Source organism: Pristis pectinata, chromosome 34, assembly GCF_009764475.1.
Source record: "Pristis pectinata isolate sPriPec2 chromosome 34, sPriPec2.1.pri, whole genome shotgun sequence".
NCBI lineage: Eukaryota > Metazoa > Chordata > Chondrichthyes > Rhinopristiformes > Pristidae > Pristis > Pristis pectinata.
The window spans coordinates 4,135,946-4,197,079 of NC_067438.1; the positions used below are offsets into that span (position 1 = coordinate 4,135,946).

General features: G+C 48.4%; 2 protein-coding genes and 1 pseudogene across 3 annotated transcripts in view; all 3 read right to left on the reverse strand.

Moving 5' to 3' along the window:
* Positions 1-1,100: 1,100 nt before the first annotated feature.
* Positions 1,101-1,249, reverse strand: LOC127586156 (uncharacterized; annotated as a pseudogene).
* Positions 1,250-5,352: 4,103 nt separating this feature from the next.
* LOC127586005 (zinc-binding protein A33-like) lies at positions 5,353-26,928 on the reverse strand. Of its 2 annotated transcripts, XM_052043770.1 has the most exons (7): positions 24,108-26,928; positions 20,046-20,141; positions 19,439-19,672; positions 18,316-18,338; positions 18,101-18,219; positions 8,982-8,996; positions 5,353-5,992 (listed from the first exon to the last, which is right to left on the reverse strand). In XM_052043770.1, the coding sequence occupies exons 1-7, from the start codon at positions 24,516-24,518 to the stop codon at positions 5,460-5,462; spliced, it is 1,431 nt and encodes a 476-aa protein (XP_051899730.1). In that variant the 5' UTR covers positions 24,519-26,928; the 3' UTR covers positions 5,353-5,459. The 2 variants fall into 2 exon arrangements, with proteins under 2 accessions (XP_051899730.1, XP_051899731.1); XM_052043771.1 differs by lacking the exon at positions 8,982-8,996 and having other exon boundaries at positions 5,355-5,992; positions 24,108-26,925.
* Positions 26,929-48,197: 21,269 nt separating this feature from the next.
* The window catches only part of LOC127586011 (zinc-binding protein A33-like), an 18,482-nt gene continuing 5,545 nt past the window's right edge, over positions 48,198-61,134 (reverse strand). The window contains exon 6 of the mRNA XM_052043780.1: positions 48,198-49,528. Within this exon, the coding sequence (XP_051899740.1) occupies positions 48,996-49,528 (533 nt within the window). The 3' untranslated portion in view covers positions 48,198-48,995. The remainder of the gene's footprint in view (positions 49,529-61,134) is intronic.

Sequence of the window (61,134 nt, forward strand, 5' to 3'; positions counted from 1 at the left end):
AAGGGGAGATCTTGCCTGACAAATCTGTTGGAATTCTTTGAGGAAGTAACAGGCACGATAGACAAGGGAGAGCCAGTGGATGTTGTTTACTTGGATTTTCAGAAGGCCTTTGGCAAGGTGCCGCACATGAGGCTGCTTAACAAAAAAGGAGCCCATGGTATTACAGAAAAGGTACCAGCATGGATAGAAGATTGGCTGACAGGCAGAAGGCAAAGAGTGGGAACAAAGGAGGGGGGGGGTAGGGTGGTTGGGCTGGTCTTCTTGGCTGCTGGTGACTGGTGGTTTTCATCTTTGGATCCAATATTTTTCACGTTATATGTGAATTATCTGGATGATGGAATTGAAAGTTCTGTGGCCAAATTTGCACAGGATACGAAGATAGGTGGAGGGGCAGGTAGTGTTGAGGATGCAGGGAGTCTGCAGAAGGACTTGGACAGGTTGGGAGAACAGGCAAGTAAGACGTGCGGGTTGGTGGGTCAATTGGCTGCTGAAAATTCCCCCTGGTGTGCAGTGAGTGGTTAAATCTAAGGGGCGGGGGGGGGGGGGGTTAGTGGGTCGGAGTTGATGTGAATGTGAGGAAGGGTTCAGAAGTTGATGGGAATGTGAGGAAAATAAAATGCAATCAGTGTTCTTACGGACATCGATCTCACTGTGCTGGAAGACCCACAACATTCAGGCATGTCTTTCACCAAGTTGATGACCTTCCAGCAACACTTGTCTGGGTGTGGGTCGCCGGGAACAGACCGTAGATCAGAGAGTCCTCTGGCATGCACCTGCTGGGGACGAACTGGGACACGGACCCTTGTTGCATCCTTCTCGGTACTTCTCTACCGCAGGGAGTCCGAGGACAGCGTAATTGAGGGGTGATATGTCATCTATGGAGGAAAGTTCTGACGGGGAGGGTAACTTTCACTGCCAGTCAAGCAAGCTCTTTCTGTTTGTTGGTCAGAGCATGTGGTGAGTTCAATGTGGCACGCAGATAGTGGGAACACTGGGAAGTGGAGCTTGACAGGGAAGAAATCGTTAGGTTTTATAATGAAAGGATTTTCAAGTAAACGTGTGGAGTACAGGGCAATAATATGGAACAATTTAATTGTAAATTGGGGAGAGCGCGAACGCAGTCCCCCACTACCACAAATTTTGCAGTCGTGTATCCCGCATTTGGGGACATAGCAGGCGTCAGCAAACCCGAAGTGCAATGGGACAGCCTCGTCCTGGGAGAAGCTTTTTTTTATTCCAAAATAAACTTTATTCATCATAAAAAGCAGACTATATACAACACTAACACAGTGCAAACCTTTACATTCATGTATGGATCAATCATTAGTATTACCTTTATATAAAACACTACAGCAGTGATGCCACTCACGTGGCTCCCTGGAGTGCTACCCCAATCCCGTATTTACAATATTTAAGGGGATTCCTTGCCGGACCCTGCCCCTCCCTCTCCAGTGGCAGAAGAAGCCTAAACTGTAGTCCTTCCACACCGAGCCTTTGCGTTGGCTGCACATAGCTTCAGTGCATCCTTCAGCAGAGACTCCTGCAGCCTGGAATGTGCCAGTCGACAGCATTCCCCTACGGACATCTCGCTGTGCTGGAAGACCAATAAGTTTCGGGCAGACCAAAGGGCGTCTTTCACCGAGTTGATGACCTTCCAGCAGCACTTGATGTCCGTCTCCGTGTGTGTCCCCGGCAACAGCCCGTAGATCAGAGAATCCTCTGTTACACAGCTGCTGGGGATGAAACGTGACAAGGCCCTTGCATCTTTCACCACTCGCTCCTCGCAAACGCACAGCCCGCAAAGAGGTGGGCGACCGTCTCGTCCCCAGCGCAGTCCCTCTGGGGGGAGCACGCATTGGGACTGATGTTTTGACCATGCAGGAAGGATCTGTCTGTGAGGGCCCCTCTCACCACCAGCCAAGCGAGGTCTTGGTGCAGCTGTGTAACAGAGAATTCTCTGATCTACCGTCTGTTCCTGGGGATACACCTTGGAGATGGACATTAGCTGCTGCTGGAAGGTCATCAACTCGGTGAAAGATGCCTTTTGGTCTGCACGAAACTCGTTACTTTCCCAGCAGTGAAAAATGGCCAGAGGGGAACGCTGCCGACTGGCTCGACTGGCAAGGGATCAATGGGGAAGGAATATAGCTTAGGGTTTTTCTGCCACTGCAGTTGGAGGGGCATGGTCTGGCAAAGAAGCCTTCTTGCAAGGCAGCAAGAAGCCCCTAACCCTAAAGTTGAGGCCCTGCATCAGGACTCTGCATTTTTGACCGACTGAGTTCTGCCAGCAGTGGTTTTCTCCACGATCCACCATCTGCCATCTGTTGTGTCTCCCTGAATTCAGGGCATTATTGGTATTGGTTTATTATTGTCACTTGTACAGAGGTTCAGTGAACATCATGTCTTGCATACCGTTCATACAGATCAATTCATTGCACAGTGCATTGAGGTAGTACAGGGTAAAAACAATAACAAAATACAGAGTAAAATGTCACAACTGCAGGGAAGTACATTGCTGGTAGACAATAATGGGCAAGGTCATAACAAGTTAGATTGCGAGGTCAAGAGTCCATCTCACCGTATAAGGGGAACATTGAGTAGTCTAGTAACAGTGGGATAGAAGCTGTCCTTGAGCCTGGTGGTATGTGGCCTCAGGCTCCTGTATCTTCTGCCTGATAGGAGAGGGTAGAAGAGAGAATGACCCATATGGTGGGGTTTTTGATGATGTTGGCTACTTCAGCAAGGCAGCAAGATGCATAGACAGAGTGCATGGAGGGGAGGCTGGTTTCCATGATGCACTGGGCTGTGACCAGACAGGATTTATCATTATTTGCATTTTAACATTAGGAGGTTAATGAATATTATACGTACCACCTCATCCAAAATTTCAGAATGTGTTATCTCATTAGATGCTGAAAAGGCATTTGATAGAGTCAAATGGGAATATTTATTTAATACATTTGGGGAATTTAATTTCAGTCCCAATTTTATATCTGCGGTCAAATTGATTTATCATACACCTATGGTTTCACTAATATTCGGAGATCCCCCCATTCAGGCTTTTTTGCTGTACTAGACAGGGTTGCCCTTTAAGTTCTCTGTTATTTGATATTGCGTTGGAACCCTTGGCAATGTTTCGTATCACTCGTGGACAGGGGATTCATAAGGTATCTCAAAATGCAGATGACTTGTTACTTTATATTTCTAACCCGGAGGAATTATCACTGCTTGCTCAGTTTAGTGTTTTTTTCTGGTTATAGATGAAATCTTAATAAGAGTGAACTCTTTCCATTAAATATGCAAACCCCAATTTATAGGCAATTACCATTTAGATTAGTAACTGACCATTTTATGTATTTGGGTGTTAACATTACCAAGAACCACAAGGACCTGTTTAAAGTTAACTTGTTACCTTTAACTGATCACATAAAACAATTATTTACAAATTGTCCCCATTATCTCTATCACTAATAGGCTGAATTAATGTGGTTAAGATGAATAGTTTACCAAAATTTCTATATCTATTTCAGGCAATTCCAACTTTCATCCTGAAATCTTCTTTTGACACTATTGATGCAAAAATTCTTCATATATATGGCATAATAAAAACCCAAGGTTAAGTAAGAAATATTTACAAAAATTTAAAAAGGATGGTGGCATGGCTTTGCCTAACCTTTTTTATATTATTTTATATTACTGGTCAATTAATATCCAGTTGGGATCCAGGCTCTGCCTGCCTCTCTGTAGGATACTGGAACATTCCTTGTTGCAGTCACAGCCAGACCCCTCCCTCACCACTTTCTCAGGGACGTCATGTCTGTGATATGTCAATAATATTAAGAGGAATGGATAGAGTGGACAGCCAGCCCCTCTTTACCAGGGCACCAATGCTCAACACAAGAGGGCATAGCTTTAGAGTAATGGTTGGAAAGTTCAAGGAAGATGTCAGAGGAAGGTGTTTTACCCAGGGAGTGGTTGGGGCGTGGAATGCGCTGCCTGGGGTGGTGGTGGAGCAGGTACATTGGTCAAATTAAAGAGATTTCCAGATGAAGGAATTTAAAATAGAGAGATATGTGGTAGGATGGGCTTACATAGTCATGAGCAAGGTTTAAAGGTCGGCACAACGCTGTACTGTCCTATAATTTCTATGTATGTATTGGTGCTGCTTCCTGCTCTCGTTCACCACTTCAACCTTCCAGAACGCTACTGTCCAGTGCACTGAGGTCGACAGTGTTGAGAGCTTCAAGTTCCTTCCAGTGAACATCACCAATAGACTGTCCTGGTCAAATCTCTCAGATGCCACAGCCAAGAAAGCTCACCAGGGCCTGTACTTCCTCATAAGGCTAACGAAATTTGGTATGTCCCCTTTAACACTCACCAACTTTTATTGATGCGCCACAGAAAGCATCCTATTGGGATACATCACGGCTTGATAGAGCAAGTTCTCTGCTCAGGACTGCAAGAAACTACAGAGAGTTGTGGACACAGCCTAGCACCACATGGAAACCAACCTCCCCTCCTTGGACTCTGTCTTTACCTCTCGCTGCCTTGGCGAAGTAGCCAGAATAATCAAAGACCCCACACACCCGGGACATTCTCTCTTCTTTACTCTTCCATCAGGCAGAAGATACAGAAGCCTGAGGGGGCATACCACCAGTTTCTATCCCGTGATAAGACTATTGAACAGTTCCCTTATACGATGAGATGGACACTGACCTCACGATCTACCTTGTGACCTTGCAGCTTATTTTCTACCTGAATTGCACTTTCTCTGTTGCTGTGACACTCTACTCTGTACTGTTATTGTTTTTACCTGAACTACCTCAATGCACTCTGTACGAACTCAATGTAACTGCACTGTGTAATGAATTGACCTGTACGATCGATACAAATGATAATAATAAACCAACACCAATAACCGGGGGAACTGAGCCTCCAACTTCTGTCACTTTGATTCCCCATCCTGCTCTCAGGCTGAATTCTGCCTTTGGTCTCCTGCACTTTTCCAATGAATCTCCACAAAGTTCGGGGAACAGCGCCTCATCTTCTGACTGGGCACGTTACAGCCCTCGGGGGTCGACACTGAATTGAGACAGATGACTGTATCTCACATTCCCAGCATTCAGCTTCCTTTCTCTCACCTCTGGTCATTTCCAATTTCAACCCCTCCCTCCTATTGACACGTCCCCCCGTCACAACTTTACCTCCCTCCCTTCCAGTCAGCACCGCCTCTGGCGCCACTTGCACTAATCCAGTGGACTTTAGGACCCGGGAAAGCCGCCGCCCGCGGCTCAATCTTTGTATTTTCACAAAAGTATTTCTGTTCCGCTGACGGATGCATTTAACGCGTTAAAATTAATGGGTCGACAGTTCTAATGTCAATTCGTGTTTATTTCACTCTCCTCACATTTATATTTACACTGACTTCCTCCTGACGCCGGTCCCGGGACCCGACCCGGTTACAGACCCGGAGCGGAACCGGAGCAGATTCTCAGCCACTGGTTTCCATCCCCAGTCCCGAAGAAAGGATAAAGTTTCTCCGTGAATTTATTCCCAGTGAAGGTGTGGAGATGGGACTTGGTGTCTGCGCTGTAAAATGAAACTGTCCCGGACCCGTAACTGAGATAAACTCCCACCCTCCCGGGGATGGGACCAGCAGGGAGAGGGGATGGAGGGGAGGTGTTCACATAAAACTCGTCACCAGCCCGCACGATGATCCAGAATCCGTTCTCTGGGATCAGTCCGACCCCTCCCTTCCTCTCCACAGACTCTGCGGCGACTCCCAGACTCCAGCCCCGATTCCCCGCCACCTTCACCTCCCAGTAATGTCTCCCCGATGTGAATCCCTCCGATCCCAGCACACAGGACCGGACTGTGAACCTCTTCCCGGTGTCGGGGAGACTCCTCCGGGTCCCGGTCCATCTCACACTCCTCCGATCCTCAGACACCTCGAGCCGCGGACCCGCCGTTTCCACATCCAGGGTCACGGAGACTGGGGGCAGAAGCAGAGAATTAGAGAGTCCCCGGGGGTCGGGGGGAGACTCGGGCAGCGCGGACCCGGCACCGGGGGAGAGGCCGCTCGGCCCCAGGCTCAGTCGGGTGGCCGACACAAACCTTTTCCGGGGTTTCTCCCAACGACACCGGATGGACAAGAAAATTCTTCCCGGAGTTTTCTCCGGGTCGGAGCGGGGAGTTTCACACACAAAACGCTGCAGGAACTCAGCGGGTCAGGCAGCGTCTGTGGAGGGGAAATAAACAGTCGACGTTTCGGGCCGAGACCCTTCATCAGGACTGGAAAGGGAGGGGAGAAGCCGGAATAAAAGGGTGGGGGAGGGGGAGGAGCTGGCGGGTGATCGGTGAGTCCAGGTGAGGGGGGAAGGGAGGTGGGTGGGGAGGGGGGAAGTGGGAATGATGTGAGAAGCTGGGAGGTGACCGGGTGGAGAGGCAAAGGGCTGAAGAAGGTGGAATCCGATCGGAGAGGGCAGTGGACCATGGAATAAAGGGAAGGAGGTGGGGAACCAGAGGGAGGAAGGTGTGGGTGAGGGGCAGGTCGTGGGGGCGGGGCAGGGGAAAGAGAAGGGGTAATGGGGCCAGAGGGAGAAGGGAAATCAAAGGACGGGGGTAGAGGGGAGTGGTTACCGCAAGTTAGAGAAATCGACGTTGATGCCGTCAGTTTGGAGACGGACAAGGCGGAATATGAAGTGTTCCTCTGATCTGCGTCTGGCCTCAACGTGGCAGCAGAGGAGGCCGTGGACAGACATGTCAGTGTGGGAATGGGAAGTGGAATTGAAATGTCTGGTCACCGGGAGATCCTGACTGTTCCGGCGGACGGAGCGAAGGTGTTTGACGAAGCGATCCCTCAATCTACATCGGGTCTCACCGATGTAGAGGAGGCTGCACCAGGAGCACCAGATACAATAAACGACCCTGATGGATTCACATGTGAAGCGCTGCCTCACCCGGAAGGATGGTTTAGGGCCCTGAATGGTGGTGAGGGAGGAGGTGTAGGGGTAGGTGTAACATTTGGGATGGCTGCAGGGATCAGTGCTGGAGGGGGATCAGTGGGGAGGGATGAGTGGACAAGGGAGTCGCAGAGAGAGCGATCCTTGAGGAAAGTGGAGAGGGGAGGGGAGGGGAAGATGCGTCTGGTGGTGGGATCCTCTTGGATATGGCGGAAGTTGCGGAGAATGATATGTTGGAAGCAGAGGCTCCAAGTGGTCGGTGAGGACAAGAGGAACCCTGTCCCTGTTATGTCGGGGGGGGATGGGGTGGGGGCAGAAGTGCGGCAAATGGAGGAGATGCGGGTGAGGGCTGCGTTGATGGTGCTGAAGGGGAAACCCCGTTTTCTGAAAACAGAGGAGATCTCGGATGTCCTGGAGTGGGAAACCTCATCATGGGAACAGATGAGGTGGAGACGGAGGAACTGAGAGAAGGGAATGACATCCTTACAAGTGACAGGGTGGGAAGAGGTGTCGCCAGCGTAAGCGTGGGAGTCAGTGGGTTTGTAAAAGGTGTTGATGGAAAAGGGAGTCTCCTGGGATGTTTGCAGGGGTTGGGACAGTGACGTGTGGATGGGGAGAGCGAGTGGGGAGAGTGAGGAGGGTGGAGAGACTGTGGGTGGGGATGGAAAGGTGGGGTGAGGTAACGAGAGCTCTTGCTGGGAGGTGGTGGAGACGGAGGCAGATGGGAGGGGAGGGGATTGGGCTGAGTGGTTACTGGAGATATTTAAAGGGGAGGTCATGGAGCCAGAGAGCTGTGCAGCACCGAAAGAGGCTCTTCAGCCCAACTCATCTGTACAGACCAAGTTGCTGAACTGCCTGGGTTTGGCCCTTTATCACTTTAAACCTTTCCTATCCTTGTAGCTGTCCAAATAGCTTTCAAAACTTTGTAACTGTACCCGCCTCTCCAGCTTCCTCTGGCAGCCTCCTGCCCTTCAAGGAAACAAGTCTCAGCCTATCCAGCTTCACCTTATAACCCAAGCCCTCCAGTCCGGTAACATCCTTGGAAATCTGTTTTACACCCTCTCCAGTTTAGTGACATCCTTCCTACAGCATGTTCACCGGAACTGTGCACAGGACTCCGAATGTGGCCTGACCAGCGTCTTGTACAGCTGTAAGGTGACGTCCCAGCTCCTGTACTCAGTATTCTGACAGATGAAGGCAAGCGTGCTCAACGCATTCTTCACCGCCCTGTCTAACTGTGTCGCCACTTCCAAGGAACTATGTACCTGTGCCCCTCAGTCTCTTTGTTCTACGACACTCTCCAGGACCCTAGCAATTGCTGTGTAAGTCCTAACCTGCTTTGTCTTCCCAAAATGCAATACCCCACATTTCTCTGAGTTAAACTCCATCTGCCATTCCTTGGCCAACTAGCCCGGTTGATCAAGGTCCCGTTGTAATCTTTGATAACCCTCTTCACTGTCCACCATACCACCAATTTTAGTCTCATCCACAAACTTACGAACCATGCTGAATGATGAACAACAGCGGACCCAGTACCGATCCCTGCAGCGCACCGTTGGTCACAGGCCTTAGGCCTCCAGGCAGAAAACCAACCCTCCACCACAACCCACTCTCTCCGACCACCAGGCCAATTTTGTATCCAATTGGCCAGCTCACCCTGGATCCCATGTGATCTAATTTTCCAGATTAGCCTACCATGTGGTATCTTGTCAAAGGCCTTGCTAAAGTCCATGTAGACAATGTCTACTGCACTTGCTGCATCCATCTTCTTGGGGACATCTATAAAAAACTGAGCAAAATTCACGGAGCAGGATTTCCCATGCATAGAGCCATGCTGACTATCCCTAATCAGTCCTTGCCTTTCCCAGTGCACATAGATCCCGTCTCTCAGAATCCCCTCCATTACTGTCCCCACCACCAACGTTAGGCTGATCGCTCTGTACTTCCCAGGCTTTTTCTTGCAGCCTTTCTTCAATGAAGGCACAACACGAGTCACCCTCCAGTCTTCTGGAACCTCACCTGTAGATATCGATGCTACAAATATCTCCACAACGTGAGGAAGTGAAGGGTTAAGAATTGCAACCATACCTATAACTGGCAAATAAAATATACATATATGCATTTATATTTCTTTAGCAAGGACTAGCAAGCTGCTGACCCACTAGTTAGGTTGGAATGTTAAGTATGTTAACTGCCTTTGTTTCGGGTAACGAATCATTCCGATATGTCAGACGGTGGTGATACTGACTGTAATTAACATCGAGGTGAAGACTTGGTCTGAACAATGAAGGGTGATACCTGCCTTTGAAAGCCTTGATTATAACTCAATTATACTAAGACAAAAGGTGTGATAGCTGTCTCGGGATCTCTATAGCTTGACCGAAAATTGCGGCGCCATTTGCATGGGATGTGCGTGACAATTCCTGTATAAATGTCTGTCTGCCCTTTGTTCAGGGAGAACTCGGGAAGCGACTCTTAGTGAGTGCTGAAGAGAATTCTCCTAGCGGTGCACTGCTAATAAAGGTACTTGTTCGAATTGACCTTGTGGCACTGTGCTATTTACAGCGGACAGAAAGGGAAAATTGATTTCGGGACGACAAAGGGACCCCACAATTTCTTCCAGAGCTTTCCACAATGTCCAAGGATACACTTGATCAGGCCCTGGGGATTTATCTACCTTTCTGCATTTTAAGACCTCCAGCACCTCCTCTTCTGTAATGTGATAGAAAGTGAGGTGGATAATCTTTTGTAACATTGGAGAATTGGGGGATCTGTGGAACCGGCACAGAAGAGGCCTGGGGCAGAGAAATGGTGACAGGCAAGGTTTGGAAGGATTTGGGCCCAATGCAGACACATGGGACCATCTCAGGTGGGGACCTTGGTCAGCATGGATGAATTGGACCAAAGGGTCTGTTTCCATGCTGTATCGCTCTGTGACTCTATGACATTCCAGCCTTTGTAGGTCGGGATTCAGAACGTAGGAGTTGAGATGTCATGTTGCAACTTTACAAAACACTGGTAAGGTCACTCCCAGTGTATTGTGTCCAGTTCTTCTCGTCACACTATGGGAAGGATGTGATTGTGCTGGAGAGAGTGCATAGGAGGTTCCCCAGGATATTGTCTGGATCGGAGGACTTCAGTTCTGGGGAGAGTTTGGATGGGAAAATAGGTCGGCACAGACGTGGTGGGTCGAAGGGCCCATTTCTCTGCTGTAGGACTTTGACTCTGTGACTTTAAATGAACTGAATGACTGAGGGCCACCGCCCTCCAGTGCAGAGAATTCCAAAGATCACAAGATCACAAGATCACAAGATAAGGGAGCAGAAGCAGGCCATTCGGCCCATCGAGTCTGCTCCAAGGAAAAGGGAAAAAGAAATGGGGTGGGAAAAAAAGAGAGAGAAAAAAAAAACTATTCTAATCCCATTTGCCAGCCTTATCCCCATATCCCTTGATACCCTGACTATTTAGATATCTGTCTATCTCCTCCTTGAACACCCCCACTGATCTGGCCTCCACTGCTGTGCGTGGCAAGGAGTTCCACAATTTCACCACCCTCTGGGTAAAGAAACTTCTCCTCATCTCTGTCTTGAAACTGTACCCTCTAATTCTAAGATTGTGCCCTCTGGTCCTGGACACGCCCACCAAGGGAAACAGCCTAGCCACATCTACTCTATCCTTACCTGTCAACATTTTAAATGTCGCTACGAGGTCCCCTCTCATCCTTCTGTACTCCAGCGAGTACAGTCCAAGAGCCGACAAACGCTCATCGTACTTAAGCCCTTTCATTCCTGGAATCATTCTCGTAAATCTCCTCTGAACCCTCTCCAACGTCAGCACATCCTTCCTAAGATGCGGGGCCCAAAACTGCGCACAGTATTCCAAATGAGGCCTCACTAGCGCCCCGTAGAGCCTCATCAACACTTCCTTACTTTTATACACTATACCTCTCGAGATGAATGCCAACATAGCATTCGCTTTCTTAACCACCGATCCAACCTGGTGGTTAACTTTTAAGGTATCTTGTATAAGTACCCCCAAGTCCCTTTGTACTACCGCACTATCAATCTTCTCTCCTTCTAGATAATAATCTACCCGCTTATTTCTACTTCCAAAGTGTACAACTGCACATTTCTCAACATTGAATCTCATCTGCCATTTTCTTGCCCATTCTCCTAAACTGTCTAGGTCCCTCTGCATTCTTTCTATTTCCTCTATGCTCCCTACTCCTCCACTTATCTTGGTGTCATCCGCAAACTTAGCCACACAACCATTTATTCCATCATCCAAATCATTGATGTACAAGGTAAAAAGGATAGGCCCCAACACCGACCCTTGCGGCACACCACTAGTAACCGGTAACCAACCAGAACGAGATCCTTTTATTTCCACCCTTTGCTTCCTGCCAACCAGCCAATTCTCCACCCATTTTGCTACCCTGCCCATAATTCCATGACCTCTCATCTTATTAATCAGTCTCTTGTGAGGCACCTTATCAAAGGCCTTTTGAAAGTCTAAATACACAACATCTACCGCCTCTCCCTTATCCACCCTACCTGTGATTTCTTCAAAAAACTCCAATAGGTTGGTCAGACAGGACCTCCCCTTCACAAAACCATGTTGACTAGGTCCTATCTTGCCTTGCGCCTCTAGGTATTCGGTAACCTCCTCCTTGAGGATAGACTCCAATAATTTTCCCACCACTGACGTCAGACTAATAGGTCTGTAATTGCCTTTGTGCTGCCTCCCACCTTTCTTATATAACGGAACTACATTCGCTACCCTCCAGTCCTCCGGAACCATGCCAGAATCTATCGATTCCTGAAAAATAATCGCCAACGCCTCCGCTATCTCCACAGCCACCTCCTTCAGAACCCGGGGATGCACCTCATCCGGTCCGGGAGACTTATCAGCCTTAAGCCCCTTTAGTTTTCCAAGCACCTTCTCCCTATTAATCTCAATTGAACTCAGCTCCAATTCGTGAGACTCCTGACTAATGGGCACATTGCTTATGTCCTCCACGGTGAAGACCGATGCAAAATATTCATTCAATTCCCTTGCCATCTCACTATCATCCATTATAATACCTCCTGCACCGTTATCAATTGGTCCTATGTCAACCCGTGTCTCTCTTTTATTCCTTATGTATTTAAAAAAACTCTTAGAATCCTTCCGAATGTTGTCCGCCAGCTTCCTTTCGTAACTCATCTTTGCTTTCCTAATGACCTTCTTAGTTTCTCTCTGCAGATTTTTAAAATCGTTCCAATCTTCTGTTTTCCCACTAATTTTTGCTACTTTGTACGCCGCCCCTTTTGCTTTTATTTTATCCTTCACCATCCTCTGAGGGTACACCCCATTCTGAGACAGTGACCCCTGACTCTTGACTCCTCAGACAGGGGAAACATCCTCCTTGCATCTTGCCTGTTGAGACCTGAAAGAATTTTGTGTTTCCCTGAGATCTCCTCTCATGCTTTGAAACATGAAATATGGAACATAGAATAGTACAGCACAGGAACAGGCCCTTCATTCAATATGAACATAACTGATCTATGCTGGCATGAAGTCCTCTTCTGTGCCAGTTCCTCATTACCCTCAATTCCTTGATCTTACAAATATTTCTCTATCTCCACCTTAAATACATCCAATAATCAGGCCTCTACCACCTTCAGGGGCAGAGAATTCCAGAGATCCAGCACCATTTGAGAGAAGAAATTTCGACACACCTCAGTGGTAAATGACCGACCACTTAACTTGTAACTATGTCCATGACTCTCTCACTCGTGAAAACATCTCAACATCTACCCGGACAAGCTCCTTTGGATACTTTATGTTTAAGGCTGTGTTCTCAGTCCCTACTCTACTCCCTGGACACTCATGACTGCTTGGCCAGATTCTGCTGTAACTTTCTCTATAAGTCAGCAGTTAACACCACCATAGTGGGCCGAATCTCAAAAAAATGTCTGTCGGAGTACAGGAAGGAGATAGAGAGCCCATGGCATGGTGTCATGACAACAATCTTCAGCTCAAATATCAGCAAAACAAAAGAGCTGGTCATTGATTTCAGGAAGCACACACGCTCCCATTTACATCAATGTTGTTGGGGTCAAGAGGGTTGAGAGCTTCAAGTTCAACAAGTGAACATCAACAATAGCCTGTTCTGGTCCAACCATGTGGATGCCATGAATAAGAAAGCTCATCAGTGCCTCTACTTCCTCCAGAGGCTAAAGATATTTGACATGTTCCATTTGACCCTCATTAATTTTTATTGATGTACCACAAAAAGCATGCTATCTGGATGCATCAGGGCTTGGTATGGCAACTGCTCTGCCTGAGACCGCAAGGAACTGCAGAGAATTGTGGACACACCTTAGTACATCACAAAAACCAGCCTCCCCTCCATGGACTCTTGTCTGTACTTCTCTCTGCCTCAGTAAAGCAGCCAGTATAATCAAACACCCCACCCACCCCAGATATTATCTCTTCTTCCCCTCTCCCAGCGGGCAGAGGATTTAAAAGCCTGAAAGCACGTACCAGTAGGCCCACGGACAGCTTCTATCCCACTTTTATAAGATTACTGGACAGCCCCCTCGTAAGATAAGATGGATTCTTGACCTCACATCTACCTCATTATGGCCTTGCACCTTATAGACTGCTTGCACTGCACTTTCTCTGTAACTGTAACACTTTATTCTGCATTCTGTTATTGTTTTCCCTTGTACTACCTCAATGCACTGTTGTAATGAAATTATCTGTGTGGATGGCATGGAAAACAAAGTTTTTCACTGTACATTAGTACGTATGACAATAATAAACCAATTTCCTCTGGCTACGGTCTCACCAAGACCCTGTCCAATGGCAGCAAGTCATCATTACTCCCAGACTTGCATAATAAAGGCTGTATGAGGAACGGACTGGACAGAGGAGATACAACCAGAGGGGAGGGTTTGCATCAATGACTTTTCACAACACATCTGTATTATCAAGAAATGTTGCTCCAACAGCGTCATACCTGAACGTAACCCCCCGTCACAGATGGGAGCTCAGGCACTCTGTGACAGTGTACACTTGTGTAGATATATGAGTACACTAGAGAGGGAAATCAGGAGGGCAAAATGAAAACGTGATAGTTCTGGCAATTAAGATAAAGGACAATCCTAAGAGATACCACATATGTTCCGAGTAAAAGAGAAACAAGGGAGTGAATAGGTCTCCTTAAGGATCAATGTGGTGGTCTGTATGTGGACCCTCGGGGAGGTGAGGGGGTACAGTCTGAAATAAATATTACTCATCTGTGTTTCCCAGGGAGAAGGTCGTGGAAGCAAAGGAATTTAGGGAAATGAGCAGTGATGTCTTGGAACATAACCACAGTGCAAACAAGTAGGTGCTAGTGGTCTCAAGAAGCATATTACGGTGCGTAAATCCCCAGGGTCTGATCAAGTGTATCCTCGGACATTAGGACTATGGAAGAATGCAGGGCCTCTGACAGAGATATTTGCCTCACATTTAGCCACAGGTGAGGTGTTGGAAGACTGGAGGGTGGCTCATGTTGTGCCGTTATTTAAGAAGGGCTGCAAGGACAAGCCAGGGAATTGCAGGCTGCTGAGCCTAACATCAGCGGGAAAGTTACTGAAAGGACTCTGAGGGACAGGATCTACCAACATTTGAAAAGGCAAGGACTGATTAGGGACAGTCAGCATGGCTCTGTGTGTGGGAAATAGTGTCTCACAAATGTGATTGAGTTTTTTGAAGAGGTGACAGAGAGGATTGACGAGGACAGGGTGGTAGACATTGTCCATTTGAATTTTAGCAAGGCCTTTGACAAGGTCTCGCAAGGAAGGCGAGTCCAGAAGGTGATATCACATGGGATCCAGGGTGAGCGAGCCAATTGGATACAAAGTTGACTTGGTGGGAGGAGCCAGAGGGTGGTGGTGGAGGGTCATTTTTCAGACTGGAGCCCTGTGACCAGTGGTGTACCACAGGGATCATCTCTGGGTCCACTGTTATTGGTCATCTGCATTAACGATTTGGAAGAGAATGTAGAAGGCATGGTTAAATGTTTGCAAATGACAGCAAAATTGGTGCAATAGTGGACAGTGGAGAAGGTTATCCAGATTACAGCAGGATCTAGATTAACTGAACTGGAATTGGAATTGGTTTATTATTGTCACTTGTACTGAGGTACAGTGAAAAACCTGCCTTGCATACCGTTCATACAGGTCAATTCATTACAACATTGCATTGAGGTAGAACAAGGTCAACAATACAGAATGCAAAATAAAGTGATACAGCTGCAGAGAAAGTGCAGTGCAGGCAGACAATAAGGTGCAAGATCATAACAAGGTAGATTGTGAAGTCAAAATTCCATTTTGTCATACTGGAGAACCATTCAAAGTCTTTTATCAGCAAGATGGAAACTGTTCTTGAGCCTGTTGGTCCATGCTTCCAGGCTTTTGTATCTTCTGCCCAATGGGAAAGGGGAGAAGAGAGAATGTCTGGGATGGGTTGGGTCTTTGATTATGTTGGCTGGTTTACTGTAGCAGCGAGAAGTATAGACAGAGTCCATAGAGGGGAGGCTGGTTTTTGTGAAGATCTGGGCTGTGTCCAGTACTCTCTGCAGTTTCTTGCCATCCCAAGCAAATCAGTTGCCAGACCAAACCGTGATGCATCCAGATAGGATGCTTTCTATGGTGCATCGATAAAAATTGGTGAGGGTCGATGGGGACACACCAAATTTCTTTCACCTCCTGAGGAAGTAGAGGGACTGGTGAGTTTTCTTGGCCATGGCATCTATGTGGTTGGGCCAGGACAGGCTATTGGTGATGTTCACTCTGAACAACTTGAAGTTCTCAACTCTCTCGACCTCCAAACATTGATGTAGACAGGAGAAACTGGGAAAACAGAAAAGTGGGCCAAGGAATGGTAGATGCAATTTAACTTGGACAAGTGCGAGGTGTTGTGTGTTGGTATGTTAAACCAGGGCAGGACTTGTACCGTAAATGGCAGAGATTGTTGTAAGACAGAGAGAACTAAAGGCACAGCAACATACTTCCATGAAAGTGGCAAGACAGGTAGACAGGATAGTGAAGAAGGTGTTTGGCGTGCTTGCCTTCATCAGTCAGGGCAATGAGTACGGGAGTTGAGATGTCATTTTACAACTGTACAAGTTGTTGAGAGACCACACTTGGAGTATTGTGTGCATTTCTGGTTGCCCAACTATTGGAAGGATGTCATTCCTCTGGACAAGAAACTTCAGGAGCACATTACCAGGACTGGATGGCTTGGGTTATAAGCTGAGACTGGACAGGCTGGGGTTATTTCCCTGGAGCGTTGGAGGTTGAGGGGTGACCCCTTAGTGAGGTGAATAAAATCATGAGGGGCACACTTAAGGTGAAGGCTCACAGTCTATTTCCCAGGATTGGGCAGTCTAAAATTAGATGGAAAAGATTACTGGTGATAGGGGAAAGACTTAAAAGGGATCTGTGGGGCATCTTCTCACAGAAAGGGAGGTGGGGATATGGAATTTGTTTGCCAGAGGAAGCTGTAGTAACAGGTTTAATTACAATGTTTAAAAGACATTTCAACAGGTGTATGGATGGGAAATGTTTGGAGGGATATGGGACATCGCAGGCAAATGGGACTTGCTCAGGAAGACTTCTTGGCCGGAAAGGACGAGATGGGCCGAAGGGCCTGTTTCCGTGCTGTGTAACTCTATGGCTCTGAAGATCTGTCGACATACTGGGGATGTGGGGGAGTTGCTGCCTTTGGGATCGCAGCTTCTGACTTGTTGTCCTGTTTCTCGACTCGATAAAAGAGCCGCCCGAGGGGAGGAAACGAGGATCTGACAACTGCAGAAACACTGGGGATTCAGTGGAGGGAGGTCCCGGCTTCTGAAATGGTCAAACACTCCACCCACCCCCTTCAGCACGGTCGGGTTTGTGGGGAGAGGAGAGATCAAGTGAACTAAAGCTGTAACTGGAGCCTCAGTGTACACCCACAGACTGTTCACAGTTTAATGGCCACAAATGGGTGTTGAAGTCCCTGGGGTTAAACATCTGCCAAACCCCTTCCCAGATCATCCTCCCGAGGAATCTCACCCTGGAGCCTGTCTGTGAACTGATGATGTGACGAGTCAGGTCAGAGGGCAGTTCAGTGCCACATAACTGGCAACTGGGTAAGGTCGGCAGGTTTCATTCCTCAATGGAAATATGTGTCTGCGTCTCTGACCGTGTGTCCCATTCGGCTGTGCGTCTGCGTATGTGTTCTGTGCGTGAGTGTGGGGCTGGGCGTGGGGACTTGGGGATTGGTTGGATATATATAGGTGCGCGTGCACATTGAAGTGTTTGTGTGTTATTGTGTGTCTCCACATGTATGGTGTGTGTTGACCATGTGTGGCATGTGTGTGAGTTGCTCAAATGAATAAATTCACTGGGTCTGAGGAGAATGGATTCCAGGTTACTGAGTGAAAAAACAATGTAGATTGTGGAGGCTCTGGCCACAATCTACCAATACTCCTTGTGTATGTGTGAGGGGAGCTTTGCCAGGCCGGTTAGGCTGTGTGTGTTCTCCCGAGATGAAATCTTGGGCCGAGGTCAATGCTGGTTGCTCTGTCTACTCTCATTCTTGCAACGCTTCAATGTGGTGGTTTGATAACAACTGTGAGGCTCACGAGTCCAGAAGGCGGCAGACCTGAGTCAACCAGAGTCTGCAGTCACTGACCAGTCAGACGGTGAGCGGTGCAGATTTCCTTCTCTGAAGGACTCGGGGGTATTTTACTGACAATCCCGGTCACCACACTGATACCAGCTTTTATTCCCTATCATTTCATTGTGAATATTAATTCCACGGCTACTGTGGTGGGATTCAAACTCATGTGTTGGCGTGTTTATGCAGTGTGGTTTGGTTCAGGATGCAGTGATTCATCTAACAGCCCGTGTATTGGTTGTATTGTGCTCCTGTGTCCGTGTGTTCAGGGATCTGACATCTTCAGCTGACCATGTGACTGTGATGCTTCCCAGCAGGTGGGGTTGGTGCTGGACTAAAACTTCAGCTCCCCTTCAGCCCATTACTACAGTCAATATTTGCATCAAAGTTTTACTCAAAAGTGTCTCATGAAGAAGGACAAAGGAAACTGTATGTTTTACCTTGCTGAATTGTGTCAAATATTTTTCTCAACGCTGTGTTGAACAAAATGGGGTGATCGAATTTTTCAACCGGCAGGACAGCATCAGTCACTGACAATGTATGGTGATCATCACTAATCCTGCAAATATTAAACAGCTGGTTATAAACTGAGCATTAGTGATATTTGATCTATTTTACAAATCCATATAGAGTTGCAGGAAAGACCATGTCCTACCTCCTCTTTCGACGAACTTCCTCCTGAAATAAATAAAACACAAATCTGAATTGACTGAGACTGACTGTCCACATCCCGACAGCAGGAATTTGACCCAAGCTGCTGAAAATTCCCACTTCCCAACACTCACTCCCGCTGACACACAGAGAAAGAGGATATTGAAGAAGGGACATATAACCACATAGAACCACCAAGTAAAAAAGGAATGTTTATGAAAACTGTGCCATAATCGAGAGGACAAAACTTACAGTAAAGACTGGACAGGTTGTGCATTTTATCTCGATACAATGTTACTGATGTCAGATGGAGGAATTTAAGATTACGAATGGATTTGATTGGGTGGGAATGGAGAATCGATCTCTACTTGTGGGGAGACCAGAAGTCAAATGTAAAATGCCAGGTGGTCTTTACTAAATCCTGTAAGAAATTCAGTAACGAGATTATGGCACTCACTGCCACAGGTGTGGTTGAAGCAGAGAGCAGAGATTGAATGTAATGGGGAAGTTGGATAAACACATGTGGGACCATGGATTTCAGGGCACTGTTGATGGGTGTGGTGAGTAGGTGGGAGGAAGCTTGTGGGGAGCCGGCAAAATGACAGGAGCAGATGGATTGCGTGGTCTGCCCATGATGTGGAATGGGATGGAATCCCATGCGGAACAAATCTGAATAAAAAAATCAATGCAAATTTCCCTAAAATAACAAACCTAATGCAAACTGGATATCGGTGATAAATCTGATGTGTGTGTCACATTCTGGAATTCAACCTTAGTTCTCCCAGATTGACAAAGGGACCCTCACACCCACTGCGCCAGACCCACTCACGGCTAGTGACAGGAACTGGATTTTAATGTGTGTTTCCGGGGATATTATACGCGGCAATCACAGAAACAATCACCAGCTCAGTGTCGAGATCAGAGTAACTCATTCCCGAGAAGGTTGCAGACTGTCCTGTGATGTACAGTTATTGTGGGAGGCCAGTTTGGGGACAACAACAGTCAAAACATCTGTGGTTTAAATCAGTCGACAACTATTGGTAAACACTGCACATATTGCAAATACATCATTCCGCAGTTTGTGACCATGCACTTTAATTGAACCAAATTGCAATGTCATCTCTCACCTTGAGGAATATCATGCTGTCCCCTTGTTCCATCCGTTCCTGTAAATCTGAGAGATCCTCCTGAATAGAAGTTAAATGCTCTTGAATCTCTCGAAGATTTTTCTCCATTGCATTTAGAATCCTCTCCTCTTCTTCCCTGAGATCTCTGAGTAAGCGCTGCTCTTTCTCAGTAAGAATCTGGTGCAGTTCAGCAAATTGGGATGTGATGTGGGACTGAAGGCTGTGTGACTGTTCCTGTCAAATGAAAGGTGAAGATTAATTTACTATATTGCTGTGCTGCATTTTCTTATGACAGGGAAGGTGACCGTTCAGCCCATCAAATCTATGCTGTGCCTCACTGGCCCATTAACTCCCACCTGCTTCACATATCACCCACCTTCATTAGGTTAATTGCAGTACCCAGTTAGCTATTCAACCAGCATGTCTTTGGGACGTGGGTGAAAACTGTCATGGTCACAAGGAGAACATGCAAACTCCATGCAGAGAGCACCAGAGGTCAGGGTAAGGATCGAACCCAGGTCACCGGAGCTGCACTACTCTGCGACTGCGCATTAAAGGGAACAAAACTACACAACAAGATCAGAAATTTTGCACAGGGAGGCCTCACCCGAACTCCGGAGATCTTCTCTTTCTGTTGCTGCTCCATTTCCTGGACCACTGATTTCTTTTCTGTGAGAGATTCCAAGGAAGATTTAACCTGATCCTGGGAATCAGAGAGTAAAGGAGTTAGACAAAAACATAGAACACTACAGCACAGTACAGGCCCTTTGGCCCAAAATGTTGTGTCGACATTTTATCCTGCTCCACGATCTATCTAACCATTCCCTCCCATATAGCCCCCCATTTTTCTATCATTCACGTTTCTATCTTAAATGTCCCTAAAGTATCTGTCCCCACAACCTCTGCTGGCAGTGCGTTCAACGCACCCACCACTCTCTGCGTAAAAAACTTCCCCCTCACGTCCCCCTTATACCTTCCTCCAATCACCTTAAAATTATGTCCTCTTGTGTTCGCCATTGTTACCCTGGAAAAAAGTCTCTAACTGCCTCTTGTACACCTCTATCAAGTCACCTCTCATCCTCCTTCTCTCCAAAGAGAAAAGCCCAAGCTTGCTCAACCTATCCTCATAAGACATGCTCTCCAATCCAGGCAACATCCTGGTAAATCTCCTCTGCACCCTCTCTAAAGCTTCCATATCCTTCCTATAATGAGGCGACCAGATCAGAACACAATACTCCGTGTGGTCTGACCATAGAGCTAAAAAATCACCTCGTGGCTCTTGAACTCAATACCCCGACTAATGAAGGTAAACACTCCATATGCCTTCTTAACAACCCTATTGACCTGCGTAGCAACCTTGAGGGATCTATGGATGTGGACCCCAAGATCCCTCTGCTCCTCCACACTGCTAAGAATCCTACCATTAACCTTGTATTCTGCCTTCAAATTCAATCTCCGGAAGGGTATCACTTCACACTTATCTGGGTTGAACTCCATCTGTCACTTCTCAGCTCTGCATTCTATCAATATCCTGTTGTAATCTACAGCAACTTTCTACACCATCCACAACACCACCAACCTTTGTATCATCAGCAAACTTAGCAACTTACTAAAAACATGCCGTGCAGGTTCAGGTTAGTTTATTTTCATATACTAATTTGGATGGGGGTGGAATCCTAAGCACCAGAGAAACAAATGAGAGGCTAGAAAGCGTTGCAGATGTCAGTCAGTTGATTAGGCAGGACGGGCAAAAGAATGGGCAGGAGTGAGGAAAGCCTGTTGGATTAAACTGCATTTATTTCAGTGCAAGAGGTCTGACGGGTAAGACGGATGAAGTCAGGGTGTGGATAACTGTGTGGGAGTGGGATATTCTCGCAATTATGGAAACAATTAGGGAGGGACAGGACTGGCAGCTTAATGTTCCATGGTACAGGTGCTTTAGGCAGGATAGAGGTAGGGGAAAGAGAGGAGGGGGATTTACATTTTTGATTCAGGTGGATGTTACAGCAGGAGTCAGAGCTTAAATACCTGAAGGATCATCCAGTGAGGGATTATGCATGGAGCTAAGAAATGAGAAGAGGACGATCACATAGCTGGGGTTGTAGTATAGGCCCCCAAATCGTCAACGGGAGTTAGAGGAACAAATGTGCAGGGAGATTGGGCAGAGTTGCAAGCGTGATAGGATTGTCATAGCAGGGGATCTTAACTTTTCTTACATAGACTAGGACTCCCATACTGTTATTCAGGAAAGTTTCCTTGGGCAATATATAGAGGGCCCTGCAAGGGGGAAGGCAAAGCGCAACGTACTCTAGTGTAACAGGGCAGGCCAGGTGATTAAGGTGACATTTTGGGAGCACTTTGGGATCAGTGACCATAGTTCTATTAGTTTTAAAGTAGTTATGGAAATGGTCAGAACTGGTCCACAGGTTCAAGTTCTAAATTGGGGCAAGATGAATTTTGATGGTCTGAGATGGGAGCTTGTAAAGGTTGATTTTTGTTTGTGGGGAAAGGGACCAAAGGCAAATGGGAGGATTTTAAAAGGTGAGGGAGTGAGAGCTCAAGGTCTGCATTTTCCTGTTAGAGTGATGGCCAAGGCTGGTAGGAGCAGGGAACCCTGGATAAGAAGGGATATTGAGGCCATGTCCAGGTAAAAGGAGGCAGCATGGGTCAGGTACAGGCAGCTGGGATCAAGTGAATCCCTGGAAAAGGAGAGGGGATGCAGGAGTGAAGAAGGAAATCAGGGGGGAAAAGGGGGCATAAGAGAGCTTTAGCAGAGAAGATTAAGGAAAATCCAAAGAGATTTTATATATATTATGGAAAAAGGATAACTGGAGAGAAAAGGGCCCCTCAAAGACAAAGGGGACAGCTCTGTGCGGAGCCGTAGGAGATGGGAAAGGTCCTTTATGATGAGAAAGGTCCTTATTTCTCCTCATTTTTTTACCATGGAGAGATATGTGAAAACTTCAGAACTAAGAAATGTAAATCGGGACATCTTGGGGATAGTCCGCATTACAGTAGAGGAGATGCTGGATGTCTTGAAAGGTACAAAGGCAGACAAATCTCCAGGACCTGACCAGATTTATCCAAGAACACTGTGGGAGGCTGCAGAAGAAAATGTGGGAGCGCTGGCTGAGATATTTGCATCATCATTAGCCACGGGTGAGGTGCTGGTAGACAGGAGGGTAGAGAATGTCGTACCTTTATTTGAGGGTGGCAAAGAAAAACCTGGGAACTTTAGGCCAGTAAGTTTAACATCTGTGGTAGTTAAGTTGTTGGAGAGGGTCCTGAGGGATAAGATATACGGACATCTGGGCAGGGTTTGATTAGTGGTAGACAGCATGGCTTTGTGCATGGGAGATCATGTCTTAAGAACTTGAATGAGTTTTTTGAGGATGTGACAAAGAAAGTCAAGGAGTGCAGGGCAGCAGATGTGGTCTATATGTACTTCAGTAAGGCTTTTGGTAAGGTTCCACATGGTAGGCTGCTCTGGGAGGTTAGATTGCATGGAATCCAAGGAGAGGTGGCTGAATTGGTACAAAATTGGCTTAATGTGAGAAAGCAGAGGGTGATGGTGGAAGGTTGTTTCTCAAACTGGAGGCCCGTGACTAGTGGTGTGGCTCAGGGCTCAGTCCTGGACTCACCTGTATCAATGATTTGGATAAGAATGTACAAGGCATGTTTAGACAGTTTGCTGATGATGCTAAGAAAGGTGGTATAGTGGACTGAAGAATGTTGTCAAAATTTACAGGAGGATCTTGATCAGCTGAATAAATGGGCTGAGGAATGGCAAATGAAGTTTAATTCAGATAAGTGCAAGGTGATGCATTTTGGAAAGTCAAATCCAGGTTGGACTTTCACAGTGCATGGCAGGAAACTGGGGAGTGTGGTAGGACAGAGGGACCTTGGGGTACAGGTAAATGGCTCACTGAACGTGGAGTCAGAGGTAGACAGGGTGGTGAAGGCGGCTTTCGGCATGCTGGCCTTCCAAAGTCAGGGCCTTGAGTATAAAACTTAGGAAGTCATGGTGCAGTTGTACAGGACACTGGTGAGGCCACACTTGGAGTATTGTGTTCAGTTTTGGTCACCCTGCTACAGCAAAGATGTAATTAAATTGGAAAGACTGCAGAAAGTATTTCCAAGGATTTTGCCAGGACTTGAGGGACTGAGTTATAGGGAGAGGTTAGACAAGCTGGTTCTTTACTCCTTGAAGCACAGGAGACTGAGAGGTGATTGAGAGGTGTATAACATCATGAGGGGCATAGATAGGGTGAATGCACTCAGTCTTTTACCCAGGGTTGGGCGATCAAGAACTAGAGGGCATAGGTTTAAGGTGAGAGGAGAAAGATTTAATAGGAACATGAGGGCAACATTTTTTATGCAAACGGTTGTATGTGGATTGAGCTCCCTAAGGAAGTGGTTGAGGCAGGAACAATAACAACTTTTAAAAGACAGTTGGACAGGTACAAGGAAATCTTTAGAAGCTTATGGGCCAAAGGCTCGTAAATGAATCTAACTTGGACGGGGCATCTTGATCAGCATGGACCAGTTGGGCCGAAGGGCCTGTTACCGTGCTGTAAATCTCTATGACTCCATGACTCTATATACACAAGGAGGGAGACAATAAAGATGCAGTGAAGTAATCAGGTGATCAAAATCGGTTTGCTTTTACCTTGTAGATTTCAACAGCTTCTTTAACCGGCATGAAGTTGTGAGACTTGTGTTCCCGCGCAGCCGCACAGATCACACAGATCAGTTTCTTGTCCGTTTCACAAAACAGCTTCAGTTCTTCCTCATGTTCCTCGCAGTGAAGTTTACTTTCCTTCTCTTTCGGATTCAAGTTTAAATTTTGAAGTTTCTCAGACAGTCTTGCTAAGGCCCGATTTACCCTGAGGGTGCGGTCCGCAAACTCCTCTCTACATTCCGGGCAGGAGTTTCTCTCCTCCCTTTCCCAACACCGTGTGATACAGGAGCGGCAGAAGGTGTGTCCACACTCCAGTGACACCGGATCGGTGAAGAAATCCAGGCAGATGGCACAAATTGCCTCCTCGGTTAAACTCTCGACCTGGCCTTTCGAAGCCATGTTAACTCCCTGCACTTCCTGATTCACAGTCCTTTCACTCTCGGGGAGCTGCTGAACCCCTGCAGTACCGCGATTGTCCACCACACACGCTGCAGTCTCAGGGAATGAACGTCATGTTGCTGCAAGTGTCCAGTGTGAATGTATCCGGGCCACTTCCAACTCAACTCACATGAAGGAGGGGTCAGTAAGACATTAAATAAGCCTGGACAGAGCTGAAACCAAAAGAAGGGGTTGGAACAGTCTGTGAAAAGACAAAAAGGGACAGGGCCCGGCGTCAACGAGACCTCAGGTGTTTCTGTCGAGATGTTGCACCTGTTCGGCAGTGGAACCTGTCACCCGTATCTCCGTTCGGAGCCCGGGATCAGGACGGACGGACGAAGACCTCTCTCCCGCCTCATCGGTGTTAAAAAATAAAACTGAAATTGATTTTAATATCCATCTGAGCTCTCGCCCCTATTGCAACTGGCCTCAACTCAAACGACATTTGGAGACACAGCGCATCATTTGTCTCAGGGATGTTGAAAGTTGCTGCAACATTCACTCCAGTCTGTTCACAGGTGAAGATGCTATCGGTTTGTGTCACTTTCACGATGGTTCCTTTGCTGGCTGTACAGTTATTAATATCCCGAATTCACTTTGTCTGTTGATCAGGAACATTGAAATTGTGCAATTCCCTGTCGGAAGCCTAATTGGCTGCACGTCACCCACCCCCGCGGCGTTGAAAATGCATTTTCCCTCCTTCTCCGCTTGTTATCTCTTCAAACCTGTGTCACATTGAACCTCCCAAGGACGGAAACAGCTTCCCTCTATTGCCACTCTCCAAACCAGACCCGACCTTGGACACTCTGTCAACTCCCCGCTCAACCTCTCTGCTCCAAGGAGACCCAGCTCCCGCTGCTCCAGTCTCAGCCTGGACCCGAACCTGTTCGTCCCAGAAACCATTCCAGTAAATATCTTCTGCACCCTTTCTGGGACTTTCACTTCATTCCTTCATTTTGGTGACCAGAAATAGACGCCGTTGTCCAGTTGGGGCCTAACCTGACCTGTGTCTTATACAGATTTGACATAACTTCCTGCGTTTGTACTTTGTGCCTTTATTTATGAGATCCAAGATTAACGCTGGTATCTCTTTCATGCTTCCAGACTCCTGCACTAGGTTGTGGTCTGTGTCTCAGAAGATTAAGGACGACAGGGATCACTGCTGCCCGGCCACCCACGGGATTTGTGACCTTGGCCTCATCAATCACCTCAGCGCTGGAGTGGAAGCGAGTCATCCTCAGCTGTGGGAGACCGCTCGGGAAGCAGGAGGTGCATTTCTCTGTGCAGCCAGCAGGTGGGGGGATTGGTCCAGTTATTCGCTCTCAGCTCTCTGCTTTCACCCGGTCGGGACCGAATGTGCCAACAGATGCCAAGAGCACACTCAGTGCTCCCCCCTGTCCAACGGCAGTTGTGGAGAATTACTCCGGTCCACACCCCCTTGAGGTGATTTCCTGTCTCCTCACCAGGGAGGGAGCATCAGCAGACGGAGGGGATCACAAGGAACAGAAGTCAGGGAACGCAGTGCTTCAGTTGTGGAGGAAACAGTCAACAACAACAATTGGCACAGACGGGATCGACAGACAGAGTCGTTTTCCCTCAGGGTGGGAATGTCAAATACGACAGGGCAGAGGCATAATTTGAGAGGAGAAGTTTTAAAGGAGATTCATGAGGCAAGTTTTTTCACACAGAGAATGGTTGGTGCCTGGAACGTGCTGCCAAGGGCGGTGCTGGAAGCAGATACAACAGCAACATTTAAGAGGCATTTAGACCGGTGGGACTCGGTGAATGTCCCTTTAAGATAGAGTTAGTTGTGTTTGGGGGTGTGAGCGTGCGTGTGTGTGTGTGTGTGTGTGTGTGTGTGTGTGTGTGTGGGGCGTGCTTACTTCAACAGAAGATAAAGGACGTAATGATGTTGTCGAAGAGGGCAGTCGAAGTCAGTCGAAGAAGGAGGGAGAAAGCGAGCGAGAGAGAAGGGAGAGAGACACCAGCCTGCTAGTTTCTCTATCGATGGATGAGAAACAATAACTGTGTCTGTCACTGCAATCCACGTGTGGAAATTGGAAGTAATCCGGTGGAGTTCACTTTGTTGCTGACCTGTAGAAGGGAACAGGTATTTGTGTGGACGATCACGATTCGGATGCTTTTCGGGGTGAGGAAGTCACTACCGAGTAAACACTGAGGTGTCCTTTGGGTTCCATCGTGGAACATTTGGATTTCGTAATTACTCTCTATGTTTTTCTACATCTACGTCTTATCTTCAGACAACGGTGGTTGTTGAAAAAGCCTTTGCTCATGTTTCACTTTGTGGCTTGCGGAACTGAACTTTAAGAACCATTCCTGGACTTGGAGTTTGGGACTTTGCCACACACACACACACACACACACACACACACACACACACACACACACACACACACACACACACACACACACACACAAAGAGCTTAGTTTTGGGGTTAATGTTCAAGGTTTAACATTTTTACTTCTAACATACTAACATTTTTACTTTTATTTTTCTTATTATCATAAGTAGTGATTAATAAAATAGTTTTTAACACTGAATCATGACTCAGTGTCTTTCTTTTGTTGCTGGTTTGTGACAAGACAGACACATGAACAGGCAGGGAAGGGAGGGATATGGACCAGGTACAGGCAGGTGGGATGAGATTCAATAGGCACAATGTTCAGCACAGACATCGTGGGCCGAAGGGCCTGTCCCTGTGCTGTATTGTTCTATGTTCCATGTTCAGCAGTGATGGACGAAGCAGTCAACAACAACAACTGGCATTTAGGTGCAGTCACAGGAAAAATGCAGGAAAAATCCCCAAGCACTTACACAGATGTGTTTTTCAGTCAAGATCTGACAGCAAGCCACGTGCGGAGATGTGAGGGGCGATCAGTAAAAGACCAGGGCAAACACTGGGACATCTCCTCCTGCAGTCCCGTGGTGTTGGCGGTGACTTGCTGCCTCTCCGGTTCAGCTGAGGGGTCTGATGGGGCCAATGTGGGACCTGCAGACTCTGCTGCAGGTGGGGTAGGAGGTGCTTGATGGAGTGGCTGGGGTTGGGGGTGGGGGGGTTCAAACCTTTGGGTTTTTGCTCTTGTGTTCCTATCGGAGAGACTCGGAGTGGTCCTGCCTTCCCAGATGCCTCTCCACCAGTGTGAGCTGTCCTGGGCCAGGGATTCCCATGGGTCAGTGAGGGTTTTGTTTAGGACGTTTGGGAATGCCCTTGAAGCATTTCCTCTGATCTCCTGGGAATCACTTGCCGGGTTGGAGCAGGGAATGGAGTGCTTGTCTCGGGAGTCTGGTGTTGTTCATGCGGACAATGTGGCCTCCCCACTGGACCCGGTTGTGCTGATCAGAGGCACAGTGTTGGGGACGTTGGGTGCGGAGAGGACAGTGAGATGGGGAGGTGTGGAGTGTCAGCACTGGAGTGGACCAGTTGGGCTGAATGGGCTGTTCCCTGCTGTATGTGAACTTCCCTGGTCGCTCACTTCTTCTCTTGTTAGGGCAGTGAGAAAGAAAGCCCCTCTTGGTAAAGCAGGGGGTGCTGACCACGGGGGAGTCTCAGCTGTGTGAAGGGAGGTGCATCCTGCCAGCACGTCATGTCAGAGAACAACAAGAGACTAGAACGCTTGAGTTACCAGAAAACAGCTCACAATTCTCTGTCTGGCTGAACCGGGCAGCATGTGGTTGAAATGGTGGGAAGGCACAGTAACACCGTGAAGGGAAGACAGTCCCAGCGGGAGAGAGACATCACATGTGGGATTTGGGATCTGCGACCCACTGCAAGGCCTGATTCAGAGCAAGGTGGATTCCCCAGAGATCCACCACACAAATTCCACCCTCACCCCCAGATGCAGGAGGCTGACTCCTTCTGACTACAGGGGTCTGGGCGATGGAGAAGGGGAGAGCAAAGGTGCACATTGAGTTACTATCCTATTTGCACGGAGTAAAGAGAGAGGTCTTGTACCTGTGTGCGTCCTTTGCAGTCTGTGACCACCTTGTTGATCCCTGCATGTGTGCTTCACACACGAACTGTAGTAAACGCTGCACAATGAGCGGTGTACACAACAGGGACAATAAACTTTGAACATGGAACAAAACTGGACGTGGTCCACACTGGATGCAGTGCACAGTGACTACAGTACACACTGTGAATGCAGCTCACAGTAAATACTGAATAAAGTTCACACAGGAACCACACTACACACTGAGCACACTGCACAACAGAAATTACTCACTATGTGGAGGACGAACGCTGGGTAAAACACACCCTGCATACACAGTGTACACTGGCATCAATACACGTGTAATACAGTATCCTGGACACACTTTCTAGTTTGCACTGGATACAAAAACAATGAACACAACAAACTCTGCATATTATTGCATGCATTGGAGACTGTGTATTGAATACAGTAAACACAGGGTACAGAGGAAGCTGCACACAGAGTGCATTGGTCACTGCTCCCCTGTGGAATCCAACAGACTGAAAGCCAAGAAATTAAAAGACACAAAGGTGAGCTCGTGTTTTCAGAAGATCGGAACCAGGAGCAGGTGTGGGCCATTTGGCCCCTTGTGCCTGCTCTGCCCTTCCCTCAGAACATGGCTGATCTTTTACCACAGTGCCAATTTCCTGCCCCATCATTGATGTGCCCTTTAAATCCAGAAATCTTGTGGAGAGAATTCCAAAGATTCACCGCACTCTGGGTGGGGAAATTTCTCCTCATCTCAGTCCTGCTGAGGCGACCTCTTATTTTGAGTCTGTGACCCCTGGTTCCACCCCCAGCCAGGAGAAACATCATTCTTACCTCTACTCTGTGACCACCTGTTAGTCTCATAATTTTGAGATGGATCCAGTCAGTGTAATCTCTCCAAGGACACTACCCCAGCCCACAAATCAATCTGGGAAACCTTTTAGTCATTCCCTTCATCCCACAGGCTGACTTTGGGAGTGAGACCAGACCTGTGCACAGTCTTCCATTTGTGGTCTCACCAGGACCCTAGACAGGAGATTCTAGGCTTCACCCCACTCTGCATTGAAGCCAACAATCTGATTGCTGCTGAATTTAATTGCTCAAAATTTAATCTTCAACGATGTTAATCCAATATAGAACTCAGACTGTGCACATATAAAACATACCCATACCCCATTATTTCACATGGCAGGTGTGGCAACATATTGATCTCCACATCTGGTAGCAGAACAAGGCCCGCACATAAAAATAAATCACAAGGGGGATCCTGAAGGGGAGGAGGCTCAAAGTTGGGAGAGGTCGGGGGGAAGCTGGGGGAAAGTGAGGAGGAGGCAGTAGGCCATGTTTTCTGTGCCTCAGCCCAACTCTGTGTCTGTGTGTGAGAGAGATAGAGTGTGAGAGAGAAAAACAGAAAGTGTCAGAGAGGGTGAGAGAGAGAGAAAATTGGAGCTTCCACACACCCGTGTGTCCCTTTCGTTTTTTTGACTGTCAGCAACCAAGCCATACAATCCAATATTTAAAAGAATGTGTGGTGATCAAACTGAAACACAACCTTCACTGTCTACTGTACCATATACTTCAGTAGCATTTGAAAATTCACGAACCATCCCACCTCCAGACTCATCCAAATTATTAATATAAATGACAATAGTGGACCCAGCACCGATGCCTGCGGCACGCCACTGGGCACAGGCCTCCAGTCTGATAAACAACCCTCCACTACCACCCACTGCCTCCCACCAACAAGCCTTTTGTATCCAATTGGCGAGCTCACCCTGGTTCCCATGTGATGCAACCTTCCTGACGACCCTTGAATGTGGTACCTTGTCGAAGGCATTGCGATCGTCCATGTAAACAATGTTACTGCCCTGCCCTCAGGAATCCTCTTGGTCATCTCTTCAAATCGGTGAGTTGCGAATTCCCACACACAAAGCCATGCTGAATATCCCTAATCAGTCTGTGCCTTTCCAAATGCAGATGGTTCCTGTCTCTCAGAATTCCCTCTAGTAACTTTCCCACCACTGACTTTGTCCTTACAGCCCTTCTTAAATAATGGCACAACATTAGCCACCCTCCAGTCTTCCGGTACCTCACCAGTGGCTCATGAAGATATACAGATTTTTAAGGAGGTGATGAAGATGTTTGATGAGGGTAGGGCAGCAGATGTTGTCTCTGTGGACTTAATTGAGGTATTTGACAAGGTCCCTCAGCACAGGCTGATCTTGAAATTCAAGACACGTGAGATCTGTGGTGACTTGGTAGATTGGATTAGAATCGGCTTGGCCTTTTAACACGGAGTGTAGAGGTGGAGGGGTGTTTGACTGGAGGTCTTTCACCAGTGGTGTCCCACAGGGATCAGTGCTGCACCTCTGTTGTTTGCGGTGTACATGAATGAGTTGGATGAAAATATAGATGGGATGATCAGTAAATTTTCAAATGACATGAAAATTTGTGGCTTTGTGAATAGTGAGGATGGTTGTAAAAGACTTCAACAGGATATGGATCAGCTGGAAATATGGGCAGAGAATTAACAGGTGGAGTTTAATATGGACAAGTACGGGGTGTTGTACATTGGGTGATCAAATGCAAGCAAAAGTACACAGTAAATGGCAGGATCCCCTGGAGCATCGATGTACAGAGGGATCTGAGGGTGCAAGTCCATGGATCCCTGGAAGTGGCAACACAAGTAGGTTGGGTGATAAAGAAGATGTCCGGCATGCTTGCCTTCATCAGTCGAGACATTAAGTATAAACGTCAGAATTCATGTTGCAGCTGTATAAAACTTTGGTCCGGCTCCATTTGGAGTATTGTGTGCAGTTCTGGTCGCTGCATTACAGGAAAGGTGCGGAGGCTTTGGAGAGGGTGCAGAAGAGGTTCACAGAATGTTGTCTGGATTAGAGAGCATTAGCTATAAGGAGGGAGTGGAAAAGCTTCGATTGTTTTCTCGGGAGTGGTGGAGGCTGAGGGGAGAGCTGACGGAAATATATCAAATTCTCAGAGCCAGATATAGGTTAGACAGTGAGAGTCTTTCTCCAGGGTAGAAATGCCAAATCCTAGCCGGTAAGGTGAGAGGGTCAAAGTTTAAAGGGGATGTGAGAGGCAGGATTTTTACACAATGAGTGGTATGTTCCTGGAATGTGCTGCCAGGGTGAGGAGTGGTGGAAGCAGATAAGATCATGATGCAGATCGTGATGAGACATTTAGACAGGCACATGAACAGGCAGGGAATGGAGGGTCATGGATCATTTACAGGCAAACGTGACCAGTTTACTTTGGCATCATGGTCGGCACAGACATAGTGGGCCGAAGGGCCTGTTCCTGTGCTGTACTGTTCTATATTCAATGTACTGAATATCTCAGCCGGGGCAGAATTTCTTCCCTGGCTTCCCACAACATAAGAAGGGACACTTGGTCAGGCCAGGGATTAATTCAGCTTTATGTGTATAAGATTGCCGGCACCTCCCCTTTTGTCATGTTTCAGGACATTACTATTCTCTTCCCTGAATTCCTCAGCTTCCGTGACCTTCTCCACAGATAGAAATACAGATGAGAAGTGTTTATTTAAGACCTCACCCACCTCCTGTGGCTCCACACATAGATGACCACACTGTTCCTTAAAGGGAGCTGTTCTCTCCTTAGTTAACATTTTGTTCTTCATATATTCAAGAATCTTTCTGGATTCTCCTTTATCTTACCTGCCAGAGCTGTCCCGTGTCCTCTATTTGCCCTCCTGATTTCCCTCTTCAGTGCACTCCTCCATCCGTTATACTCCTCAAGGTATCGCCTGATGCCAGCTGCTTTCACCTGACGTATGTCCCCAACTTTTTCCTGACCAGAGTCTCAGTAACCCCAGTCAGCCAAGGTTCCCTGATCCCACCAGCCTTGCCCTTCACTCTGACAGGGATAGGCTGATCCTGAACTCTTCCTATCTCATTTTTAAAAGCCTCCAACTTGTCTGCCACTTGCCAGATGAGTGGTTACCTGTCATCAGCCTCTACCAATGCACCTTTGCAAGTTCCATTCTAATACCACCAAAATTCACCTTCCTCCAATTTAGGAATTTACTTCTGGACAGTCTCATCTTTTTCCATAAATATTTAAAAACTCATGGAATTATGGTCACTGGTCCCAAAGATCTCACCCACTGACACGTCAACCACTTGTAACCCTGCATCTACCCTGTGAAGCCTGGAAGAAGTTTCTATGTTTCAGTTCGATCACCGCACATTTTTTAAACTTGTGGTTGGTACTGCATGGTTGCTGACAGTCACACAGAGAGAGGTACATGGGGAAGTGGCCATCACCTTGTGCACACTCCCTCTCTCTCTCCCTTACACACACACACACACACACACACACACACACACACACACACACACACAGAGTTGGGCTGAGGCACAGAAAACATGGCCCATTGCCTCCTCCTCACTTCGCCCAGCCTCCACTCAACCTCTCCCAACCTTCATCTTCCTCTTCAGCTTCCCTCCTACCCCTTAACCTCCATGCAGCCTCCCTCAGACCCTCTCTCCTTCAGCCCTTTCACTCCACAGCCGACTTACACCTCCTTCATTCCCTGCACAGGCCACTCCTTCCCGCTCCCTCCTCTGGGCCTCGACACCCTCTGCACCATTCTGCACCCTCTCTCACCCCACCTCCATGTACTCCCTCAACCCAAGTCCTTTCCACTCACTCACTCTCCAGCCCAGTGATCCCCACACCATGTGCCAAAAGGCCCCCACCAGGGAGTGAAAGGTCTATGGTCTTCATACACTGCTCCCTGTGTGAGTTTCTTTCAGCTCCACCGACTCTTGGACACTCCGGTGCCTCTTTCTCTCCATCTGGGACTGTTGGACACAGGATTATTCTATTACAGCTGTTTCCGAAACAGAGTTAAGTGATGGGCAGGACTGGCAGCTCAGTATTCCGGGGTAAATATGCTACAGGCGTGATAGAAGTGACGGTAAGAGAGGAGGGGGAGTCGTGATGTTGATCAAGGAGAACATCACTGCATTACCGAGAGAGATATGCCTGGGGGAACGTCCAGTGTGGCTGTATTGGTGGAAGTTACAAATAACAAGGGGTGGGGAAACAATTTGTTGGAATTTACTATAGGACCCCAAAAGTCGGTGGGAATCAGAAGAGTCCACATGGAGGGAGACGGCATATAAATGTGGGAATATTAGGGTTGTAACAGGAGGCAACTTCAGCTTCCCTCATATTGACTGGGACAGACAGAGTGCTGGAGAGATTTGACAGGGTAGAATTTGTAAAGCGTGTTCTGGAAAGTTTTCAAAAGCTCTATGTAGATGGCCCTTCCAGAGAAGGGATTACACTTGACCTCCTCTCAGGAAGTGAGGCTGGGCAACTGGTTGACGTTATCAGTGAGGGAGCACGTTGGGACCAGTGACCATCATTCTATTAGTTTTAAAATAGTTATGGAAAAAGATAGGACTCCACTTGTGGACCAGGTCTAAACTGGAGGAAGCCTAATTTTGATGGTATTAGACAGGAGCTTGTGACTGTTGATTGGCAGAGTCTGTTCACAGGTAAAGGCCCATCTGGCAAGTGGGAGGCTTTTAAAATTGAAACAGGAAGATTTCAGGGGTAGCATGTTCCTGTTAGAGTGAAGGGTAAGGCTGGCAGGATTAGAAAAAGCTGGTTGACCAGAGTTATTGAGGCTCTGGTGCGGAAAAAGAAGCAGGCATGTGTCAGGTTAGGGTAGGTGGGATCAAGCAAATCCCCTGAAGAGTCGAATGATGTTGGAGTACACTAATTCTCTTGGTGGCAAGAGGCAGAAATCAGGAAGACAAAAAGAGCACATTGGTCAGCTTTGGCTATGAGGTAAAAGGGAGTCATAGAATTTTTTAAAGTATATTCAGAACAAAAGGGTAACTAGGGAGAGAAAAGGTCCGCTTAAGGATCAGTTTGATCACCCATGTGTGGAGCCACGGGAGATGGGCGAGGTCTGATTCCTCTCGTCGGTGTTTACTGTGAAGAAGGGCATGGAAGCTGGGGAATTCAGGGAAGAAAATAGTAATGTCCTGAAACATTAGAAAAGAGGAGGTGCAGGCAGTCTTAAACACATAAAGCTGAATAAATCCATGGGGCCTGACTAAGTGCATCGTCGGAACGTTCGGGAAGCCAGGGAAGAAATTGCAGGGGTCCTGGCTGAACACTGAACACAGAACAAGATATCACAGGAATAGGCCCTTCGGCATGGGATCCTGGGTGAACTCGCCAATTGGATACAAAATTCTCTTGGTGGCAGGAGGCAGAGGGTGGTAGTGAAGGGCTGTTTTTCAGACTGGAGGCCTGTGACCAGTGGTGTGTCACAGGGATTGGCACTGAGCCCTCTATTAATTCTTGTTGATATTAACAATTTGGATGAGAAGGTTGGGCCATGGTCAGGAAGTTTATGGATGTGAGGCAAGGGGGGAAAAATTTAAGGAGACTGAAGGGGAAACCTTTTCCACACAGAAGGTGGTGGGTGTATTGAACAAGCTGCAACTGGAGCTGGTAGAGGCAGGTACAAATATCATGTTTAAAACACATATGGACAGGTATATTGACAGGAAAGGCTCAGAGGGATCCGGTCCAAACACGGACAAATGGGACGAGCACAGATCGTCGCCTTGGTTGGCATCGATGAGTCGGGCTAAAAGGCCTGTTTCCGTGCCGTATTTTTAAAAACACAGAAGAAATGGAAACAATCCATCACTCGGCCTCACTCATGTGGGAAACTAGGACATTGGTCGCCTCATTAAGGAATGCATGGTCGACCCAGTGTGATGTTTTGTGTTCTGTGTGCAGGGCTTGTTCTGGACCCAGATACGCAGCTCAAAATATTCCAACATCAGCCATTTTAAATAATTGGTGTGTTTTATATGCACACAGTCTGAGTTCTACATTGAATTAACACCAATGAAGATTAAAATTTGATCAAGAAAATTAGGCAGCAATCAGTCTGTTGACTTTAATGTAGGAGGGTTTGAATCCAAGAAAGATCGATATTGAATCCTGGTGAGACCACATGTGGAACACCCAACATGGCCCAACAGGGTGAATGAAGGTAATTTGGGCCTTAATATTGGAATTTGAAACTTAAACACATAGCAACAATTGGGAAGGTAAAAGTATGTTGGCATTCATTGCAAGTGGATTTGAAATTATGTGAAACGTCTTACTGAAATTATATTCATGTCATTAGCAAATAATAAATCACATAATTCTATTTCTGCTGTGTTCTGATGTATACAAATATATATTGACTCTTTGGGTGAGAATGTGGGTGGCATGAAGAGTAAACTTGAATCAACTGATCAAGTTTACCCTTTTCCAAGGGTAGGGCGAGTTTAAAGCTTGAGGGCATTGGTTGAAGGTGAGAAGAAGGATTGCAGGGGACCTGAGGGGTAGTTTCTTTCCACACAAAGGGTGGTGAGTATATCGAAAAAGCTGCTGGAGGAAACATGAGAGGTCGGATCAAGTCCAGATCAACTGGGAAAGTGGACAAAGAAGCGGCAGAAGGAATTCCACAGACAAGTGTGTAGTGATGCTTTTTGGTAAGTGAAACCAGGGCAGGATATACACAGTGAATGGCAGGGCCCTGGGAAGTGTCGTAGAACCGGGATACCTAGGGGAACAAGTACATAGTTCCTGTAGAGTGGAGATAGAGGTAGACAAGGTGGTGAAGAAAACATGTGGCACCGTTGCCTTCATCAGTCAGGGTATTTGTACAAGAGTGACGTCATGTTCCAACTGGACAAGACTTCGGTGAGAACACATTCAGAGCACTGCATGTGATTCCGGTTGCCTGGCTGCAGGAAGGGTGCAGGAAAGATTCACAACGATGCTGCCGGGACTATAGGGCTCGAGTTACAAGGAGACACTGGATCAATTTGGACTGTTTTAGGGGGTAAGTTCAGAAATGTATGGGGGGGTGGGGTGGGGAGTTTTTTTGCACAGTGAGTGGTGGGTGCCTGCAATGTGCTGCCAGGGGTGGTGGTGGAGGCAGATACAATGGAGGTTTTCAAAAGGCTCGTAGATAGGCACATGAATGTGCAAGAAATGGAGGGATTTGGACATTGAGTAGCCAGAATGCATGAGTTTAGTTGGGCATTTGACTGCTAATTTAATTGGTCTGGCACAACATCATGGGCCAACGGGCTTGTTTCCATTCTGTACTGTTCTATGTTTTCCCTGGAGCAAAGGAGGCTGAGGGCTTACCTTATTGAGGTTTATAAAACCATGAAAGGCATGAATAAGGTGTGTGGTGACAGTCCTTTTCCAAGGGTAGGGAGAGTTTAAAACTAGAGGGCATCGGCTGAAGGTGAGAAGAAGGATTGCAGGGGACCTGAGGGGTCTGTTTCTTTCCACACAAAGGGTGGTGAGTGTATCGGACAAGCTGCTGGAGGAAATGGGACGGGTCAGTATCATTATGACAGTTAAAAGACATTTGGATGGGTTCTTGACAGGAAAGGTTGAGAGGGATTAGGGCCAAATGCAGGCAACTGGGACTTGCTTGGGAAAACACCTTGGTTGGCAGGGACGATTAAGGCCAATGAACCTGTATCCCTGCTGTCTGTCTTCGGGAGTCTCATTAGGAAGAGCAGGAGCTCACATCAGAGCAGGGCTGTGTAGGGGTGAAGTCATGTCTGAGTAATCCCAGGATGTCCGACACCTCACAATGTCACGTTGCCTCCAGATCTCCCTTCTTATTGTGAAAATTGTTTGTGTGCAGTTTAAAGTATTTTAATCACTGTTTTAACCACCTTTTCCCCCTCCTGCTCCACACCTCTATTTATTCCCCAGCCCCTTCTGTCCTCCCTCAGTTCAGTCTGTCCACTGCTCCGAAGAACATCGGGAATAGAAGCAAGAGGAGACCGTTCAGCCCCTCACACCTGCTCTTCCATTAAGTGAGATCAACACCACTTCCCTGTGCTGATGCCAGTTCCACTGATTGTCTTCATATTTAAAAATCTACCCAAGTCCCTCTTGAACATAAGAGTGGGTTGTGAGCTCTGAAGGTTCACCACCTGCCTGGTGAATACATTTATTCTCATCTGAATGTCCACCCTTCACTGCAACCCATCCGACAAGACACCCCAGTTACAGGAAACATCCCTGGATTCTGTTTCTCTCTTTCACACACACACACGGACACACACACACGGACACACACACACACACACGGACACACACACACACACGGGCTCAGGCATTTACCTTTATCCACTGCCTCTTCCTCACTTCCACTCAGCCTCACCTGGACCGCTCTCAACCTTGATCCTCCTCGTCTCTGTATCTCCCTCCTTCAGGGTTTCCCCTGCCCTCTTGCCTCTTGTCCACACTTCCTCAGATCTCTTGCCGCCAACACCTTCACACTCCTCCCTGTGTTACACTCTGCTTGCTGCATCGCACCTTCCTGTGATCCCTGCCGAGAGTTCTCCTTCCCACTCACTTCTCTAGGCCTCAGAACTAATTATTTCTCTCTTTACCCCACCTCCCTGTACCCCAAACTAAATTATTTCCACTCACTCACCCTCCAGCCCTGTGAACCCCACTGTGAGCCAAAAGGCCCCCAGAGGGAGGGAAGGGTCGAAGTTCTGCACAGACTGCTCCCAGTGGGGATTTCTTTCTGCCCCTCCTTCTCTCAGTGCCTCTTTCTCTCCATCTGTCACTTAGCCTCACTCAAATGATAAATTCTGACACAGCTCACCTCGCCTTCCCAGTGTGATTTCCTTTCTGAGTTGTGCACAGCCCCAGGTACATAGCTGAAAATGGTCCAACATCTGCCATTTAAAATCAGGGATGAGGGTGTGTTTTATCTGTTCACTGTTTGAGTTCTGTATTAAATGAAGAGCATTTAAGATGAAGGAAGGTTTCAATACAAGAATAAAGATCTCCTCTGAAGTTATATGGGGTCCTGGTGAGACCGCACATGGAACACTGTGCACAGATCTGGTCTCCCTCCCAAAGTCAGCCGATGGGATGAAGGGAATGAAGAGAAGGATTCCCAGACTGATTTGGAGGGTGGGGCAGTGCGATCAGAGAGATTACACTGACTGGGCCGATCTCAAATTTAGAAGAGTAAGAGGTGGTCTGATTGAGACAGACACAGTCTATTGACAGGGTAGAGGCAGGAATGATGCTTCTTCTGGCTGGGGGGTGGAACCAGGGGTCACAGACTCAAAATAAAAGGTCGCCTCAGCGGGACTGAGATGAGGAGAAATTTCCCCACCCAGAGTGCGGTGAAGCTTTGGAATTCTCTCCACAAGATTTCTGGATTAAAGGGCACAGCGATGATGGGGATGGTGCAGGAAAGTGGCGCTGAGGGAGATCAGCCGTGTTCTGAGGGAAGGGCAGAGCAGGCGCAAGGGGCCGAATGGCCCACACCCGCTCCTGGTTCTTATTTTCCGAAAACGCGACTTTACCTTTGCGTCTTGTTCTCACTCGGCCTTCAGCCTGTCGGATCCCACAGGGGAGCGGTGAGAGCCCCAGAGACGCCATCAGCAGCCGCTGCGGTGCAGCTCCCGGCTCCCAGCAGCAGGAGGCGGGTTCAGGAGCAGCTGCAGACAACAGGCCCCGATCCACGGCGGGGAAAGGCCGCTCACCCTCCGTGTAGCTGAGAGATCTGACGGAATCTCCGCCACAGTCTCTGCACCCCCGGCACGGAAAGGTTTCGCGGCCCCGGCCGGTGTCGCAGCCTTTGCCCGAGCTGCAGCTCCCGATCTCCGGCCTCTCCCCGGGCCCACTCGCTCCCTGTTCCAAACCCCAGCCCGCCCTCCGCTCCCAGCGCTCAGCGTCCCGCCCACTCACTGGGAGGGGCTCACGCTCCGACCAATCAGAGCCAGTCCGGCTCCCCAGCGGTATTGCTGATTGGATGTGGGTGTCCCTGGGGGCGGGGCGCCTCCGTGAGCTGCAGATGTCAATCTGACGGAATTGCCGAGTTTGTTCCCGGGATCACAGGGAGTTCCCCGCAGCGACTTTCTCACTCGCTTCGTTTATCGCCCTCTGCATGTGAACCGCACGTTAGTAAACTCGGTCACACGCATTATTTGCATTATTGTCAAAATTATTTTGTGATTGGTCAGTGGGAACTGAGGTTCAATTCCAAATTTGACACACGCATCAGATTTATCATCTATATCGGTTTGCATCAGCAGTGGTGAATTGCTTTAGGAGAAACTTGCACTGTTTTTATTCAGGTCTGTTCCACATGGGATTGCATGGTTCTGCACCACGGACAGGCCCTTCGGTCCATCTTTTCCTGTCAGTTTTGTGCTCCGCCTACTCAACACAGCCATCAGAAACTCCTGGAATTACATTGTCCTTCATGTACTTAATGAGCTTTCCCATCCCAGCTAATCTCTGCTGTCTGCTCCCACCACACCCGTGGCAGTAAACTCCATATCCTCTCAACTGAATTCCTCGCAGGATGTATTAAAAACCACCTTAAATTTTATTTTTGAGTTTTGGTCACCCTACAAGTCGAAATATTTACTCCGCCCCCACCCAGTCAAATCCATCGATAATTTCATTTTCGTCTTTCTGATCGTCACTGACATCTTATCCAGATAACAATGCCGAACCTCTTCAGACTTTCCTCGAAGCATCATCCCTCAGTTGGCGCATAATTTCCAAAAACCAGTCCTTGTACTTGCCCCCGCGATGTTATGTCCCTTCTGCAATATCCTTTTCCTTTTTGGGTCTCAGAAGGACTGAGGGTTGGGAAATGGGAATTTTCGGTGGCCTGTAATTTGGGTGCAATTCCTGCTGTCGGGATGTGGACGGACAGTCTTAGTCAGTTCATATTTGTCTTTTATTTCTTTCAGGAGGAGGCTCAACCGAAGAGCAGGTAGGACATGGTCTTCACTGAAACCTTGCATGTTTTTGGAAAATAACCAGTGAATTATTGCGGTTCATAACCAGCTATTTAATATTTGCCGGGTTGGTGACGAGACCCAGACAGTGGCGGTGGCAGCTGGTACCCTGCCGGTGGATAAGATTGATCAGCCCTTATTGTATACAGTGTGGAAAGGAATGTTTGATGCCATTAAGCAAGGTAAATCTCATACAGATTCCTTCGTCCTTATTTTTGGGAGACCTTCATGACCTAATGGGATGAAAAGGATTGAAGGGGGATTAAAATTTTATTCCAGCAATAAATGTCCAGCTCGTCGTAGATCCCTGGTGCCTTCACCTTCCGGACCAGCCCGGCATCCGGGACCTGGTCAAATCCCTCACTGAATTCGATATTTTGGTTTACCATGAATTCAGTGCGTTCTTGGTCGCACACACTCGATCATTCCCACCCCCGAATCTCCTCTCAGCGACCCTACAAACCCAAGTCTCCACCCGTTCTATCTCACACCCAACCATTCAAACCCGGCTTCCTTCCATGGTCGAAGCCTCCCTCCCTCTGCCTCTCCCTCCACTCAAGGGAACAAGACAATCAGGGCAGGAGTAGGTCACCTGGCCCCTCACACCTGCCCACATTCTATATGATCACTGCTTCTCCTCTTTAAATCTCCAGTAACCACTCCCCTCCATCCCCTCCCCTCCCACCTTGCCTCCCTGTCCACCACCTCCCAGCCAGAGCTCCCAATATCCCGCTCCACCTCTCTACCCCTCTCTGCCACTCTCTCCGTCCGCTCGCCGACGCCCCCTCCTGACAATCCCAGGAAACTCCATTCTCCAGCCCGGACGAAATCCGCGGGAGAAATTTGTTGTCTCTCCCATGTAGTTGGGTGAAACCCAGGAAAGGTTTCTGTTGTCCACCCGACTGTGACTGAGGCCGAGCTGCTTCTCCCTCGGTGCCGGGGTCAGGCTGCCCGAGTCTTCCCCCGACCCCCGGAGACTCTCTAATTCTCTGCTTCTCCCTCTAGTCTCTGTGACCCTGGATGTGGAAACGGCGAGTCCGTGGATCGAGGATCGGAAGAGTGTGGGATGCACCGAGACCTGCAGGAGTCTCCCTGACACCGGGAAGAGGTTCACAGTCTGGGAATGTGTGCTGGGATCGGAGGGATTCACATCGGGGAGACATTACTGGGAGGTGGATGTGGCGAGGAGTCGGGTCTTGAGGCTGGGGGTCGCCGCAGAGTCTGTGGAGAGGAAGGAGTGGGTCGCTTTAATCCCGGAAAGTGGCTTCTGGACCATTGAGCGGAACGATCACCAGTTTTACGTCAACACCTGCCCTCCATCCTGTCTCCCTGCCGGTCCCATCCCCGGGAGGGTGGGAGTTTATCTCAGTTACGGGTCCGGGACAGTTTCATTTTACAGCGCGGACACCAAGTCCCATCTCCACACCTTCACTGCGAATAAATTCACGAAGAAACTTTATCCGTTCTTCGGAAACTGGAGTGAAAACCAATGGCTGAGAGTCTGCTCCGGTTCCGCTCCGGATCTGTAAAAAGGTCAGCTCCCGGAACCGTCGTCGCAAGCGGGGCTCCGGGGCTGTGGGGCAGAAACCCCGTTGACAACAGGTTGGCGCTGAACGGGTCCCATTTAATCCCCAAATTCCGCATCGTAAAACCCCAATGAGCCTGGAAGTAAAACCGATGTAAATATGAACGTGGAAGGATTAAAATAGACGCGAATTCATCCTCGAACTGTCGACCCATTAATTTTAACGCGTTAACTGCATCCGTCCACGGAACAGAAATATGTTTTTCGTGAAAATATAAAGATTGAAACAATCGCCCTTCCCACGGGCTCCGCGGATTCAGCAGCAGCCCCGGGCGGCGGGTCCCAGCTCCCCGGGTCCTAACTTCCGCCGGATGACAGTGAATGGCCCAAGTGGTGGTGCTGCTGACTAGAAGAGGAAGGTAAAGGTGAGTCAGCGCGGGCTGTAAATAAGACGCGAGGAATCATATCGGAAATTGCCTGAAGCGAGGAGAATCGAGCCTGGATCCCCACGGGTTCCCATGTGGAACTCCTTATTCAATTTTGGATCCATTTTTTAAACAAAAATCTGTTGCAAAGAAAATGATTTTGATTTTAAGACAGGAAATGGTGGAAACACTCAACAGGTCAGGCAGGATCTCTGGAGATAGAAACTGAGTCGATAACCTCTGACGGAATTGATTCTAACGTTAGCAACAAACAAATACTAGAGGGACTCAGCGAGTCAGGCAGCATCTGTGGAGGGAAATGAACAGTCGACTGTCGACCTGACGGGACGGATGCTGCCTGACCCGCTGAGTTCCTCCAGCATTTTGCCTGTTGCTCCAGATTCATAGTCTGCGGTCTCTTGTGTCTTCGTCTTGATTCCAACTTTCTCTGACCTGCTGCGTATTTGAAACATATTCAGTTAATATTTTAGTTCTTCGAGCATCTGCATTTTTTAAACGTATCTGATGCTTCGCTATTCTGTCAAAAATTCCGGCCGTTGGTTCATCGGTCTTTATGCCCTGAATTCAGGGACACACAAGGGACCGCAGAGGCTTGAAACTGGTAGTCTTGCATCATTTCGTCCTGATGCAGGGTCTCAACCCGAAAATTTGATCCTCCCTTCTTCTCCACAGATGCTGCTTGACCAACTGAGTACTTGCAGCAGTTTATTTTTCGCTAATGATTTCAGGGACTCCGCCAATACAGGTCAAGACAAGTTTATTGTTACATACACAAGTACGGAGAGGCACAGTCCACTGAAAAACTTGCTTGCAGCATCATCATAGGCATGTAGGTGCAGACAACATACAGAATATGGATTATATATATTAATTATTACATAAAATTATACCATACAGTGGGAAAAAGACTGTGCAAAAATAAATAGTGCAAAACAGAATTGTGCACAATCGAAGACGTGTCCATGATAGTACAAGAGGTGGTTCGCAGTGTCCCGTTTGGCGAGGTAGGGGTACGGTTGTACAGGCAGGATCAGGAACCTGACAGTTGTAGGAATGTAGCGTGGTGGTGTGGAACTTCAGGCTTCTGTACCTCCTGTTGACGGCAGCAGCGAGCAGAGGGCACGTCCAAGATGGTGGGGATCCTCAAGGATAGATGCCGCCTTCTTGAGGCAGCGCCTCCTGTAGATGCTGTCAGTGGTGGGGAGGGCTGTGCCCGTGATGGACCGGGTTGCGTCCGCTACTCTCTGCAGCATATTGCGTTCCTGTTGATTGGAATTGCCGAACAGGCCCGTGATGCAACCAATCAAGATACTTTCAACAGAGCATCTGTCGAAGTTCGAGTACTGGACATGCCAAATTTCCCTCAGCTTCTAAGAAAGTTGAGGCATTGGTGTGCTCACGGATGTGAAACACAAGAGACTTCAACTGCTGGAGTCTGGAGCAAGACATAAGATGCTGGAGGAAATCAGCGGGTCAGGCAGCATCTGCGGCGGGAAATGGACAGTCGACCTTTCGGGTCAAGACCCTTCATCTGGAGGGGAGATAGAGGGGAGTTAGCCAGTATAACAAGCTGATTGGTTGGAAGGCATTTTCACTCTTCTCGGCCGTTCACATAGGAATAGTGAGCTGCACCAATATCAATTTTAATCACTCAAGTTAAAGTTTATTGTCATAGGTATACACACTCAGGGCATAAATGGCATGAAAATTAGCTTTCTGCAGCAGCAGCGCAGTACATCACAGACACGACAAAACAAGGCAACATAATTTGAACACAACTCACACCACAAAATAACGACAACGTGTCCTCGTTGTCCTAATCGGTCACTGACTTCATCAGTTAAGATACAAATCTTAACAAACAGAATTTAACATGATTATTAATATAATTTGATTACGTTTTTCCAGATAAGTTGTATTTTTTTTTAAATGAAGTGATTAAATGTACCAGGTTCTGTGAAAAGATTTGAATTTGTGTCTCTGGATTGTGAGTCAGGCCACTGGATTCCTCGCTCGATAACTGCATCGCTGCCCCACCACCGCACCCCAGCTTCCAGTTGCTGCCGGGAGATCACCAGTTCCAACTGGATTTCGCTCCTTATGTTTCTAACCCGGTTAAAAACCCGGGGTTAAGGCAGCTCAGCCTTGTAATGTTACACAACCCGTGAACCCGCCCGGCTCAAGTGGGAATTAAATTCCTTCAGGTAAAGCTCTTTACTCATATTTGCTTAAATATAAAAAGCCAATCTGCCCATTAAGTCTCTCCAGACTCTCACTGCATTCCCATCGGTCCCATCCCCCGCTCACTCTTATCCATCGACTCCCCCCACCCAATTCCCCCTTCCCGCCATCCCCACACTGACCCACAGTGGGGCAATTTAGAGTAGCCAATTAACCCACCGACCCACACGTCTTTGGGATGTGGGAGGAACCCGCAGGACATGGTGGGGGGGGGGGGGGGGGGGGGGGGGAGGGGGGGAGGAATCCGCAGGGAAAATGTACAGACTCCACACAGGCAGAACCGGAGGTCAGAATCGAATCCAGGTCGCTGGAGCTGGGAGGCAGCCGCTGTAATCACTGTAACACTGTGCCAGCCACAACAGTGCTGGTGTTTGGGACAGTGCAGTGAATGTACCCGTTAAATGAGATGTACAGAACCCAGATCAATCATCAGTGCTGCTCCTATCCCCAGAAATGTCCCTTTGTTTACAAAAGTTCCACATGTCTCCACAGGCCATCATGTGTCGCCACCCTCGGTACCTGGGAACCCTCCATGTCACGGTTCTTCAAGTACACATCAGGGAACTGTTTAACTGATGAGGGTTTGTGCGTCTCCCCCCACCCCTCTCAGGCAGTGAGTTCCCGACCCTCCCTCACCAGGTGAAGACATTTTCCTCTCTCCTCTGTTATCATTCTGACAATTACTTTAAATCTCTGCCCCTGGTTTACAACCCCTCTGCTATGGGACACGGGTCCTTCCTATTTACTCTGGCGAGATCACTCATCATTTTTTCACCTCAAGTTATTTCACAGCGCCAGACGTTCAGTTCCAAGGAATTAAATCTGGCGGAGACACAAGAGACTGCAGATGCCGGAATGTGGAGCAACAAACAAAACGCTGGAAGAACTCAGCGTGTCAGGCAGCATCTGTGGCGGATCATGACTGTGGTGGGGTGGAAGGCGAGGAAGGGGGAATCCTGTCCTTGCTCTGGGTGAGTGGATGTTGCGGGGTTGGGGAGAGCGAAGAAGAGATGTGTTTGAGTGGACGGGGGAGCAGGGATGAGGGAAAGGAGGACACGCCGCGGGCACTGGTGGGGAAGGTGCCGTCAGAAAAGATGCAACAGGGCCGGAAATCCCGGGAGAATGGAATGGAGTCCTGACAGGAAGCGGGGTAGGAGGAAGCGCAGTCAAAGCAGCCGAGGGAGACCGCGGGCTTGTCATGGACTTTGGTCACTCGCGTTTTCCATGACATGGAGACAGAGAACTGGAGAAAGGGAAGGGAAGAGTGGGTTCCGGACTCATTTTACATCAGATCTGTTCCGAAGAAAATGAGACTGTTGTGAAAACAGGGAATGTGGAAACACGCAGCGGGTCAGGCAGGATCTGTGGGGAGAGAAGCGGAGTTCGCTTTCCACGTCGGTGACGTCTCACCGGATTAATTCCAAGCTGCCTGACCGGCTGCGTATTTCGATCGTTTTCTGGTGCTTTCTTCGATTTTCCAGCATTTGCTTTTTTTTTCCTGAAATGAATCCGGTGTTCTGCTGTAACGTAAAAATTCACGGCAGTTGGTTCATCGTTGTTCGTGCCCTGAATTCCGAGAAACCGTCAATGCAACTCACGGATGTGAGGAAGTTCATTTCATTGCAGTTCCGCTTTCAACCAGACGGTGGGGATGGCGAGCGGCCCAAAGATCTGCGCAGTTTCACGGCGCAGGATCCCCTCCTGCTGCTGGGAACCGGTACTGCAGGAGGAGCAGGAACACAAAACGCTGCAACTCTCCGCTGGGACATTTATTGTTGACGGAATGTGGGCATCGCCAGCCAGAACTCCCAGAGGGGAACGGAGACTGTCCATTTCCCTCCGCATCGGCTGCCTGACCTGCTGAGTTCCTCCAGCATTTTGTTGCTCCAGATTCCAGAACCTGCGTCTCTCGTGTCTCCAGCTCGCTGTCCCTCCTTTCCCCTCACCACCATGGGTTGCGATCCTGTCACCGCTGCTGCCCCCAGGTCGGTGAAGGCCTCGAGCATCGGAATCTGTTCATTTTCTCTGCTCCCGGTTCCCTCTCCCCGGGTAACTGTACTTACTGGTGAATAATTCTGCCGTTCTTTCATTGTTGGGTCCAAATCTCTCTGTCTCGCAGCACTGTGAGAGCTCCTTCACCACACGGACTGCAGCGGCTGAAGTAGCAAATCTTCACCTTCTCAAGGGCAGTCGATGGGCATTAAATGTTGGACTTGCTGGCGATGCCCACATTCCGTGTACAATATCTTCGTCCGCCCGTCCCAGCCGAGACAGCATTTTCTGTTCCTGCTCGTCCTTCAGTACCGGTTGCCAGCAGCAGGTGGGAATCCTGCGCCGTGAAACTGCACAGATCTTTGGGTACCCGCCATCCCATCTCCTGGTTGAAAGCGGAACTGCGATGACGGAACTTTCTCACATCCATCAGTTGGATTGGACAGTTTCCCTGAATTCAGCAGGAAAAAATATACTGCTGGATGAAATCAGCGGGTCATTCTGCGGGACGGTCGACGTTTTGAGTCGAGACTCTGCATCAGGACTCTGCATTTTTGACCACTGAGGTCTGCCAGCACTTTTTGTTTCTCCACGTTACACCATCTGCAGTCTGTTGTGTCTCCCTGAATTCAGGGCATTATTGGTATTGGCATTTGTTTACTATTGTCACTTGTACCGAGGTACAGTGAAAAAGATGTTTTGCATACCGTTTATACAGGTCAATTCATTACACAGTGCATTAAGATAGTACAGGGGAAAAACAATAACAGAATACAGAGTGAAATGTCACAGCTACAGGGAAGTGCATTGCAGATCGACAATAAGGGACAAAGTCATAACAAGGTAGATTGAGATGCCAAGAGTCCATCTTATCGTATAAGGGAACGTTGAATAGTCTTATAACCGTGGGATAGAACCTGTCCTTGAGCCTGGTGTTATGTGCCCTCAGGCTCCTGTATCTTCTGCCGGATGGGAGAGGGGAGAAGAGAGAATATCGCGGGTTGTGGGGTCTTTGATGATGTTGACTACTTCACCAAGGCAGCAAAATGCATAGACAGAGAGTGCCTGGAGGGGAGGCTGGTTTCCATGATGCACTGGGCTGTGTCCACACTCTTTGCAGTTTCTTGCGGTTCCAGGCAGAACAGTTGCCGTACCAAGCTGTGATGCATCCAGAAAGGAGGCTTTCTCTTGTGCATCAATAGATATTGGAGAGGGTCGATGGAGACACACCAAATATCTTTAAACTCCTGAGGAAGTAGAGGCGCTGGTGAGCTTTCTTGGTCGTGGCGTCTGCGTGGTTGGAACAGGACACGCTATTGGTGATGTTCACTCCAAGGAACTTGAAGCTCTCAACCCTCTCGACCTCAGCACCATTGATGTAGACAGGTGAATGTACACCGCCCCCTTTCAAGAAGTCACTGACCAGCTCTTCATGAGCAACGATGAACTAACTGCCGTATTGTTTCCAGAATGGTGGAACATCAGATTCATTTCAGTAAAAGTAGATGCTGGAAAACTAAATAAAACGAACAGAAAATGCTTGAAATACGCAGCCGGTCAGGCAGCGTTGGAATCAGTTCCATCAGACGTCACCGATAGATTCATTTCCTTTGGAACAGATTTCATAAAAAATGAGTGCAAATCCGAATTATTGGTTCCATGTGGCAACCGGTTGGGATCCAGGCTCTGCCGGCCTCTCTGTAGGATACGTGGAACATTTCTTGTTTCAGTCGCAGCCAGACCCCTCCCTCACCTCTTTCTCAGGGACATCATGTCTGTATTGGTGCTGTTTCCTGCCCTCGTTCACCACTTCAACCTTCCAGAACACTCCCGTTCGGTCCACACGGGGGAACTGAGCCTCCAGCTGCTGTCACTTTGATTCCCCATCCCACTCTCAGGCTGAATTCTGCCTTTGGTCTCCTGCACTTTTCCAACGAACATCGACAAAGCTCGGGGAACAGCGCCCCATCTTCTGACTGGGCACGTTACAGCCCTCGGTGATCGACAATGAATTGAGACAGATGATTGTATCTCACACTCCCAGCATTCAGCTTTCTTTCTCTCACTTCTGGTCATTTCGCATTTCACCCCCACCCTCCTATTGACACCTCCCCCCGTCACAACTTTACCTCCCTCCCTTCCAGTCAGCACCACCTCTGGACTAATCCAGTGGACTTTAGGACCCGGGGAAGCCGCCGCCCGCGGCTCAATCTTTGTATTTTCACAAAAGTATTTCTGTTCCGCTGCCGGATGCAGTTAACGCGTTAAAATTAATGGGTCGACAGTTCTAATGTCAATTCGTTTTTATTTCACTCTCCCCATATTTATATTTACACTGACTTCCTCCTGACGCCGGTCCCGGGACCCGTCCGGGTTACAGACCCGGAGCGGAACCGGAGCAGATTCTCAGCCACTGGTTTTCATCCCAAGTCCAGAACAAAGGATAAAGTTTCTCCGTGAATTTATTCCCAGTGAAGGTGTGGAGATGGGACTTGGTGTCTGCGCTGTAAAATGAAACTGTCCCGGACCCGTAACTGAGATAAACTCCCACCCTCCCGGGGATGGGACCGGCAGGGAGACGGGATGGAGTGGAGGTGTTCACACAAAGACCGTGACCATCCCGCCCGATGGTCCAGAATCCGTTCTCCGGGATCAGTCCGACCCATCTCTTCCTCTCCACAGACTCTGCGGCAACTCCCAAACTCCAGCTCCGATTCCCCGCCACCTCCACCTCCCAGTAACGTCTCCCCGATGTGAATCCCTCCGATCCCAGCACACGGGCCCCGACTGTGAACCTCTTCCTGGTGTCGGGGAGACTCCTCCGGGTCCGGGTCCGTCTCACACTCCTCCGATCCTCAGACACCTCGAGCCGCGGATGAGCCGTTCCCACATCCAGGGTCACGGAGACTTGGGGGAGAAGCAGAGAATTAGAGAGTCTCCGGGGGTTGGGGGGGAAGACTTGGGCAGCGCGGACCCGGCACCAGGGGAGAGGCCGCTCGGCCTCAGGGACAGTCCGGCGGCAGAACACAAACCTTTCCCGGGGATTCACTCAACTACACCGGATGGACAACAAACTTCTTCCCGGGATTTTCTCCGGGACGGAGCGGGGAGTTTCACACACAAAACGCTGCAGGAACTCAGCGGGTCAGGCAGCGTCTGTGGAGGGGAAATAAACAGTCGACGTTTCGGGCCGAGACCCTTCATCAGGACTGGAAAGGGAGGGGAGAAGCCGGAATAAAAGGGTGGGGGAGGGGGAGGAGCTGGCGGGTGATCGGTGAGTCCAGGTGAGGGGGGAAGGGAGGTGGGTGGGGAGGGGGAAGTGGGAATGATGTGAGAAGCTGGGAGGTGACCGGCTGAAGAGGCAAAGGGCTGAAGAAGGTGGAATCCGATCGGAGAGGACAGTGGACCATGGAATAAAGGGAAGGAGGTGGGGAACCAGAGGGAGGAAGGTGTGGGTGAGGGGCAGGTCGTGGGGGCGGGGCAGGGGAAAGAGAAGGGATAATGGGGCCAGAGGGAGAAGGGAAATCAAAGGACGGGGGTAGAGGGGAGTGGTTACCGCAAGTTGGAGACGGCCAAGGCGGAATATGAAGTGTTCCTCTGATCCGCGTCTGTCCTCAACGTGGCAGTAGAGGAGGCCGTGGACAGACATGTCAGTGTGGGAATGGGAAGTGGAATCGAAATGTCTGGTCACCGGGAGATCCTGACTGTTCCGGCGGACGGAGCGAAGGTGTTCGACAAAGCGATCCCTCAATCTGCGTCGGGTCCCACCGATGTAGAGGAGGCCGCACCCGGAGCACCAGATACAATAAACGACCACGATGGATTCACATGTGAAGCGCTGCCTCACCTGGAATGACTGTTCAGGGCCCTGAATGGTGGCGAGGAAGGAGGTGTAGGGGCAGGTGTAACATTTGGGATGGTTGCAGGGATAAGTGCCTGGAGGGGGATCAGTGGGGAGGGACGAGCGGACAGGGGAGTCGCGGAGAGAGCGATCCTTGAGGAAAGTGGAGAGGGGAGGGGAGGGGAAGATGGGCCTGGTGGTGGGATCCCGTTGAAGATGGTGGATGTTGCGGGGAATTTTATGCTGGAAGCAGAGGCTCGGGGTGGTCGGTGAGGACAAGGGGAACCCTGTCCCTGTTATGTCGGGGGGCGGGGGTCAGACGTGCGGGAAACGGAGGAGATGCGGGTGAGGGCTGCGTTGATGGTGGTGAAGGGGAAACCCCGTTTTCTGAAAACAGAGGAGATCTCGGATGTCCTGGAGTGGAAAACCTCATCATGGGAACAGATGAGGCGGAGACGGAGGAACTGAGAGAAGGGAATGACATCCTTACAAGTGACAGGGTGGGAAGAGGTGTCTCCAGGGTAACCGTGGGAGTCAGTGGGTTTGTAAAAGATGTCAGTGGAAAGGGAGCTTCCCGGGATTGTCGGGAGGCGGTCGGGCAGTGACGTGGGGACGGGGAGAGCGAGTGGGGAGAGTGAGGAGGGTGGAGAGACTGTGGGTGGGGATGGAGAGGTGGGGTGGGGTAACGAGAGCTCTTGCTGGGAGATGGTGGAGACGGAGGCAGATGGGAGGGGAGGGGATTGGGCTGAGTGGTTACTGGAGATATTTAAAGTGGAGATCATGGAATCAGAGAGCTGTGCAGCACCGAAAGAGGCTCTTCGGCCCAACTCGTCTGCACAGACCAAGTTGCCCTGAACTTCTTGGGTTTGGCCCTTTATCACTTTAAACCTTTCCTCTCTATGTAAGTGTCCAAATGTCTTTCCAAACTTTGTAACTGTACCCACCTCTACAGTTTCCTCTGGCAACCTCCTGCCCTCCAGGGAAACAAGTCGCAGCCTATCCAGCCTCACCTTATAACCCAAGCCCTCCAGTCCCGGAAACATCCTCGGAAATCTGTTTTGCACCCTCTCCAGTTCAATGACATCCTTCCTGCAGCAAGGTAACCGGAACTGTACACAGGACTCCGATTGTGGCCTGACCAATGTCTTGTACCGCTGTAACGGGATGTCCCAGCTCCTGTACTCAGTATTCTGACCGATGAAGGCAAGCGTGCTGAACGCCTTCTTCATCACTCTGTCTAACTGTGTCGCCACTTTCAAGGAACTATGTACCTGCGCCATTCGGTGTCTCTTTTCTACAACACTCTCCAGGGCCCTACCAATTGCTGTGTAAGTCCTGCCCTGCTTTGTCTTCCCAAAATGAAATACCCCACGTTTCTCTGAATTAAACCCCATTTGTCATTCCTCGGCCCACTGGCCCAGTTGATCAAGGTCCCGTTGTAATCACAATAACCCTCGTCACTGTCCACCATACCACCAATTTTAGTCTCATCCACAAACGTATGAACCATGCTGAATGATGAACAGCAGCGGACCCAGCACCGATCCCTGTAGCACACCGCTGGTCTCAGGCCTCAGGCCTCCAGTCAGAAAAACAATGCTCCACCACAACCCACTGTCTCCGACCACCAGGCCAATTTTGTATCCAATTGGCCAGCTCGCCCTGGATCCCATGTGATCTAACTTTCCGGACTCGCCTACCATGGGGTACCTTGACAAAGGCCTTGCTAAAGTCCATGTAGACAACGTCTACTGCACTTCCTTCATCCACCTTCTTTGTCACATCTTCAAAAAAATCAACCAAGTTCAAGAAGCAGGATTTCCCATGCAGAGAGCCATGCTGACTATCCCGAATCGGTCCTCACATTTCCCAGTCCACGTGGATCCCGTCTATCAGAATCCCCTCTATTCCCGTCCCCACCACCGATGTTAGGCTGACCACACTGTACTTCCCAGGCTTTTCCTTGCAGCCTTTCTTCAATAAAGGCACAACACGAGTCACCCTCCAGTCTTCTGGAAACTCACCCGTAGATATCGATGATACAAATATCTCCACAAGGAACACTGCAAATTCTTCCCGAGCTTCCCACAATATCCTCCAATACACTTGATCAGGCCCTGGGGATTTACCTACCTTTCTGCATTTGAAAACCTCCAGCACCTCCTCCTCTGTAATGTGGTAGAAATTGAGGTGGACAATCTTTTGTAACATTGGAGAACTGGGGGCTCTGTGGAACCGGCACAGAAGAGGCCTGGGGCAGAGAAATGATGACAGGCAAGGTTTGGAAGGATTTGGGCCCAATGCAGACACATGGGACCAGCTCAGCTGGGCACCTTGGTTGGCATGGATGAATTGGGCCGAAGGGCCGGTTTCCATGCTGTATCGCTCTGTGACTCTATGACATTCCAGCCTTCATAGGTCAGGGTTCAGAATGTAGGAGTTGGGACGTCATGATGCAACTTTACAAAACACTGGTTAGGTCACACCCGGTGTATTGTGTCCAGTTCTCCTCGTCACACTGTGGGAAGGGTGTGGTTGTGCTGGAGAGAGTGCAGAGGAGATTCCCCAGGATGTTGTCTGGATCGGAGGACTTCAGTTCTGGGGAGAGTTTGGGTGGGGAAATGGGTCGACACAGACGTGGTGGGTTGAAGGGACCATTTATCTGTTGTACGACTGTGACTCTGTGACTTTAAATGAACTAAATGACTGAGGCCCCACAGCCCTCCGGTGCAGAGAATTCCAAAGATACACCATCCTCTGAGGGAACACCCCATTCTGAGACAGTGACCCCTGACTCTCGACTCCTCAGACAGGGGAAACATCCTCCCTGCATCCTGCCTGTTGAGCCCTGAAAGAATTTTGTTTCCCTGAGATCTCTGCTCATTCTTCGAGACATGGAACATGGAACATAGAACAGTACAGCACATGAACAGGCCCTTCATTCAATATGACCATGACTGATCTATTCTGGCATCGTCCTCTTCTGTGCCAGTTCCCCGTTACCCTCATTTCCTCGCTCTTACAAATATATTTCGATCGCCACCATAAATCCATCCAATAATCAGGCCTCTACCACCCTCAGAGGCAGATAATTCCAGAGATCCAGCACCATCTGAGGGAAGAAATTTCTACACACCTCGGTTTTAAATGACCGGCCCCTTAACTTATAACTATGTCCCCTTGTCCGTGACCCTCTCACTCGTGAGAACATCCCAACATCTACCCGGCAAGCTTCTTTCGATCTTTTATTTTTGAGTAAGGTCACCCCTCATTCTTCTAAGCTCCATGGAACACATACCCAATCCGTCCAGCCTCTCTTGATAGGAAAACCCTCTCACCCCAGGAATGAGCCTGGTGAATCTCCTTCCGGCTGCCTCCAATGCTGCTATGTCCTTTTTAGTTCGGGGGACCGAACTGTACACAGTAAACACATCTCCAAATTCCTGGATCTGGGACTCAACAGCTCCCTTTGCAACTGGATCCTTGACTTTCTGATCAACAGACCACAATCAGTGAGGATAGGCAGCAACATCCCCTCCACGATTATCCTGAACACTGGTGCCCCACAGGCTGTGTTCTCAGTCCCTACTCTACTACCTGTATCCTCACGACTGCGTGATCAGATTCTGCTCTAACTCCATCTTCACATCAGCAGTTGACACCACTGGAGTGGTCCGAATCTCAAAAAATTGTCAGAGTTGAGGAAGGAGATGGAGAGCCTCTGACATGGTGTCATGACAACAACCTTTCCCTCAATGTCAGCAAAACAAAAGAACTGGTCATTGATTTCAGGAAGGGGGGTCGGTGCACACGCTCCCATTTACATCAATGTTGCTGAGGTCGAGAGGGTTGAGATCTTCAGGTTCCAAGGAGTGAACACCAGCAACAGCCTGTCGTGGTCCAACTACATAGGTGCCATGACTATCAAAGTTCACCAGCGTCTCTACCTCAGGAGGTGAAAGATATTTGCAAAGTCCCGTTTGATCCTCTCTAATTTTTATCAATGCACCATAAAAAGCACGCTGTCTGGATGCATCACGGCTTGGTATGGCAACTCCTCTGCCTGAGACCGCAAGAAACTACAGAGAGTTGTGGACACACCTCAGCACATCACAGAAAACAGCCTACCCTCCACGAACTCTTGTCTATACTTCCCGCTGCCTCTGTAAAGCAGCCACTATAATCAAAGACCCCACCCACCCCGGACATTCTCTCTTCTACCCCCCCCCCCCCCCCCCCCCCCAATCAGGCAGAAGATACAAAAGCCTGAAAGTACGTACCACCAGGCCCATGGACAGCTTCTATCCGACTGTTATATTGTTGAATGGCCCACTTTTTAGATAAGATTGATTCTTGACCTCATCATCTACCTCGTTATGACCTTGCACCTTATTGTCTGCCTGCACTGCACTTTCTCTGTAACCGTAACACTTTATTCTGCATTCTGCTATTGCTCAATACACTGTCGTAATGAAATGATCCGTATGGATGACATGGAAAACAACCTTTTTTACTGTAGCTTAGTGCATGTGACAATATAAAACCAATTTCCTCTGGGTGCGGACTCACCAAGACCCTGTACAATTGCAGCAAGTCATCATTACTCCCAGACTTGCATAATAAAGGCCGTATGAGGAATGGACTGAACAGAAGAGGTACAATCAGAAGGGAGAGACTGCATCAATGACTTTTCACAACACCTTTGTATTATCGAGAAATGTTGCTCCAACAGCGGGATACCTGAACGTCACCCTCCTGTCACCGACTGGAGCTCAGGCACTCTGTGGTAGTGTACACTTTTGTGGATATATGAGTACAATGAAGAGGGAAATCAGGAGGGCAAAATGAAAATGTGACAGCTCTGGAAGTTAAGATTAAGGGCAATGCTGAGAGATTCCACATATATTAAGAGCAAAAGAGAAACAAGGGAGAGAATAGGTCTCCTTAAGGATCAATGTGGTGGTCTGTATGTGGATCCTCGGGGAGGTGAGGGGGTGCGGTCTGAAATGAATATTACTCATCTGTGTTTCCCAGGGAGAAGGTCGTGGAAGCAAAGGAATTAAGGGAAATGAACAGTGATGTCTTGGAACATAACCACAGTACAATCAAGAAAGTGCTGCTGGTGTCAAGGAATATCACGGTGGATAAATCCCCGGGACCTGATCAAGTGTATCCTCGGACATTCGGACTATGGAAGAAAATGCATGGACCCTGGCAGAGATATTTGCCTCAGATTTAGCTACAGATGAAGTGTTGGAAGACTGGAGGGTGGCTCATGTTGTGTCGTTATTTAAGAAGGGCTGCAAGGACAAGCCAGGGAATTGTAGGGTGCGAAACCTAACATCAGTGGTGGGAAAGTTACTGGAAGGCTTCTGAGGGACAGGATCTACCAGCATTTGGAAAGGCTTCTTTATGATTTTCTACGCCATGATTATTCTCCTGATCTCTTTGTATTACATGTACAAACATTGATGTTATATATTAATCTGTATTAATTGGAAACTAATAAAAAGTTTGAAAAAGAAAGAAAGGCAAGGACTGATTTGGGACAATCAACATGGCTCTGTGTGTGGAAAATCCCACGTCACAAATGTGACTGGGTTTTTTGAAGAGGTGACAGAGAGGATTGACGAGGACAGGGTGGTAGACATTGTCCACATGAACTTTAGCAAGGCCTTTGACAAGTTCTCGCAAGGAAGGCCAGTGCAGAAGGTGATATCACATGGGATCCAGGGTGAGCGAGCCAATTGGAAACAAAGTTGTCTTTGTGGGAGGAGCCAGAGGGTGGTGGTGGTGGAGGGTTGTTTTTCAGACTGGAGCCCTGTGACCAGTGGTGCACCACAAGGATCTGTTCTGCGTCCACTGTTATTGGTCATCTGCATTAACGATTTGGAAGAGAATGTAGAAGGCATGGTTAAATGTTTGCAAATGACAGTGAAATTGGTGGAATAGCGGACAGTGGAGAAGGTTATCTAGATTACAGCAGGATCCAGATTAACTGAACTTGAATTGGAATTGGTTTATTATTGTCACTTGTACCGAAGTGCAGTGAAAAACTTATCTTGCATTCTGTTCGTACAGGTCAATTCATCAGACAGTACATTGAGGTAGAACAAGGTAAAACAATACAGAATGCAGACTAAAGTGACACAGCTGCAGAGAAAGTGCACTGCAGGTAGACAATAAGTTGCAAGGTCATAATGAGGTAGATTGTGAGTTCCAGAGTCCATTTTATTGTACTAGGGAACAGTTCAAAGTCCTTTAACAGCAGGATAGCAGCTGTTCTTGAGCCTCGTGAAGTAGAGGTGCTGGTGAACTTTCATGGCCATGGCTTCTCTGTGGTTGGACCAGGATGGACTATTGGTGATGTTCACTCCGAGGAACTTGAAACTCTCAATCCTCTTGCCCTCATACTGTTGGTGTAGACAGAGGAAACTGGGGAAGTTGTCCAGGGAATGGTAGATGCAATTTATCTTGATCAGCTGGAGGGGGTATTTGCCGATATAGTTAATCTCTCCCTGCTTCAATATGAGGTTCCCACATGTTTTAAGAAGCTCACTATCATTCCGATACCGCAGAAATCAAGGTAGTATGCCTTAATGACTACCAATCAGTGGCTCTGACATCCACCATCACGAAGTGCTTTGAGAGGCTGGTCACGGCACGCATCTACTCCAGCCTCCCAGACAACCTTGACCCACCGTAATTCACTTACCATCGTAACAGATCTACAGTCTCCCTTGCCCTACCCTCAGCTCTGGATCATCTGGACAGTAAAGATACCTGCGTTAGACTATTATTTATTGACTACACCCCCCCCCCCTCAACACGAAAATTCCAAGCAAACCCATCACCAAACTCCAAGACCTGTGACTCAACACCTCCCTCTTGTGTTCCTGGGCAGAATAGTTAGACAATAGACAATAGGAGCAGAAGTAGACCATTCGGCCCTTCGAGTCTGCACCGTCATTTTGAGATCATGGCTGATCATCAACAATAAATATCCTGTTGTTGCCTTGTCCCCGTATCCTTTGATTCCCCTACTTATAAGAAACCTATCTAGCTCCTTCCTGAAAGTGCCCAGAGAATTGGCCTCCACTGCCCTCTGAGGCAGTGCATTCCACAAACTCACAACCCTCTGGGAGAAGAAGTGTTTCCTCCCCTCTGTCCTAAATGGCCTAGCCCTTATTTTTAAATCATGCCCCCTGGTCCTGGACTTCCCCAACATCTGGAACGTATTTCCTGTCTCTATCTTGTCCAATCCCTTAATAATCCTGTATGTTTCAATCAGATCCCCTCTCAATCTTCTCGATTCCAGCGTGTACAATCCCAGTCTCTCCAACCTCTCAGCATAAGACAGTCCCGACATCCCCAGAATTAACCTCGTAAACCTACGCTGCACGCCCTCTATAGCCAGGATATCCTTCCTTAACCCTGGAGACCAAAACTGTACACAATACTCCAGGAGTGGTCTCACCAGGGCCCTGGACAAATGCAAAAGAATTCCCCTTGGAATACAGGCCAACATTCCATTAGCCTTCATCACTGCCTGCTGCATTTGCTCATTCACTTTCAGTGACTGATGAACAAGGACTCCTAGATCCCTTTGTATTTCCCCCCTTACCTAACCCCACACCATTCAGATAATAATCCGCCTTCCTGTTCCTGCTCCCAAAGTGGATAACCTCACACTTATCCACATTAAACTTCATCTGCCAAGTATCTGCCCACTTACCCAACCTATCCAAATCACCTTGAATTCTCCTAACTTACTCTACACATGCCGCACTGCCACCCAACTTTGTATCATCAGCAAACTTGCTAATGTTATTCACAATGCCTTCATCTAAATCATCAACATAGATCGTAAAGAGCTGCGGTCCCAGCACCGAGCCCTGTGGCACCCCACTAGTCACGGCCTGCCATTCTGAGAAACATCTATTCACCCCTACCCTTTGCTTCCTATCCGCCAACCAGTTTTCTATCCATGTTAATACCCGCCCCCAATTCCATAAGCCCTAATTTTACCCGCCAATCTCCTGTGCGGCACTTCTGAAAGTCGAGGTATACAACATCCACTGAATCTCCCTCGTCTATTTTCCTGGTTACATCCTCAAAAAACTCCAGTAGATTACTCAAGCATGATTTGCCCTTGGTAAATCCATGTTGACTCGACCCAATCCTATTATTGGTATCCAAATATGCCGCTATTTCATCCTTAATATTGGACTCTAGCATCTTCCCCACCACAGATGTTGGGCTAACTGGACGATAGTTCCCCGTTTTCTCCCTCCCTCCTTTCTTAAAAAGTGGGATAACATTAGCCATTCTCCAATCATCAGGAACTGTCCCCGAATCTCAGGAACATGGGAAAATGATCACCAATGCATCCACAATTTCTAGAGCCACCTCCTTTCTGGACCTGGGGACCTGGGGATTTGTCAGTCTTCAGCCCCATTAGTCTACCCATCGCCATTTCTTTCCTAATGTCAATCCACTTCAGTTCCTCTGTCACCCTCTGCCTTTTGTCCATCCTTACCTCTGGGAGATTTCTTACGTCCTCCCCCGTGAAGACAGATCCAAAGTACTTATTAAATTCGACTGCCATCTCCCTGTTTCCCGTAATAATTTCACCTGATTCGGTCTTCAAGGGCACAACATTGTTCTTAATTAACTTCTTTCCCTTCACATACCTAAAAAAGCTTTTGCTATCCTCCTGAATATTCCTGGCTAGCTTGCCTTCGTACCTCATTTTTTCTTCCCGAATTACCTTTTTAGTTAAATTCTGCTGCACCTTAAAAATTTCCCAATCTTCTATCTTCCCACTTAGCTTGGCTCGACCATACTTCTTCCTTTTTAACGCAATACTATCTCTGACTTCCTTTGTCAGCCACGGTGGCCCCTTTCCCCTCTTTGAGTCTTTCCTTCTCTGGGGAATAAACTGATCCTGCACCTTGTGCATTATTCCCAAGAATACCTGCCATTGCTGTTCCACTGACAATTCTGCCAGGATGCCCGCCCAGTCAACTTTAGCCAGCTCCACCCTCATGGCTCCATAGTCTCCTTTGCTCAACTGCAAAATTGACCCTTCTGATTTGCCCTTTTCCCTCTCCAATTGCAGATAAAAACTTATCATGTTATGGTCACTACCTCCCAATGGCTCCTTTACTTCGAGTTCTCTTATCAAATCCTGCTCATTACACAGCACTAAATCCAGAATAGCCCTCTCCCTGGTCGGTTCTCGTACCAGCTGCTCCAAGAATGCATCCCGGAGGCACTCTATAAACTTCCTTTCCTGGGGTCCAGTACCAGCCTGATTTTCCCAGTCCACTTGCATATTGAAATCCCCCATAACTACTGTGACATTACCCTTGCCACATTCCAACATTAACTCACTATTCAGTTTGCACCCAATATCCATGCCACTGTTCGGAGGCCTGTAGATAACACCCATTAGGGTCTTTTTGCCCTTACAGTTCCTCAGTTCTATCCACACTGACTCTACTTCTCCTGATTCAATGTCCCCTCTTGCAAGGGACTGAATCTCATTCCTCACCAACAGGGCCATCCCACCCCCTCTGCCCACCTTCCTGTCCTTACGATAGCATGTATACCCTTGAAAATTCATTTCCCAAGTCTGATCTCCCTGCAGCCATGTCTCCGTTATCCCAACAACATCATACTTGCCATACCAAGCCGTGATGCATCCAGATCGAACAGGATCCTGGACCTTCTGACCAGCAGACCACAATCAGTGAGGATTGGCAGCAACATCTCCAGCACGATTATTCTCAACACTGGTGCCCAAAAAAGGCTGCGTCCTCAGACTTCTACTCCAGTCCTAAAATACTCATGACTGCGTGGCCAGTTTCCGCTCTAACTCCAACTTCAAGTTTTCAGATGATACACCATAATAGGCCTTATCTCAAATAATGATGAGTCAGGAAGGAGACAGAGAGCTTAGTGACCTTGTGTCATGACATCACCCTTTCCCTCAATGTCAGCAAAACAAACGAGCTGGTCATTGACTTCAGGAAGGAGGGTGGTGTACATGCACCTGTCTACTTCAACGGTGCTGAGGTCGATAGGGTTGAGAGCTTCAAGTTCCTTGGAGTGAACATCACCAATTGCATGTCCTGGTCCAACCACGTAGCCGCCACGGCCAAGAAAGCTCACCCGCCCCTCTACTTCCTCAGGAGGCTGAAGAAATTTGTCATGTCCTCTTTGACACTCAACTTTTATCGATGCGCCATAGAAAGCATCATATCTGGATGCATCACTGCTTGGTATGGCGACTGCTCTGTCATCCGCAAGAAACTGCAGAGAGTTGTGGACACAGCCCAGCGCATCACGGAAACCAGCCTCCCCTCCATGGACTCTCTCTTTACCTCTCACTGCCTTGGTGAAGCAGCCAACATAATCAAAGACCCGACCCACCCGGCTCACTCTCTCTTCTCTCCTCTCCCCTCTCCCATCAGACAGAAGATACAGGAGCCTGAACCTACATACCATGGCTTCTATCCCACGGTGATAAGACTATTGACCTGTTCCCTTATACTATGAGTTGGACTCTTGACCTCACAATCTACCTTGTTTGTGCTTGCACCTTACGGTCTACCTACAATGCACTTCCCTTCAGATGATACACTTTTAATCTGTATTATGTTATTGC

What these genes read in the sequence shown, in the direction of transcription:
- LOC127586005 (XM_052043770.1), bottom strand. Translation starts at nt 24,518, where the DNA reads ATGGCTTCGAAAGGCCAGGTCGAGAGTTTAACCGAGGAGGCAATTTGT. An exon ending in AGAAGATCTCCGGAGTTCGG is followed by an intron (nt 19,673 to 20,045) that starts GTGAGGCCTCCC and finishes TTCATTTGACAG; the next exon opens with GAACAGTCACACAGCCTTCA. An exon ending in GAAGTTCGTCGAAAGAGGAG is followed by an intron (nt 18,220 to 18,315) that starts GTAGGACATGGT and finishes TAATATTTGCAG; the next exon opens with GATTAGTGATGATCACCATA.